The 72,089-nt window shown below is 39.4% G+C and overlaps 1 protein-coding gene and 1 long non-coding RNA gene across 3 annotated transcripts; one reads left to right on the plus strand and one right to left on the minus strand.

The window, feature by feature from the left end:
• Window positions 1-7,140: 7,140 nt before the first annotated feature.
• On the minus strand, window positions 7,141-57,246 carry CNMaR (G-protein coupled receptor). 2 transcript variants are annotated; one of them, XM_022851692.2, is made up of 7 exons: window positions 56,575-57,246; window positions 36,601-36,903; window positions 25,907-26,004; window positions 17,519-17,698; window positions 15,256-15,437; window positions 12,309-12,643; window positions 7,141-9,590 (listed from the first exon to the last, which is right to left on the minus strand). In XM_022851692.2, the coding sequence occupies exons 1-7, from the start codon at window positions 56,587-56,589 to the stop codon at window positions 9,249-9,251; spliced, it is 1,455 nt and encodes a 484-aa protein (XP_022707427.1). In that variant the 5' UTR covers window positions 56,590-57,246; the 3' UTR covers window positions 7,141-9,248. The 2 variants fall into 2 exon arrangements, with proteins under 2 accessions (XP_022707427.1, XP_086828927.1); XM_086972801.1 differs by having other exon boundaries at window positions 9,459-11,189.
• On the plus strand, window positions 15,380-27,506 carry LOC111271115 (uncharacterized). The gene is made up of 5 exons (XR_002686686.2): window positions 15,380-15,479; window positions 16,897-17,042; window positions 18,708-18,823; window positions 25,348-25,726; window positions 26,678-27,506. It is a non-coding gene; the product is annotated as an uncharacterized LOC111271115 (long non-coding RNA).
• Window positions 57,247-72,089: the final 14,843 nt, after the last annotated feature.

Consider the following 72,089-nt stretch of genomic DNA (forward strand, 5'->3'; position numbering starts at 1 on the left):
GATCGATATTCTATTTTATTTATAAAACAAGAAGATAACAAACTTACTTAACAAATTACCTAAGCATAGAGTTCGCAAAATAAAGTTTGCAATTGCCCAAAAACTATCCATGTTTATTTATCGATTACCATACAAAAAATCGTTCTCGATTACGAAATGTAGTTGTCTGGTTTGTTTCAGAAGTTGCTCTCTTATGCTTTTTGAGATACAGGGCGTTGAGGCTCACCCATTCACGTGAACATTATAGATATTTTTGACCACTAAGAAGGTTTTAAACGAATGCATTGGTAACCACAAGTAAGTCGTTACCGATTCTGCATTGAAGGTTGGTCGAAGAATCTCCTTAAATATGTTGCAAAAAACCTTAGTTAGCACGTTTCACAAAAGTTTCAAACGATATCTAATAGCTTTCTGTAATATTATGGCCTGTCTTTCTGCCGATCGTACCTGTCAACCAAAATCAATAGCTTTTTAAATTAACGTAGCATTTCATATGAGTTATCCCATAAATAAAGCCTAAAGAAAACGTTGAAACGTAGATATCAATTCTATACAAGGCCGAACGGCAATGAAGAATGATAAGATGTAGGTAACAGCTGTTTGAACAATTGATTGAAGATAATAGGAATAAAAAGTACAGCACAGCCTATGTCGTATAGATACGAACGTGCCGCGAAAGGACGCCACGATAAAGAGCGACAGAGATAGCTAATTACGCGACAATAGCTGTGCAGTATCTAGACGGCTGAACTGTACAACACATGGTCGCCAAACCGAAACGTGCCAGTGGAAAAAGGCCCTACATTTTGTAAAGCTTCAGACGGAAAGCAGACAATGTTTCGCTATTAAACCTGGACGTCAAGGTTACAGGAAACGTATTGATGTGACAATGTAGATGAAGGCGAAGAATTTAAATAGAAAGAATGACCTATTTAAACATAGCGAGGTAAATTTTGGTGTAACTTTACGCGTCCACGGGTGTTAACATGCCAAACATCGAAGTTCAATTTATAACCAGCACGATTTTTACGACCTTTTTTCTAAGTAGCTTAATAACGGGTGACCTTGTCTCGAATAGCAGCTATGCGGCCAATGGGATCGTGAACCGGGATAGTAGAAGAACCTTGCCATGTAAACGGAGTCAGCAGAAATACCATAGCCAAATCATACAGTGGGTAAGTCACTACATATCATTTTACTAAAAGGAGGGGCAGTCTACTTTCGAAAGATTGTGATAAGTACGACCGGTGTTCTCCACATGCCTGCCTGGTCCGAAATTATCAATTAAGTAACATCGTTATTCGGAGCTATAGTTCATTACCCGACAGAACACTTCATTCTTCTTATGAAAATATTCGATAAGGATTTCATGTTTGCTTGAAAAAAGGCAAAAACTTTTCGGTTAATACACGAATATACGATACTGGCGTGCAAGAGTCCTTAATAAATGCCAATAACATGTAAGTAAGAAGCAAAAGAAAAAGCAACGAATAGAAGGAAATGTTAGTATGCAGTATTTGTTTGGCAAACACACCTTTGTGTTGTAAGCGAAAATTGCCCAAAGAACTCGCCGGTTCGATTTTTTTTGATGTCCTACAAAAAGAGAAGCCTTAAATGATATATGTATTATTGCAATAATATATCAGGTGACCCTTTCAAAGCTCTGCAATTCAACCCTATTGCGATTCTTATTTTAAGGCATTACCTCATTCAATTTATTCGTTACGTAGAATTTCTCAGGCAGCAGGTGAGCAACCCTCCAGCGAAGCTCATGGTGGTCAAACGGTAGACGTTCGTGGATAAATTTCCACATACACAAGTCCATGCATTGCAATCTCTATTCCGGAAAAATTACTTTTCTAACATCTTTGTCATTGACTGATTACTCCGGTTGAAAGAGGCTCGGTCAAAAATAACGTGTAGAACTTGAAAGGCGCTGATCGTGATGTCCATTAGGCTACTATCGATTTTCGCGTACGATGCTTGCCTAAGAAGCCTCTTGTTCTCTCTAGGCGTCCAAAGGACTCTATATTGTAGCATAATAGAGAGGCAACACGGTATTATGTCTCCCCTAAGAATCTACAATAGGCCCTTGCAATGCATTGAAGCCAGCGTTTCGAGTCCGCAGTTTTTTTTTCAATATTTTTTTTCCCTATATTTATCTTATGGGCTATATTTTTGAGATTGCCCTGGCAAGTGAAAGTCTTAAAGACAGCTTTTGCAGTTTCCTTAATACATTTCAGCTCGATTGTGAGAACAACGCTCATGTTTTGCTTTCACAAGACGCATTCCATCTCAGCACACATTAAAAACTCACTACACAAAAATCAAGTTGTTTGCGCTTGTTTAGTTGTGACAAATTTCTAGAAAAAAAATAGGTTTGCAGTTCTCATTGAACAGACGACCACTAACTTAGGATTTTCTAGGTATTCATCCATAACCATTGCATTCTATGGTGCGTCAGTGTTTTATACAGACAACTGCCTGATTTGAACTCTACGAATATTTTACTTTACGAACATTTGATACTTATAATATGTTGGGTGGCAAAGCTTTAAAGGCCATACCCTGTCAGTCGCCTCTGCCGCTATGCAATGTCCGCTGGACAGCACGATCGGCAAACACGCTGGTTTCTATAACGGCTTTCCATATTTCGTATCGATAAAAGGTCTCTGATCCCAAAGTTTTTTTTCGCAGCTAGCTGTATAATGGCATGCTTTTTGACCGTTAGATAATCCACATAGATGAACCAATTTTCTTAAAAAAAATAAACAAGCTTCGACAAGCTTCAAAACACTAGAAAATAGACGGAAATATTCAAATAAATTTTTGGGTTATTTTAGTGACCCCTAGAGTGCTACTATAATTACGTCTACGCGTTTAGATGTTTTTTCTCGTTTGTGAAACGAAGGAAGCAATATGTAGTTTGCTAAATCGCCGGACAAGTCTTTCACTTGGATATAGTAAACCACCCAACTACTCCGTAACAACGGCGGGGGTATTGCGTTTGGAAATGCAGACAAAAGAAAAAAGGATGATAGCATTTGTTTTTGCTTTAATTAAAATTCGGTCTTGCGAAGCTCCCTGGCAATAGGTTGTTCATACGTATTCCTACTATAATTAGCCTACTTAATGAGCGCATACATTTTTCTTTTACGTACCTCACATTTTCAAGCGCGCAAGCGTCAAAGAATATTCGCTTATGACGAATGTACTTAAGCTAAAAATATCATCAATAATAGTCTCCTTGAAGCATATTTGGTTGATAAAATCTTCCTCAGACTACTAATATTAACTCGTAGCCAGGATAAAGGACTATAATCTTCCTGGTGGCTGAAGCGTACGTTGTGGGACCGCTAGGAAAATGCCTCCTTTTACAGCCAAAGTCTTCATAAAAATAGCTATCCTCTCAGAATCGTTCCGGAAAGTAGATACTGTTTAGCGGAGATCGCTTATACAGAAACACATCAAATCTAAGATAAATTTACGATTTGTGACAAAGTTTCAATAGTGAAACCACTTGAAAGCCTAGTCCTGTTTCAGTAGACAGTTTACTTGTCCTACGTTTTTCATAGCAGATAATAACACAGGGTGACTGAAAATTTACGATTGAGGATACGAAGAGCCCAAGGTGCTAAACACGTGTAAAGCCGTTTTACGACGGTCCATTGTAAGGCACCTTTTCATATACGGCCACATTATCATTATTAGTCAGATAGACCTACAGGTTTTTCGGACGATTTTTTAAATAGAGACGGATATTTTTTTGTAGAATCAAACACGGAAAGAAGTGTTACCAAAATTGTGCTGTAGTTATTTGACAGCGCACGGACAGCAAAACGGTTTCTCTATCAGCTTCCTTTATTTTAATATCGATTTCGGTCAAAGCGAAAACGCTTATCAAAGTCCTTTAAAGTCTTATAAAGTCAGTCCTTTTTAATACTCCTTGTAATACTCATGCAGGTTTCTTCTTTTACGCAAAACTCTACCGTTAAGTTGAAAACTAGTACTTTTCCGCACCATTGTTTCAAATAGTGCGATAGCTAAATGGGTAGGTAATCGACCCGGTAAATCAGAAAGTGTTCTGGTTTGAATTATAAGTTATTCTTTGGAGTGTCTTAAGCTTTCTTGAATTTCCAATATAACAAGCTGCAACTTTAAGCTGCGCGTGTCTCACTGCTCGTCTATATTTCGAATTGAATTTAGTTATCCACGATGCGTTGCTGCCGACAGCAAAAGTAGCAACAGATTTTTATATATAGATATTGTTGTGGAAGGCTGTGCAAACGGAAAGGAGGAACTGTCGAATTATAGGTACTACCTTCAACTTCATCATAGATATGTTCGTCTAAATAAACAGCTGCTATTGAGAAAAGTCAGGTAAAAAAGTAAATGCAGATTGAGCTACAACAGAAACATCCAGGTTATTGATGCTTAATTTTCACGTTTGTTGAAGACATACGTTTATATATTTGCAGATGGCGTTCGTTACATCTTCATCTAGTGCATGTTTGTTTTGCAATCGCTTCGGTTGCTGTTTACGTTACTAATAATGTTTAAGAGGAGCAGTTGGATTAGCGGGGCACTGTGCATGCTACTAGTATCGACATACAAGTATGCACTAAGCGTGCCACATACATGTGCAGCGTGCAACAAAGCGCAGCGACGTTGGCGCCACTAATATCGATGTTCATATTAAAAGGGGCCACACTGTTTTGGTAACATTTTTGCTGGGACTGTGAAGGATTAGCTGCGTCTCCCTGGCACTAGATAGTGTTACCGACCGAAAGCAGCGTCCGAAACCAGAAGAAACGCTTTTCCCGACCACCTAAAACTCCGATCCCTTCTCATGTCTAGCCAGCATTTCTATTGTGAATTTGATACTGTCGTGTTGCAGCAATCGCCAGTAGAGTCAACTAGGCCTAATCTAGGCCATATGCCTAACATAAGCCAATTAAATGTAAACCGCTTTAAACACCTTTCTTCGAACAGTATTAGTTCGATACGGCTGTGTTTAGGGTACGCTATAGTTGCGTAAATCGGAGATTATTCATTTTGGCAACAAAAATTAACTGCACTAAAATTTTCCTTTTGTGATTGTGTCGACTGTAACGTATAGAGGCCTTTTCAAAGGTCGGAAAGACGATACCTTTCCCTCTAGATGTTTTGAGTAGCTACTAATGGAATTACTTTCGAAATCGATAGCGGGTGATCAAATAGACAAGGCGAAGAATGAGCTCAGAGCTTGTATAAAACCTAGGTATTTTATTACAGATCTCAAATGATCGTAATGTCAGAATTTTATTAAACTAATGACAAATCCAACTGGAAAAGGTATTGAATTGCCGAATAAAAAAAAAACAACTTATAATCAATACGATTATAGGACGTAGCAATGCAAGCATGCATTGTTGGCCATTTTCCGTGATACCCTGCAGACCTAAAGGATTTTCGATACATCTATATGAAAGTAATGTTTACTTGGTGTTGCACGGCACAGCTCATCAGCAAAAAACTTCGACCAGCGGCCATTAGTAGAAATTATTTCGATAGTTGTCCGTCGTCACTAGACGAACGCCAGTGAAATAGAATTCTTTAGGTACAGATGGCTCGTTACTACTAATTTTAGCATCTAAATCGACAGGCTGTAGAGACGGAACACGAATTTCCCCTCTGTAGGTGATATTACTAATAATTTAGATAGCCAACTTACAAATCCCAGACAGGAGTTTGAGGCAACTCAAACGATCTAGATCACAAATTTTATCGTTTATATATATATATATAGAACATGTGGCGAATACTGCGAGATGTAAATTAATCGAAATTTAATTACGAACAGGAAGGAATGATCTTGCTTATTTTTGATAACAAATTCCTATCATTCAGCCGAAACCGTCACTATTCCTTTCTTGTTCGTAGTCATTCGATTAGAGAACTTGCTGCACGCAGGTACGATAAGTACTTCACAAGTTAAAAACATATTTGACAAAATAATAACATAGCATTAAATTACTATCTGCTTATAAAGTACTCATAGACATACGATATCACCTAAAAGGTAAAGACAACGATAATTTTCCTAAATGCAGATCCGTCGATTTATTTTCAAACCTTGCTCCGTATAATATAAGTATGCGTACTTTCTCAAGCCCGTTCATACGCTACGCATGCAACGACACCCGTTCCTCTTCAAGGTAACTTATAGCTAGGCGAACCCCCGACGAAAGCTGCCTAACAGTAGCGAATGAAATTGATGCTTGAAGTTTTTCTACGAAAGCCTCTTGCCTCTGCATATGAGTTAGATAGTGCTTAGCTAGATAGTTTAAGCAGAAAATCTACACTGTATCCTTGAAATTAATATAACTCGACCGTAGCCAAATGATTATTTTTATTAGTATCGACCAGTAAGGTGTTAGCATAAACATCGAATAAGATTAGCGCAAGTAGAAATTGTTTTGGAAACGTATTTTTATTCTAGGTATAAATACTGGAAGGTTTTAAGAGAAAACAACAGGCCGAAGCCACCCGCAAATGAAGCTAAACTTATCAGTGTAAGAGATCACATTATTGCGTTGCTTAATACTGTTATACACTAAGCCTACCCAATTTCCACACCCCGATTACATTGTCATCTAATATTTGCCCCCCCCCCCCCCCAGAACTGAACTGGCAAATGGTGCCCAATTGATGATAGATATAGTTTGTGGCCTAAATTAATAAAAACAAAACTCTAAGGCGAAAGTGGACAATATCAAACAAAAGTACAGTATCGTAATCACGCAGGGAAATAGCGATTCATCGATATTAGAAATGTTCACCTGCGTTTTCGTCTCGCTTTGTTGTGGACTTAAAAGACATGTTCGTCTATTACAAGAACTATTTTACCCTACTATGATTTTTACGTTTTTGTAACCATTATTAACTTGGCAGCGTCAAATATTAACAACATTAGTAGATGTGAAACTTAGAAAAAAAAACTCTAGCGAAATTCAATTTTCGTTTTATGGCCTAAAGTTTTCAAAAAAAAATTTGACGCGCCAAATTCAAACAGTGCAAACTGGCAACACTATTCTCGATTTCGAACAAAAAGAATATCTTTACTATTAAAGCATTTATTAGCTTGAATGCACACCAGTGTTCGTTATGTACAGATGGTTTTATTATAGGAAGAACTGGTTTTTGTCTGCCAGCAGGAACAGCGGATGAATACAGACCCGTTATGATAAACAGCCCGCCAATGTTTTCACTGATTTGAAAGTATCACCGTGTTTATATATGTATACATATATACACGTGTCTTCATAAGCATCCTCATAATCACCTGACGATTTTTCAGCATTACTCAAACATGCATTTTTTTTTTTTATCTACATTCACGGCTAGCTATATTGAGCGCCAATCTGCCTTTCAAAGTCCTCAAGGTACTATGTCACTCTAAGCACAAGCAATATTCGTAGTATTTAAAGCTGTGTTATCAAGTAGCCTACAAGACTCGACACCATGAAAATATATATGTAGATAAACTCGTCCAAATCCACAAAAATATGAGGCCAAATAGTTTAGCTTCGGATCTGTAAAGCCAACAATGCGATTATCGTCAGTGGGTGTATCCTCGCCAATAGCAATATATAAGAGCTTGACGATATTCGGGCCGCTGGAACTCCTAGACCCACTTGGAGGCAAAAAAAAAGAGCTGCCATATATAGTTTTGTCTATGGCGAGTTGACCTACATAGTGCAAGAAAAGTTATTACACAAACAATAATTGGTTCTATTTATTCTTTTGTGCAGTACTTCAATCCAGTTGCAAAAGGCATTTGGCCAGCAAAATCCAAAGAGGCTAGAAAGTACCTTTGGGTCGCTGAATAGATTTAATAGTGTTTATACGGAAGCGTTTGATTAACATCGATAGAATAGAACCAAACTGTAAAACCATAGCCGAAAGTAATCTCTAATAGTTTTTTCCTGTACAAAAAGTATTCATGATTATACAATTGTACATTTTTGATTCAAAAAATATGGATCGCGTACGCAAGAGATGCTCCTTTCAACCCTGACAGCAGTAACAATATGCCTCAACTTGGCTACAGCTGATCAACAATATATGAACGCTAGGTTATTTTTAACACTTTCAAAATTAACGTTAAATGAACTGTTAGACAGTTATGCAAAAAAATTTTCTGACCTGTTTCGATGAGCCAACGGAGCACGTTTTTCGACGTTGAGAGCGTGACCTACGTCAATACCTATGAACGTTTTAGGTTGAACAAACCGCTCCCTCCACTATTTAAGGGATAGATTGCAGGTCCCGCTGTACGGCATAAAGGTTCGAAACAGTTACAGGTGCGGTCATAGTGCCTACCAAGATCGGCAAGACAAAATAAACTACATATACACTGTAAATACTGTTTTTTTTTTGATATATTAGAAAACGTTTTAACACTATCCAGGTTTATTTATCGTAAAAAATCGTATTTCATTTCATTGCGATATTCAAAAAGATAGTTAATTTTAAAAAATAAAAGTGACATTTCTTTTCCATGTCCTTCTTTTTACAGTGGCTCTTTAGCGATGAGTCTCATTGTCCTGTTCCTGTTACGAAGAAGCGCCAATAAAATTTTTAGCCGTTATGACACGTTTTGTAATAGCTCTTTGCTATTTTCTGACAAGTCGTCTATGGTCTCTATAAAAGTTATATAAAAGTTTTACAACTTAACTCTATATAGAGTCAAGTTGTAAAACTTTTATTTACATTCATGAGCGTCGAATCGAACCATTCTACCCGCTATGTGTATGCATTATATTATCTAACATACATGTTTTTACATGTACGATCACCTACACAGTTTCATTGCTACCTATTATTTACATTTGGTGTAGCTTACCGTTTAGCCTTAGTACGTTGCGAATACCATCGAGAAAACACGGTATCTTAAATGCGTATTTACATGTGCAGATTGCAGCAACATTTTCAATGGGATCAGGAGTTAAAAAGAATCGTAATATCGATTGCGCCAGCGAGCTTGAACTAAGCAGGTCCTTGGTATTTGTGCGCGGTAGGCACACAGCATCTCTAAATTTACCTATCTGTAGGATTCGCTCCCCTGGATGGTGCATTGATCACTAACGATTAATGTCCTCTTAATGGCAATGAACCATAACAACGCTTTTGGTAATCGGTTTTTCAGAAGCATCATCTGAGGGCCCCCCCAGGGACGTGGCAGTCTCCGGAGAGGCCGGCAACCTTCATATATTCATCTCCAGCTGTCTGCGACCACTGCAAGTTTCGCTGGCGTGTAGAAGCTGATGGTCCCTACGTAGCGCATGATGACCACCAGATGCGTGACGATGCAGGGTTACGACGTGATGGTTCAGGAACTGTCCTTCCTGTTCGAGTTGTACACTCGAACTTGAACAGAAACTCGAAGGCCGCCAAGCCACCAGCGATGCTTTGACCCACAGCCACCGCGAGTAAAGGTAGTCACACATCGCAATGCGAAACATCCGAGATGATACGTTGTACAAGACGAAGTTGATCGAGAAGTTGGTATAGTATAGAAGCATGAAATATCGCTGAAGCACATAGAGCTATAAGGACAAATATGAAAAGGATACGTGGCGAGAACGATACGAATGTAACAACTGATTAGCGGTTGCAATTTAACACGGGCATCTACGTACGGTTTTAATTCGAGAAATATATTGCTTACTTCAACGCCTGTGTAAAAATGCAGTCAAATTTTTCACGTCAGCAGCTTTAAGCGGTTCGCGACACCTTCGCAAACGGCGATCACACTGTTTATATATTAGTATCTTTTTAAAAAATTCTAGCTGTAGCACGACAATTCTAGTGAAGCAAAATATAGAAAACAAGTTTGCGTTATTATTTTCGCCTTTCTTGACAGATATTTTTTGGTTGACTTTCGATGGATCTGAGGGTTCTTTAACAAGTGTGTAGCTCAAGTATAGCGTAACTTGTAATACATATAATTAAAAAAATAAGCAAACAGTAATTATCTCAAAGAATTAGAGATTACGCGCCTCGACCTCAACGCCGACGAACAACTTAAAAATTGATGCTTTGTACAGTCATCCTTTCTTCGATTTTTCCCTTTTCCATTTCGCAGGCAAAGCTTCACAGAAAGTAAGGCAGTCTTGTTTTTTTTTTTTCGCGCAAATCCAACAACAACTTAGGCTGTATGAGAATAAATACAAAACCGTTGCTTGGAATCGACCAAATGCAGCGGGAAATCTGTCAAAGGTCTTTTTGACAATCACTTGTATAACTTAGTAGATGTAAACACAAAACGTGTTTTTTTTTTTTACAATAACTTGAATAATTCCGGTGTGCAGTATATTTATATGCAGTTATACAATTTGATCTCGGTAACAGTGGAGAGTTTCAAAGAAAACGGTTTCTAGCAGATTATAGTGATTTGGAGACTAGTACTATTGCTCCGTGGCAGTGGTGTCTCGCCAGACTAAACGCTGTATAATACTATTCTTAAATCGTTATTCTTTGAAACCGTTTGTATGTCCTTGTTGCTCGTACAATTGCGACCTTATGATGCATTATGCGTATCGAGTGAAAAAAATTGATATAGCGACCGCAGTAGAGGGTTTCGAATCTATACCTAATCTTTAGATGATGTACCACATCCGTTCCAATAAAACCGTGCGCGCTAGGCGCTGAGCTTCTATACTAGTCACGGTTCCATTTGATGAAGAACAAGGTTACATTATAGAATATGTATTAATGGAGTGGAGTAAATAGTAGCGCCAACGACCTAGAGGACAAGAAGGTCTTCGGTTGAACCTCGTTGACAACACGTAAATTGGTTCTTGCAAAATTGTATAGTAAAGTAGATTATTACTATTGTTATCTATCAGTCGTATATTAAAAAATTAGCTTGTATAATAATTTAAAAGTTTATTGGTTTCAACAAGGTTTGTTCATATGAAAACGTAATAAGGGCATTTGGCGGCCATTATACGGCCAGTAATACGACCACGGCCGGACCCCTCTGACAAGAAGCCACTTCATTGTGTCTACTTATGGTATTGTATCTACTTATGGCTTTTATGAGAGGTTGCCTCATAAAAGATGAAGTTACAATCACGTCGCACGAACATATGCACGTATTTGTGCCTGGGGAAATGTGTGTGTGAAACACGTCAGCTATCTTCCTGTAAGAGCAAGCCTTTATCAGATTATTGAATATCAGATTGTGTTCTCAGCCTGAAATCGTAAGTCTGTAGAGCGTACGAAACAGATCTAGTATTTCAATAAGTCTACATATTGGTAAAAAAACATGGTTTTCTGTTCCGAGCTGTATCTAGTTAATTTGTCCCGATTACTACAAACGAATTCATCCCGTTCCATATTGACGGAAATAGGTAAGTAAAGACTTACATCGCTCGGCTTTCTCTTCAAGCGCCTCTATTCCACGCGTTTATGCCTAAGGACCGTGTTGTTTTCCGTAATTAAGTGTCCCTATACAAGGTACACATCGATGTCGTTCCTAGCGTCTCATTTCCTTTGGTCTAATTTTGGTTACTACCCCATCCGGGTCTTTTCCCAAGTCGTCTTAATAGTATTTGTTTTTATGTGCATGTTTCGGACATTGTCATCGAGCCCAGTAGAACGGAGACGCAAACGCACAAGTTGTTATGTGGATCTTTCACCTGGCGCCGTTGCTTGCCGCTTACAATATTATAAGTCCCTGTGTAGTGTCTGTTCTTATTTCCGTCTTCCAACACATCATTCCCTCCATGTCTGTTCGAGTACACGTTTGGGCAAAAAATTATATACATATATATATATATATATATATAACATTAGAGCAAATCTGACGAAGAATAGCACAAGTGACTGTTGTATCTATGGTGCCTTCCTCTGTAAAGTACATGGTATAAATACTCAGAGTCTCATTAAATATGGGCCTAAATAGATGAGTGTTTCCTGAAAGCCATCGTTACTGGTGTACCATAGAGCTAAGAAAGCTCTATTCGAGCAAATCGTTTCAACGGATGTCAATATGTGTTGTTGTTATTATCTGTCGCGGTTAGTGCCTCATCTAGCGCTATATACGCTATATATGGCTAATCTAAAGCAGAATTTATAAAATTTCGAACAACTGACTAATAATTAGTAAGACAATAATCAGTATCGTACATAAGTTGATATTTCACGTGTCAGTCGATAACGAGACCTGAATCGTTAACTCTAGCTAGCTGCTTTAAAGATAAAGATTTAGCTGTCGCTTATCATCGATATAATATATATATATTTTGCGATATACTTACGTATGAGTTGTCGGGTATCGAATTTTGGTATGAGTGTAGATAGATTCTGGATAGGTAAAATGGCAGATTAAGAATGACGAAGACGGTAGACACTAGCAAGAGCATTCGAGTCACCGTGATTTGAATCGCAGACGGAACAGCCATACCGCTAATACCGAGAGAAGCCGACGACACTCCTAAAGTTCGGCCAGACGTTCGATTGTTTACCAGTGATGGAGCTGTGTTCCCATTATGTTGTGTTATTCCTATCTCCATTTTGCAAAAATGCTGCTGCTGCTGCTGCTGCTGCTGCTGTTGTTGGAGCATAACAGGGCCCCCATTTAGCGTGTTTAGTACTGCGAAAAAACAACCCACATTTAGCTATTCAGAATATATACTGTACACAAAATTGTTCCACTTTATTGATATCGGAGGTTGTCGTAAAGGTTTAACATGGTCACTCTCGGGACCCGCCAAGAAATCATTTGGAGGAAAATTATTTGCTCAGCAGAATTTTAAAGGTTTTTTTTGTGCTTAAATTATATAGCATGTTCCATTGTTACGTTCTAGATAGTAACGAGGCATTTGTTGGTATTGGCTATTAGCCACCTAGCAGCAGCGGAAGCTAAAGAAAGGATACATTTTTGTTATCCAGATCATACATTACACATACCAAAAAAATACTATATATAATGGATCCCAGTACAATAATTAAATGGAAGTCTAGCTTTCGATGTAATAGTTATCAAAAAGACTGATTTAGTGAAATTTATCAGATTTCCTAATGTATACGGGAAGCGGGAAAAAGTATGATCTATTTATTTGCAAAATAGAAGGACGCTGTTGCACTGATGTACAGATTGTGTTCCTTTTTTTTTTTTTTTTTATATACTTAGTAGTTCCTTTTAAACCGACCAAAAGCCTAGATCATACCGTAAACTTGAGCAACAATAACGGTCCAGAGTCATTTTGTGGTGCGTTATTTAAATCACTTTACCTGGGACTTAAAAAAGTACGTATTGCGACTTAATCAAGGTCAAGTGAATATGTTCTGTCAAAGAACAACAGGACGTTTAGCTATGGCATCGACAGAACACAAAACATCAGTCGGTTCAATTATGGGCCGTATAATCTCCTTTAATAGCATATATATTTTGTGCAGTTAAAAAGTTTTAAAGGCATGTACAGAGTCTGAAGTCGGCCATATAGGTTTGGTCCTTCTATTTATTGAGCAGGCTAGAAAGGTTAGGAAAACATGGTAAAAGGGGCGCGACTTTACACCAAGGATTATTTCAAAGTTCAAGCAGTCACTAAATGCATATAGTAATAGCCCCTACTTGAACTATACGACGCTACTGAATTGCAGGCGTGAATCAACGTTGAAAGCTGTAACATAGAGGCCTGTCGAAAAGGCTTCTATGTTACGGCTTTGAAAAATCTGCTTGGGAAAAATTAAGTGCATGGGCAGCAACGTTATCCTGGGTAACGACTAGAATGTCAGTGCAGAAAAATTGCACCAATTGCGTACCCGACCTTCTTGAAAGGCTTCTTTTTGCAAACGCAAATAAAACTCGATGAGCTTTTATGTGGAAAAATAATGTAAATAGTCATCTCGTTTTATTTCGTCACAGCAAGCACCCAACTCTTGACAGGATAAAGATCGCATTTGTTGGCTACGCTTTTTACATATGTTTTCGTCGCTATAATCTCACTATACTACTATAAGGCTTGTTAATAGAGAAATTCCTTACTCGTTCATAGTCGAGTATAGCGGAGTAGCGTTTCTTTCCATTCATAAACGTTTGCCTATAATCCAGCAATAGCGCGGAACTTAGGGGTGAGGAAAGAAGCATCATATTTAGCGTCCTGTTGTAGGTTAGTAGAAGTACGCGTCCGCCTCGTCGAGAGATATCAGGTTAGATCCTAATCAAAAATTTGGATGAGGCAGTACCCCCTATGGGAAGGGGATCAGCGTGTACGGTTTTTGTTGCACATTTTATCGCTGGGATCCCTTATAATATTAAATGGCTACATAGCAGTCGTTAAAATAAGTACTCTATTAAAAGGCTAAAGGGATTTTTAGCAGTCTGCAACTGTTATTGGTAAAACAACGGAGCCAAACGTTGGGAATCCGGGTCTTTTTCTCGACTGTGTGTTGTATGCGTTATACAACCTATGCGAACTCAAATGTCAATTCAAACTATTGCTAGCTTCCATGCTAGGCACCGTCCTGAGATAAACAATGAATCCATGCATTTCATTCAATCGTACTTTCACGATCAGTATTTTACGTGTATTTAAATAGACAGACCTTTCATTTTGGTTCCAAAGTGATCAAACAAAGAACTCGGCATATAACGTACACATACACCTCTAGACTTATATATTATCATATTAAGTTAGAGGTTTAGGTGCTTAAAACTATTGTTTTGCCAATAAATCAAGGTGTAGCCTGGGATACATACATCTTATGACACGTTGGGCTGACTTGTTTGAATATGTTGAAGGTACTATTGCTAAGACTCTGGCAGTACGCGTCCCCTAGCTATTCTCCATACATGTGTATTACTTGCAATATGTGCTCCTACAGTGTAAAATCCCAAATTTTTAATACAAAGTGTGCAGTACTGTTACTCAATAGTGCTTTTACAGAGTTTTTAATTAATCGTCATTCTATTTAAACTTTTTTCCTTGAACAAGGCATTCCAACAGCCACTACTGTCCAATTCTATTTCCCTCCATATCGTTCAAATAAATAATTCAAATTAGGAATATTCGATAGCGTCGAGCGGTCTGACGGCCCGAGATTATCCACTTGCTTTAGTAATGGTATGAAATCGTATCCTGCTCCCTTTGCAGTTTACTAGCTAGTCTATGATTTTATGAGTCGTCACCTGCACGCGAAATGCTAAGGCTAAGTGGCGATGGCAACAATCTGTGAGAGGAATACGAACTATTGGAAGTATACCTTTGAGCGGTTCTGGCGTTGGTCCATTTGAGGTACGTACGTACAACGTTGGTCTTTGTTGACGACAACGTGCATAGAAAAGAAAGGTGGATCTCGCAATCATCAGATTCATCATAGAGATCAATAGCACTGGAAGGACAAACGTGGTCAGTGTATCCACTATGTTTGCGTAGTACACAACTCTGTAAATAAAAAGAAATAGAAAACCTTGTGTCACAGCAAAGGTAACATTTGAACGGATATACCTTATGTTCTCAAAGTTTATCGATTCAGTAGGTGCAACAGTGCTTCAAGAACTGTATTTCCAAAGAAAAATTGGAACTTCCGTAAGCATTAAAGTTGATGTTGCAAGGCTATAATCAAGTTAAGCATCTAACCCTTGGTAGCGTCAATCAGATAATCTAATTTCGAACCTTCGGCCCAGTACTACTAGTAAATAGACTGGTGTTCTAATCAATCGACAGCTTTGCTTATTGCCTTCACCTAAATGAAATCTTTGTTTTTGTATACTGTCTAATTATATTAAAGCCGAAGTCGCGAGTTGGGAAGCTAGCTAAATATGCATGTGGTCATGCCACTATGTTAATGAAGTATTGGGAAAACGTTAGTTTTTTTCGACTGAAGGCCTGACTTGTGGCGCTATTTTTGCCTGCCTGCCTGCCTGCCTACTACTGGCGTGCCAAGTTCCAGGGTTTTTGAACACGTGCTTTGTATTTTGTAAGCATTTTCAAATGAACGACTTTTCGCCGTGTGTCGCTCTTCCGGAAAGCAGCAATGGAGAAACCAAGAAGGGTACAGGTGCTAACACTACAAAACGTTTTTGGGAAGAGCTTATGCGTCCCTTATGGTAGCGTCGACCCTTCGAATGCCTGAGGCACCGCACCTAACAACGGATTAAAGAAAGCCCTGAAAGCGTCCCGTCAGAATAATCAGGGGCGAAAAAGTGCTGTTTGTGTTAGAGATTCACTGAAATATCTGCAGAGGGGTCTTACAGGAGATTTAGACACCTCATATCGGTGCTATCATATCGCTTGAAAAGATTATTTAGAGGCGAAAAGCTCTTAGCAAAGATCAGCCCAATTGTCTCGAGAGATGAGGAGTTCCAGATCTAGCCCTGTGTGGCTTTTTAGTTTTCCCGAATCTAGAAAAACGCCTGAAAGCAAAAAGATTTGAGGCGACTGAGGAAATCCGGAAACAGCGTCATCCGGGTTTGCACCTCTCATGACCTATTTACATACTATTTCGAAGGCTGAAAACAACCGTGTCACACATGCATTGAGTCCGGCGTGAAGTGCTTGGAAAGGAATAATCGGGACTTAAGCGATTGAGGCACTATTCCAGCTAGCCTCGTGAGAATACTGCTTAATTCTATCAACTGAATTAATTTTAATGATCATGCTTATCAAGTCTCTATCGGCGCTCGGCTATAGAGTTCACTACTGAGTGTTATTATGACGTAGATACGTTGAAACATGTTTACTAGGGAAGTGTTGGCTTACACAGAAACTAAACATCTATTAGAATGAAATGAATAAATTAACTAATATACACGACAGAAGCATGCTCAGCTGGTATAAAAGCAGTTTGCCGATATTGTCTTGAGGCAGTAACAGTTGTGGTACGTACTCTGATTACACACAGGTAACGTCATATGTAACCATTGCAAGTAACTTGATGCAAAAGTTGCCATGGGCGAAATTTGCGGTAAAGCGGTACGCACTTATCTTGGCGATTGTGTTTTAGCACTAAACACCTAACCACGACGTTGATACAAAAGGCTTAGCTGCGTAAGTACTAAGATGGGACTGCGTCCATATCAGCGAGCCCGTACAATAGGTATCTGCACCCCACAGATAACACTGGAATCATTATCACGGTGATGGAACAAACGAACCGATCGTTTAAACAAACTTCCATTCTTGCCGATATTGATAAGTAAGATTTTTCCTAAATTATCCATACCAGTTGTGATAGTAAAGACCAGTAATACATTATGGCAATAGATATTCTGACTATTTTACGATATTGAAACACTTCGAACAGTTCCGGTGGACTTGTACGGGTGGGTGTCTGAAAAAAACAGTGAAAATAAAAACGATAATCATTGAAAAAAGAATAGATAAACTAATGCAGACTAAAATAATTTCGAATTTCCCCTACATTAGATTACTGTTCAAGATCGCCACTACGAATAAAGCATTCGATATAAGGCCGGCCGCACAGAATCGCAAAACATGGAGAAAGGGCAAAGTTAAAAACTAACTGTTCATAGCTGTCATCTGCACTGCACTCATAGGAATCTCCATCGGGTTTTAATGTGACGGTGAAGAGGGCATGAAGATTCGCTATAATGCTGAGTATCACGAGTACTGCTACAACGACCTTTGCTCGCCTTTTCGTACTCAGGTGGAGTCTCCAAAGCGGATAACAAACTGCCAGATACCTGAAAGGAAAATACAGTACACAAGCGACACCTAACTCATTCTACCTTGAAGAGTCTTTCATATTATTAAATTGGATTATTTTTTGTTCTCTGCATCCAGTTTAGTATTGTCGATATTTCTTCGACGGTTTTATGTCGTAGCTAGATAGTTTTCTATGTGGGTAAACTTAGCTATGGGGTAACGATGAGGTCTGCTTGAGCAATTGGACCAGTTATAAAGCTCGTTCGAATGCCTGATATATGTAGCAGAGGCATGCGATAGTGCAGTGCATTTTAAGTACAAAAAAAAAACAGAGAAAAAGATTTAAAAAAATACAATGGGTTTTTTCAGTCATAAAACCCATTGCCTTTTTACGATTTCAACAAAAATTGAACATTCCCTTGTACACATACGTGTGGACTCTTTCCATTTTTTTTTCCGTAAAACACACGTTGTCACAAAGAAAAGCATCTATAGATAAAGGATAAAGCAATTAAAAGGAAAGTTTCTTCTAAATGCCTTAAATGTCTTTAGGTTAGGTTTTCATAAAATGTTTAGCTTTCCAAATATCTATACATTAAAACGTATTTTTTAACAGACTGTTTTACAATATTTATCGTATTTATTTCAGTTGCTAACGTCTAATAATGTATTTCCATGCAACATTTCGAGTTCCGTGAAGGAATTGATTCAAACATAAACATTTCACTAGTTTTTACGAGATACAAACCGTGATGACGAAAATAGCAGTAAAGAACCAGGAACCAGAATGCTTATCGTACATGGACATCGAGGACCCGGTAGAACATCCCTCTAGCCTTCGATTTTGCTAAAAGCGAGTGCCTAAAGTCCTTGAAATTATAATATAAACTATCCGCAATTGCCAGTGCGACCTCGCGTGTAACTTCAGGGTACTTCGTTTAATAACAGCGAAATATCTATAGACGTCCCTTGAGTGCCGCGCGTGGAGTAATTTTCTAATACAATGATAAAAGCTAGAACTTAAATACTATCTTTTTATTGTTCAAGTTTGAATGTTTGAATAGGATGCGCGACGCTGATACCTGCCTGCCTGCCTGCCTGCCTGCCTTTTCAAACCGTTTACCAGGAAAACAAAAATCTTGCGATATAATGAGCACAATGTGGTAAGTGCCAAACAATGAATAGGTAGCAGGATTTCCTTTGCAAACGAATTTTATCTCGAATATGCGCAATGGGCAAACCAGAAAATTCTGCCTATAAGAACATTAACGTTGACCGCTTTTCTAGTCAGATGGCTCCATTTCTATCCACATAATTGAGATGATATGAGTGACATCGGGTCGGCGTTATTTACGTATCGTATGAGAGCTTGTTAATAATAATAATAGATGTACTAATTGTCTTCAGATGAATGAAATTTCTATAAAAAGTGTTCTATTTTATCATTTTATTTGCTGTCATGAAGTAGACCAAAGATGATTCTGTCACTTTCTCTCTGGAAGTTATCGCTAAACACCGACACGTCAACAGTTATGATATCTTCAAAAAACAAACATTCATCACTAAACAGTCGTAAAAAACTGATGCAGTACTAATTGAAACAGGAGAATCTATTTGATCATATTCCCCCGTCTGTGAAACGCGACGAGGTCTGGGCATTTGAAGCGGTCGATGATTACAAATGACGGAAAACGGTCACATACGGCAATACTGTGAAAAGGAAAAAAAAAAAATCATAATAATAAGCTGTAAGATCCGTGGCAAAGCCCATACTAAAGCCGAACGGAGTATCGTTATTAATTGGTAGTATTAAAAAAATAATTGTGCACCGAATATGAGCTGCCACATGGGGAAACAATTAATTCAGATCACTACTATCAATAGTCAACAAGACAACAATATGCCGTTGAAAAAAAAACGACCGGAATTAATGAATAGGAAAAGATTTGTCTTCCGCTATGAAAATACGAGACCCTGAGTTACTTGGGAAGAACTGGAACAACTTCGATGGAAATATTCGCCGTGTAACTTGGATTTTCACCGCTTACTTCGAGCTCTGCACAATTTTCCTAATGATGTTGATTTAATTTTAATTGAGAGATACAAAGATCATTTATCACAATTTTTTACCTAAAGACCATAAAGGTCCAACAGTGATAATGTTACGAAAAAAGATGGCAGAGTTATCAGTCAAAATGGCCTCAGTTAGTTCAGTAATGTTATTTTAAAATATAAAAATATTTATTTAACTTAAATACGGTCAGTGCTTTTTCGATGATGCAATATATTTTTCATAAGATCTAAATAAACTCAATTCGAAGCCAAAACGATTAGCCCTTTTACTAGATAAGCTTTGTCACCTTCTGATTTGGATGGTATATATGCCAGCTATATGTATAAATATATATGCCAACTATATATATATATACATATATAGCTCTTTTCCTTTAAAGTATCCCATTGGTTATTTATTACATGCAGTTGTTGAAATGTAAGTCAGATATTAAAAAAAATTGCAATGAGCGTCGTTTCTCGATTATTTGTTGATACTGTCTTGGATGGTACTTTCACAACTTCATTGGTACGCTATTAACGTGCTGAAGTTTCCAGCTCGTACGCTCACGTCAGAGATCAATCTGGCAATAGTACATTAAAGATCATACTCGTTTTGTAAATTCCACGGTAGCAGCAAGTTCTACAAGAAAAGTTCCCGCAGAGTGAAAGATGCGTGTTGCAGAACTACGGAGCGCCGTGAACTTTGTATTCTAAAGGTTATAGCTCATTGCTTTCCAGTTATGCTTTAAAAAGTAAAATGGAAGAACGATTTGTGTCGTTTAGTTTATACAGTTACTATATTATCAACAGTAAAAAATATATTATTGTGAATAGCGGTACCGAACCCTATGGACTCTTGCGGGTGAATCTAAACAACTTTTTATCTAGGAAAAAATATAAGGGATTTAATCTGCAATACGTCTGGCTTTGTGGTTAGTCAGTTCAAGTCAATATTGTTCCCTTCGGTATAGCCTATAGCAACCTATTTGCTAAAATATGCTTCTGTATGCGAAAGTGTTATTTTAATATGTACATGTACACTAGTCAAGTAACGTTTTCATTGCTATTCAGAGCACTTGACTTTCCTTATCCAGAAACAGCTGTGTACAAACGCCAGTTGATCTATAGGTTATTAGGCTCACCGAAGTGCTTGTTCGTATACAATCTCGGATGGAAGCTATGAGGTCCGGAAAAAATTACTATGCGATGGATTGTCTTCTCCGCTTCATTTCAACCATTGTCTCTCATACCTCTCGTACTGAAGAATTCACTCTCTATCTCGGCAAATTTTTGCGCCTATCTGCTACGACATTCAGAGAAGGCCTCGGTGGATGGGAGTTCAAAACGAAATTCTCAATAAGCAATGGGCCTCCAACAAGGGGTCCAGGAGTCAAGGAGCAACTAGTCGATTTCTCGTCGCACGACGAAAGAGTTGTCTTCACTTAATGAAGTAATTCAAGATTCCCTTATTATCAAATCTTCTCAGATCATGTTTATCCCGTAAGCAAACGGTGCCATTTTAGAGTCGAATATGTGAACCGCTGTCGTTAGAAGAAAGAGATTTGGGGCCCTGATCATACGAGATACCGTCAACGCTTTTTTTCATCTTCCTGTGCTGTGCGACGGCAAGCTTGCAACTATGAAGGGCTGAGTGGCTCGATATATGGAAACTTGTTAATGTACTGAAGGAAAAAACTGAAGGTAAGGGGCAGTTTATCCCCGGCAGCGATTTTGTCTCTTTTGCTAATTTATGCTGCTTCCGTCTTATCTAGGTTGACCAGTAATCTCATTTCCGTTACTGCCATATAAAACTTAGTCAGAGCCTGCTTCACTTGATGTTTGCTAGTGTCCTGGAGTGCCAAACGATCGGCGTAAAGGATAACTTCAACCACTTTCCTTCGGGTCTTTATTCTATCAGGAAGATTTCTAGATAGGACTGAAAACAGAAGGCTCGGATTATCATCTTGGGCCAGGCCAGTTGCACGACAAAAAGTAAAAAGCTCCACCATCAATGTCCCGTCTAAAGCTAAGGTAGTTTTTTTTTGTACGGTCGTAGGCAGCAGCACAAACATATTCTGTGGTATGTCTACGTACGCAGAACCAGATCTCTGGACGCAGCGTCAAATGCGGCCCTAAAGTTAGCAAACACCACGTATAGGGGTTTGCTGAACTGCTAAGTGCGCTTTTAATATCGACCATCAAAACACTACATGCCGTCCCCGTCAAACGCTCTTTCTGAAATCCAAGTTGTTTCCTCGGTATAGCTTTCCTACTTTCTAAGGAAGGAGACAGTCTTTTAATTAGCAGACCGGCGAGCAATTTGTAACACATACTCTTCTTTGCAATTCCGTTCCATGAAGACGGCAAAGTTATTTCGCGTTCATCCTCTTGAATTACCAATAGCGAAGCATGCTTTTACTGAACTGGCAAGAAGAAGAAGAAGAAGAACGAGGATGATTCTCAGATGCCTACTGCGGACCTCGCTCGGGTCCGTTGCCTTAAAAATTTTCAAGCGTCAGCAAAACTCTCAGGGCGGTAAACTTTCGCTCGAGTAGACTGCGCTCTATCACGAATTGCACATCATCACTAGTAAAGAACAATGGCATCACTCAAAAGGTCACTAGTCGAGAACATACCAGTGAAGCGACTGATCAGTGCCGTTGGGCCTATTAGATATACAGTTGATCCATATCGTGTTAGCCATTTGTATACCTGTTGCTTTGCTTCTGCAACGTGTCTATTCTTCATCAGTTCCAGGTATCTCTCCTATTGCGGGGCATATGGTATTAGGCAGATTGGCTTGAGCACCGCGGCCAGAGACTAAGCTGCCTGCTGCACTTCTGTCAGTCGTCTGAAAGTGTCTAGGGCAAAGCAACAGATGTTATCGGATTAGGGTCTCTGTTTTGTAAGGGCAGTGGGTCAGACGGATGCATAAATGATTTCGACGAGATGTCGTATGCAGCTCTTTATGCTGATAACATGAGATACCAAGACGACGTATATGGTTCCTCTCGGAGAATCTCCATATATAGGCTACTCGACAGGTTTCTGAAAGTCCGAGATGGTTCTACTGGCACCTACAGATTTATAACGATCGGGATGTCTGATGTCGATTGCCCTGAACGGGCTATTTCTTTTAAATAATTGAACTTCCTTTCAGGTAACGTTCGTCGCAGTGACATCGATAGCCGTTGCTCCAGTATGTGCTTTACATGCCGATGCCGGTCTTGGTTGATTATCCAGCAGCTATACTCTACAAATATGTCTCAAAGCATTGATGTGCGATTTAAATCAAGTTGGCACAGGGGAACGTTAAAGCTACCAGTTATGATTAGGGGAAAGATCAAAGGGAGCGACAGCGTTTTCAGACCGCCAATGAGCTTCTCTTTTAGCAGATATTTGAACGGGGCGGTGAAGACAGATGAAACGGGGCGGACATAAGCGGCTACGATAAAAATACGTCGGACATTATCTTCAACTACTTTTGGCAAAGAGACACCTTCCCTATGATTATAAGATACAGAGACGCCTGCACTGGAACCTTCTGGGCCGCTACTCTTTCGAATTGAGCAATTTACGGCGTAAAATCCGGAGAAATAAGCGAACGAGTCACTCGGGTTTTCATCAGCATAATGATATCGACAATTTTCTACACAGACTATCAGTTTAAGAGGCGCCACTACTACGCAATCCCATGCTCAGCGTCTTGTTGGAGCTTGGCCTCGTCGAATACTTCACAATCGATCCCTGGTGTACTTGCGATGCATTGGCGAAGATCGCCACGTTTGGAGGACTCTGCACAAGCAGAAACCGCTATGAGGATTTGATTTACAAAATCCTCGATTGTTGGCGCTCGTGGTAAAAGACAGTAGCGATTCGGGCCTGATGATGCGCTGATTGCTGCCATGCGTAGACGATGATTCCTTAATGCAGGTCAATGTTTGTAATGATTGGTTTCCATGTTCTGATTGGTTAAGCTACTTGGCTGCTGAGAGTCGTGTCTTCATGTTCCATTGGGCCCCCATTGATTTTGGTATGCAGAAATAGTTTGACCTTTCTTACAGTACTAAGGGCTATTTCTTGCTACTTCGTTTCGGCAGCTGTATCAGCTGCTCCTAACAACTGGCCCAATTCAGTAATGACGAGGGTTACATCCTCGTTAACCAGCTCCGTCGCGAGGATATCGTTCGAATACAGGAACGGATAATACATGGACTTCGGCTCCTGGCTGGTTTCTCCGCTGGTCCTTCTACTGTCCAAATGTACTTACCTCTTTTAAATTTTATACATTCGTGGTATTCCGCCTGCACGAATATTGCTACCAGGTTACTTACGGTATCCATCCGTGTATTGGTCAGTATCGGCCACCACATTTGCGATATCGATCATGCTTCTGCGCGCCCGGCCCTTTTGGGGCAGGAGCTGTTTTAAAGCCGGCTCAATGGGCTTAATGATGTGGTCGCAAATCAAAAGTACCTTCCTCATCGGTAAACGGAAAGCAGGTACGTTCGGCGAAGGTCCGGAGAAGCCGACCGTATCGCTATCTGCTGTTTTGAGCGGCTACATCTGCTTCCCTTTTAGCTGGGTCGCTGCTTTTTCCAGGTGAAACACGAACGATAGACAATTTATCGATTTCGGCTCTATTGTATGTAGACACTTCAAGAACCCGCTTTGACACGCGTTGTGCTTCGCTATAGTAAATGGTTATATCACGATACAGGCCACATAAAACGTTCTGTTTTGTTTTGAACACTACACAGATGGGCTACCTTGACAACTCTAATCAAATTTGGCACAGACGTTCGCACTGCTTCAACGGGATTCCTTCACGTGGTACGTAGCCATATAGCCAAATACATTACCGTTACTGAAACACCTGATCCGTTTAGCAGGTCCGCTCGTTACTGTCGTAATTGGCAAGAACTCCTTCTAATAGTGTTCACCGCTGTTTTAGCGTACGTTCGCTTGGGAAAGTCGTACATAGGTACTCCGACAGTGTGTATTCACACCTATTAGAAACCAGTTTACTTTCAATGCGGGTTTTTCGGCTGCCGGCGAATGAGTGAAATCAAATCGAGTAGACTGACCTTGTAGTATGCGGAATTTGGGTTATGGCTTGATTGGGATATGGCTCCCCACATGCCCATACGCATCGAACCTGAACCGACAACTTCTTATTGTGCAAAATGGAACAAGCTGTTATGTCCATGTAAGAAATTCCTCCTTGTAAGAAGTGACTTCTGGCTGAGTGCCAACAGTGAGCAAATGTATTTGGAAGGTGAATTCTGTTAACGTAACGAGGCATATTTGAAACATTGCTAATATGAGCCTATGTATACTCTTTATTTATTTACGAAACTCTCAGTTTCAGGCTCGTTTCTTTTACTTTTATATTACTAGACGGTCAAGGGGGGTTAAAATATATGGTGAGAGACGTACGATTCATGTGTGCCTTCAATCATAGGCTAAGATGTCATTTTGATTAATGTATAATTAGCTGTAACGAGAAAGATAGAATTTATTATAGCTCTAATTTTCACTACTATGCACATGTTTCGAGTCGAAGTATACTCTAAACCCTGTTTTAACGCTTCTTCAGTTACTACTTGTACCATGTTTTTAATTTTTTCAGTCCATCGATATTCAAGCTGGGCTTCGCTGTTGCATACGTGGCGAAAACCCTTTAGGAGAGGGTTCAAAAAGGCCCTTCTGTCTTCCGACTCTCAGAGATTTCCGGTCAAAGCTAAGAAAAGGGGTGGAGTTCTCATTTTTATACAACAACGAATAGTATGAATCCAAGGCGAAAACACAGTTTCGGGCAAGCTATAATCCGCTATCGACTCTGATGCCCAAACTCTACTAGTAGAAAATTAGCAACTTTGTGCGTACTAATAAGACGGGCCTGAAATATCGTTAACAGCCAGCCTGTTGCACTCAAAACATCGTGTCGCTACATTAGAGGATGCGTCGCCCTGAAAAGAAACCCCGTCACAGCAGCTGTAAGACGGATGGTAAGCCTCCACTAAACGAGCAGATCTAGCAAATATTCAAATCTGCGCTAGCTAATGGTGCTATTGATGATGATCTGTTTCTATTTAAGACTGCCTTAGAGAATCGAGAGAAACTTTCGGATGCATGTTTTTTACATACCCGGTATGACGTTGCTCAAACGAAGGTCTTTTTAAACTCACCGTTCAGCTGTGAAGCCAACTGTCAGCCAAACAGACAATGAGGCAAATACTCCTGAGAGAAAAAACGCAATTTCACAGGCGCCCGGGTTGAGATAAATCTGAAATGGGCATGGATTAATATAAACAAACAATACTTTGTAGATTTGAACAAATTATTTCAAAGAACGGTATGTACACCTAAATATAATATTGCCCATTAAAAATGTACTTTGGAAACGTGTTCAATACAGAAGCGAACAAATAGAGCCGCTTGTTAGAACTTCAGAAGCTTTCACCAATGTATTGGCACAATAATAATTAATGCTAAATAACTATTGAATTATTTTAGGATAGTTTACTATGATGTAAGAGCTGATCACGATATGACGCCTAAGGTAATTTTTAGACGTGAATATATTTCCAGCGCCATGATAAGCCCTATTTATTTTAAAATTAAACATCACAAATTTTAAACTGGTGGTTTTACACGATATCTACAATTAAATTATCTAACCAACAATGTTCAAGTTCAAGGGAAGTTGCGGTTTTTCTATACGAGGACTATTTGCCGCCGGGCTGGCGCTTATCATTGCGCTACCAACGCGAACGTAAAATTTGAGTGTTAACATCTAAATGCGTTTCCACAGCAAAATTTCGAACTTCTGTTATAAATATATATAAGTTCGTATGTCACTTATGTCTATATCGAATTCTAAGTTTTCCTAAAAAATGTAAATGATCAAGCAGTAGATTACACGACTTCACAATCCGTTCCGATATGTGTTTTCCCAGACTTTTTATAGCAGACGTTCATGTCTTCAGTGATTGAACCCACAAAGGCTGTAACTACTTTGATTGAAAGATCTTCGCAACCTTCAAGTCCTGTGCAGAGCAAGGGGTCTGAATGTAGACGTTCGACCTTCGCTGATATTTTCGCAAAGGACTAGCTTACGTTTAATCGAGAACCCTCAATAGTTACCCGCATTTAAGCGTCCCTAATGAGAACTGGGGCTCTGCGAATTTCGTTAAGTGAATCCTAGGATTAATGACAATCAACGGGCATGATTCACAAGAAGGCGACGTCTGTGTTCTTTCTGCACGTAAATCCGGCTGTGTCAAATAAATGACTCTCAGCAACACCTGCGGCATCTTTTGCGGCAGTGGCAGCAGTAGCACGCCTGATGACGCCGCTGAGGGCGCTGCGTCATCACTGTAATATTAAATCGATAAAGTCTGATTTTTGATACTATCAGCAGCTCGTGAGTGTCACAGATAGCTTTCTCAGCGGACGGTGCGAAAAAAGGTCCGCCATCGAGTAGTTTACGATGTAAGAACGAATCTCACCGGTAGACGCTTAAAAATGTTTATGTTAAACAACATAATAGCTTCACTTGGAGCTTCGGGAATCTAAGAGTGATAATTACATAGTAATAATCTCGGAGCGGATCATGTCATCGGAGCATCTTAATTGGCGATCTCAGGTAGTCGGCTTGTGTCTTCTAGATGAAGCTTGGAAGCAGCGTCAAGCTAACATTGTGTTCCGCGCGCAACCTAGAAAACCTTTGCACACAAATAAAATTAAATTCATAAATAAAAATTCACTGGACATTTATTAAATGCTAAGAAATTCGTAGAACAAATTCGTCGCAATTAATTTCCAAATGAGAGTTTTATCCTATGAACACATAAGTGTTTGTTTTTTGCAATTTTTCGCAGGCTCTCTAAAAGTTTTGCATCCCGATTTTTCCATCCAAATTTTGGCCTGTGTTGCACTCACTTAATTAAATTATCTTAATTTTCATCATTAGTGATGCACATACAGTTAAATATCCCGATCGATTCACATCCTCATTTGGGATTTACGTACGACAGTTGCGTTCCATTGAGCATCGCATGCGTTTAACGCGAAATTTTCTTTTATTTTAGTATTGAATAACGGCCTGTAGTCCTGTCTAGATCCATTATCGTGACCTTCATGGTTGGACCGTTCTTCAATGTGTCTGCTTCATCATTTTATTATCTGAAGCATTCGTTCGTGTTACTGTAGTAATTGTTGGATATTGACTTGGTCCTCGAACGGCATCACCTGATAGTCTCTATAATGTGTTATTCTCATTGATCCTGTGCGCCTATTTTTTTCATGCCGAACTGTACTCTATTTGATAATAGTTTTAAAACCATCGAAAAACGGCCGCCGAAGTTTTTCCGCTACATTATCGTTCCCTAATTATATACATACAATACGCATAGGTCATGTCGGGAAAGCACTACTTTTCTACGAATGCACAATATCAGGTACGGGACACAGGACAACTAGAACTTCTGAAGGCAAGCCCCTTTGATGACAAAGGCTGAAAACTAAATTTTCTAAACATTATCTATTCTGCAAACTCACTAAGCAGCAGCTCATTTTGTAGAGTTTTAACCGATTGAACTTCTGCGGATTGCGAAAGCGACCAACTGATTCAAGAGAACAGGAACAATCTTAATTGCGTCATAAATTTGTCGTTTGCCAGATAGATGGTTTCAGGGCTGAATGAATGTTATGAAAATTTGCGCCTAGCAGTGATCATAGGAGGCGATCGTATGCCCTTCATGACGCACGACGCGTGCTTTCAACGCCTGATAATCATTGAACCAAATAAACCTTCGCAAAAAACGCGAATCATCTTGAGTATTACGGCATGATAAACAAACTGATTTTATATCCTAGGTTGTGACCGTTCTAAGTAAGCATTATTCTAAACAACCGCTTTAAGCGATAGCATTATGCGCTATAAAATCTTACCAACGTTTGAGCCTACAAACTTACAAAAGCCTGCCGAAATAACTGCGAGTCCCTGAGTTTTAATTTCTTTTTCTTCAATATCGTCTCTTTTCCTCTATGTGTGATACCTGCCTCATACATAATTCTACATATAGTGCATAAACCAGGGTTAGTCTTAAATAGACCTTAGAAAAATGTGTACGGCTTATCTTAGGGTGCCTGGAACTCAATTTTCGCTCTCTGGTAGCGTCGTCAAATCCTGAAAGAGCTTATGATGCTATCCACCGTAGAATCCGTCTCTACATAAGTTGAAACGCTACAGGGCTGTGAGAATGTTCTTCGTTCTCATGTGCTTCTTCTACACTGAGCCCGTTACAATAGAAACTTGGCCTGCCCAACATGCAACCTTACATAGGCATGTATCCTGTGAACGCTACTGTTTATTTATCTATAAACAATTCCGTAACTAGATCTTTTCGTACTATGAACTTACCGATCTCATAAAGTAATGAGAGTTTTGCTTCATTACAATTGGCCTGTGGTAAATTGCATGTAGCAGGGTCAATTGTGGAGATCCTCCACTCAATCCCGGATCTTGTGCCTATCGAAAAAAATTCCTTAGGGGTTTTGTTTTAAAGATCAGGCTAACCTCCACATAAAAAAAGCTGCTGGACATCTGCTGTGCTTGTCAGTTGAGCTGGTAATTTTAGGTGGAAGTAGTGTTGAGAAGGCTGGCCGCGAAAAGTGCGCGATATTCCATATACCTTTATGATAAAAACATACAAAGTTCCGTTTCCGCCCCTTCTTAAACGTCGTGTTAACTTCTGAGCAGTTTTCGCCTAAGTACCTATTGACGTGACGCATGATGCCCGGAAATACGATTTTGTGGTTCGCCTGAGGTCTTAGTTGGCTCAGTGTCTTACATATTTATCGCAACTGTGGCTTACTCCCTTCCTCGACCAATTGCAATAGGCAGGTAGCGTTCTCTAAAAATCACGAGCAGCGCGAACGGCAAAAGTTCCTCAGAAACTCAAGTTTTACCCATGGGCTATGAGCGTACCTCTAATGCCCCCTCTTGCATTGTACTTAATGCTATAAGCAATTGTTTAAGATAGCCCTTAGTTTGCAACGCTATTTGTATGCATAGTTCGCTAAGGTTTCTAAGGTTGCTAACAGTAAATAAACTTGTGCTAAAAAAAGTTATTCGATTCATTTATCTCGAGATGTGAGGCGGAACTAGCTAAACCTAATCGTAGTACGCATGAGCAATAGATAAGCGCACATAGAGAAAAAATCTGATGGTTTCAGGGAAAGAAGACGCTTATTATTTTGTATGCTGTAATAACTTATACCGTAATTCAACCAGACAATTGAGCAGAGTGAAATTGCTTAAATTCTATTCCAACTTAATTCACCTCTATGCGAGTGAATATAATTTTGTGTGTTTTTGTACCACAGCATTATGCCTCCTTAAGGCTAATCTGAATCCTAGTTTTTTTAGTGAATTTAGTTGCAAAAAAATATCTAAGTGTGCCGATTTAGATATGTTAGACGAGTTAATATGCAGAAGCTTACATGGCAGTGCGCCCCAAGAAGGGAATACTTGGCTTTCCAATGTTCGTTGGGATTCACTGTGAATTATAAGTAAGAAAGCATGCTATAGTTTATGGGTTAAGGTATATGGAATGAAAGGTGTGAATTTAGATGTTTAAATAAATTGTCTATAGGTCACAATGCGCAGACGCAGTTTGCCCGACATTGGGTACTTACCGGTTAGTTCTAAGGTCTCCCATAGACCGTGACTTTGGTATAGCGTAAACTGCATCATACTGTAGGACTCGTAAAAGTCCAATTTCGCAATGAAGGCTTTGCATTCGAGGCAGATAACCGCCGGATGGATGGCGGTAGGCACGTGACCCTGGGGGCCAGCAAAAAATACGGGTGAGGGCTTTCACAGATTTAAGCTGTTTAAAGGCAGACATAACCACCCGTCGTACGCATGGTAATGTAAATTAATCATTGCCTAAGGGACGGAAGCCAGATCAGACACTGTATAGGTTCCCCGTATTTTCCACAGATTAAGTGTCTATATATATATGTATATATATATATATATATATATGACTGTGATAGATGTTGGCAGACGGCAATAACCAATGGCCTGGAAATGTCAAGAGCATCGCCAAAAATACAAATATTAATCACGTCAGGTAATTGTCGATTCGCGTCATGGTAGAAATTGTCCTCAGGTCTATCGAGAATCGTTGCAATTGATTTAATGAATGAGAGCCGACTGGTGCCCGCAAAATGAAGGCACCCGCCCTGATAAGGCTGGCCAAGTTGAAACGAGTAAAATTATAACAGGGTTGACAATAATATAAACATCAGTGATCCGAAAGCACAATGTGAGCGGCTCTAAAGCGCTACTTCCTGTCGGTGAGTATGCTTTAATATTTCTATACAGGGACGATCATCTGATTAGGATCAACTCCAAAATAAAAAGCAACTAAACGTATTTCCACTAATCTTTTTTTTCATCATAAACTTATTCATTAAAGATTCTACTTGAGTACATACATTTGTCCGTCATCCATGGATTGTCGTAGATCGAGGGCTATCTAGAAAAGGGATTTACGTTTCTGAAAAGAAACACAGTCCGATGTGGCATGTGGTACGAAGATATCCCTAGGCTTTTCTTTTCCGAGAAGACCATGAACTTTGTTCGCCACCAGGAGATGGATGCTTTCTTACATCTCAACCCGTTCCCCTTCACTCCTTCAAGTAAGTAATAGAGTAGTTGCATTATTAAAGAACTAACTCAATAAGCAGCCAAGCTTCAGGCGGGCTATGGCCTTTTAGATCATGTGGCACGACCCTGTTCAACTTTTTTTTTTATGAGGACACCTAAAAAGCAAAGCATAGTGGACAAACTGAAGGAAAATTTCCGTGCCGCCATTTAAGGGTAGGGTCAAATGCGTGGGACGATTAGCCGAAACTGTGAAGTGCATCACTGTTAAGGGATCTCATTGTATAGGTGGGCCTATTTCAAGCCGACGTGTCCTTTACCGAGGATAGGCATAGATTTAATGTGTCTCCTAAACACGCCGAGAAAGGCGTCTTTGTTCCTCGTGATGTATGTAAGCTATGAAAGCACCCTGCCTAGTAACATCGTCGAATAAAACGGACGCATAGTTACAACGAATAGATTTTCAGTTTCGGCCGGCGGTCGGTATACGTATATAGCCGGCCGCTTAATAGCCAGTCGTCAGCAGTCGAGTTTCGTCTGCTCGAACTTGCAGTAATGACAACATGCAATGCGTGCTGCATATTTACATTATAGAAATATATGCAGACGAATATATGTGTACTGTATTCAGTCATCATCCAGTTATCAATAGGTTACTCTCGTTATTTTTAACCTGCACACATCTTTGATTAAAAATATGCACGATCTAGCCATCAACACTAGTTAAGCCATTTTATGGCAAAGGACCTGTTGACGCTGTAGCTGGCAATTTTATATAATAAACTCAATAAAACCTATATCGGCAATACATTTGATAACTTTCAATAGGAAATGCGACTTATGGCCATGTCATAATAATTGTACGAGCGTAAACGTGTTAGTTAAGTCTAACGCAAGTTAACCACAAGTAGTATCCGCGGTCATGAAAACACCCGGTAAGTAGGAAACTTATTTTAGTTATCTGCTGGCTTTTAAAAGAAAGCCGACTTTCATTATTTGTACATGCCAGATACATCAGCAATGCAAGATGGAGGTCGGAGGACCTAAGCAACGTTTTATTCGAGCAGCAATGAGGCATTTAGAAAAACCATCAAGTAGAGCGCTAGGCTTAACTAATACGCACACCGTGTATATTTTTCTGTTGTCTCCCCGCAATATCAACCTAGAAATCGCTTTAGAATCGAAGAATGTATGTCCGAGTGAAAGTGCTACCTTTTCTGTCTGGTATACGACCTTTGTAATTTACCGTCTAGGTCCTGATTTTCCGCCACAAAATTATATGCTATATCCCTAGCTTTTGCATTTATATTTCTAGCGCTGGCTAGACTATTCGGACTATTGTTTCCTGCCTTTCCATGCGTCAGCGATTTCATGTTCTCGCATTTTTTTGAGTCGGCTTGGCAGAATTCAGCCCGAGGTAGCACGAACCCACTCTGCTCTTAGTCAATCCGCTTCTTTTAATGGGTCGCTAATATATTCTGTGATACGTATTGTCTTCGCCATGAGGTGGTCTTTGTTTGTGCCGCGCTCGAAATCCATTTGCTTGCTTGTCTGCTAGGTAGGCAGCATGTGTTATGCTCAACGCGTGCTGAACGCTAAGTTAGCAGACTCAGTACTTGCATTTAGAGTATCCCACACAAAGCGTGCCTCTGTACGTACTCGTGTATGAATAAGTAGATTAACATCTATCGAGAGACATATTACAGTAGATTGGCGAATATTGTCTACCTTAGTGCACCAGCGGTATAAGGTAGAAGAAATCCCGTCTAATTAGTACCATGCAGGAATGCCGAGCGGCCTTCAGGACACACCGTCAAACACAAAACTGCAGGCCAAATCGATTCTGACAAGTGGCATACTTTTCTCTGTTGCGTTGCGTAGTACCAGCCTAGAAACCGCAAGATAATGCACAACGTTATCAATGTATTTTCATCGCACTGATGATCCTTTAGGCGTAACAGCTAGAAATAGCCGGACATGCTTAAAAACTTCATAATGTGCACGGAGAAGAGGTTTATTCTGTGTGAAAGGGTTTGCACAAAACAATACCGGTGAAGTTTCAATGGAGGACCAGCATGCTTGGTGAATCATCGGTATATGTATCTTTCTATTATATTACAGTATAGAGAACTGATCGTACACCTAAAGGCCTGCTCGGAAATCGTTTACAACTTTATGCTGATAGATGGTTAAACATGAATATATTAGATCCATAAGTATGGAGATACCACCCATTTATTCGACTCACTTAAAACTGCTTGAAACAAGTCATTTTCATCTCTTACAACGGCCACTTCCACATCAAAAACAGTTGTTTCCTTCAAAAGGCTGGCCACTTTTCTAGCCCTGGTATCACGCTTTTCGATGACCTTGTCTAGAAAATGTTTTTTTGCTGAACTTGAGACCTTTTCATCAACTGTGACGTTGGAAATCAAACATATCTTTATCATTTTCAGTGTATCTCGTTGTGTATCGTCAGTGTATCTACTTTATTAACAAACAGAAACACACCGTTAATTAAGAGCAACAGCGGCATATAGTATCACCCAAAGGGTACAGTTATTGCAGACAAGAGATCTCTTTTATTTGCACTGTCCAGTTGGACTATATTGAAGTTCAAAAATATGTGGGCTGTCTTTCGTAAAAAGCCTACTCTATTTTTTGTTAGAATATCGGCTTCTGCATAAACATTTGAGTTAAGTAAACGCTTAAGTAGGTGGCTAACAGTTGCAGAAGTAAATGTCTATCGATGAATTATATACTTCTAGGCTGATCAATAAATAAATATTTTATGTCTGATACTGCCATTAAGCGATACCTCAGACAAAGCAACCGAGTTTAAAAGTACGCTTATTCTCTGAGTACATCGTACTTCGTATACGTGCCAACACCCTTGAGAAAAAAAGAACAATCATCTTTTATCGTTCATTATGCCACAGGCGCAATAAATTGTTTTAAAAACTTGAATAGATATCCGAGTGTCCTTTTCTAGCCATAAAAAAACTGTTGAATATGGTTTTACCTTATTCTTCTACTTGGTCCCTTCTGGTTGTTCAGAGTGATCTTTTTAGCTTAGTAGACCCTTCAAACGATATTACGTAGCCCTAGCGAAGGCCATCGTAAAAGGGAGCAGCCTGAGTCAGCCATGAAGGAGTTTCGGGTGTCTCAAATAAAAGATGTTTGTTTCTCCGCATATCGCCTAATATACCTCTCTCTGTAATGCATGTAGGTATATATGTAATATTATAGGAAGCTGATAAACGTGTGCTTCCGTTTATGAATCGTTATGTTAACATGCAATTGATTGCTTCTTTTTACCATACACAATGATTTGCCTCATGGTAAAGTTTCGTTGTTTCAAATAAATGGGGCATATCAGTGGCTTTTGGATGAATGGATTTCCAGAAAAAAGACAAAGCAAGGTAAAAGTTGGCCGGAGCAATACTTTAAATAGTTATCTGTAGTAAAATAAGTAATATCTAGATGATCATATTTGGCTTCAATATGAGCTCTGTGTATTTTGGAAATTGTTCTTTGCTTTGCTGTCATTCACATTTACGTACGATTGAAATAAACGCCATATTGCATTATATCTTGCTTTTGACCCTGTGACGTATTCGATAGATGTCCTTGTGCTTTAAGTAAAATAAAATTAATTTTTTTAAGATGTTTGTATTGAAAACTAGTTTTCTTAATTTCTCAGATAGTGTCAAGATTTCAGATTGTTCAGTTTGGCATAGAGAAATAACTTACTACGCCTAAGAATGATATAATGTATTCTCAGGACAAAATAAGTACAATATAATTAAAGGTATAATAAACATCATGAACTGCTAGTAATAAGCTTATTTCCTTATGTAACAATTTTCATATAACACACGATGCGGTGACTGGAGCTTTAGAGGTTCGCACAAGCTCTAAAGTATCGGCCTTCGACGGATAATTGTGCGTGTAGAGGGCATAAAAACAAGTAAAGTACATAGATGCTTGACTGATACAGTAGGAATGGATTATGAGGCTCAATAAGTTCGGTTTTTAATACCGCCGCTACCTGGTATTTTTGTCTAAATGAGTTTTCATTGAAACTTAATGCAATACACTAAATTCATAATGTTTTGAAGCATGGCAATAATCGTAAAAAAAGACGCTTACTTCAGAATTAGTAAAGACATAATTCGATACCGATAAACTTATATAAAATCTTTAAGGTGACGCTTAACGCCAGGCGGCTAATTTCTCATTCTTCACATCGACAGACATGTTAAATAGAATGGTGGCAGAGTTACATCTGCATCTGCTTTCAGAAATAAGTGAACCAACCGAAGAAGCGTCCGAGAGCTAGCAGGAGAAGTGACATCACCTAGGCCCAAATTACGTGCTAGGTTTAGTTGCGGGTGACAGAATGCTCGCGCTTTTATCTGACAGGCAACGTAATGACCGGATGTCAACATGTAGCCGTTGTCAAACACGGCACAAGCAAACGCCATGCCTCGATCGGATTAAACCTCGCCCGTACCCGGTCTATTTGACCAAGAGGACATGTTAATGCGAAAAGTCAAATCATAATCTCGCTGATGTGTGTAGGTACGTAAGGCTTACTGTTGAGTTTCAGTCTCGTAACAAATAGGGGTCTTACTAGAGCTTCGTTTGTATATAGAGAAGTAGAACCTAATGTAGTGTATTTGACACCAAACAGGCGGGTTTTAAAATCGGCGCGTATCTCTATGCTTAGAAAAGGGCAGCTTCCTAACCAAACTGAGCTTAATTTCCGGTTTGTCGCATGCTTTTTCGGCAAAGATCAACCCATTGAGACCTTAGGTACAGAAGCTTTCGCTAGTAAACGCGTATCGAAATTATGGGGTACAGAATTGCTTCAACACTGCCGTTTGATACGATGTTGAGAGTTCTAATCGAGGACATCTCGTAGGGATTTTTCTATCTCGTAACTGCCAGTGCTTCGCATACTACTGATGCTTCGTTTGGTGCTCTGGATACTACAAATAGTAACGCCATATTTACCACAACAAGGTCGACATGGGTTCGGTTTGCCCCTGGGGCTGAAAGCAGGTAAGACCCAACACGCAATTAACTCAATAAGATGTTTAGAATCTCTGACCATACATATCTACCAAATAAAGAACTTTTTACGGTAAGGAATACATAGAGAAAGGTAAATACGCATTGCACGTCCAACGAACTTACGTTAAACCCGTGTGCTGCAAGCCAGTTGAACGACAGCACAAAGAGGTAGCCGAAATCTGACGCGGCCAGCGCGCTCATATAATAACTAGAAGTTCGGGCGCGAAGGTGTGTCGATGTGAAGGTAAGAAACGATAGAAGATTGCCCAACAATCCGGCATAAATAGCTACAGCCATATAGTAGGTGTTAAAGATCTTGAGGGTATCAATAGTCCATGACTCGCGAATCAGGCTTGTGGCTCCACCTGCTACAGCTTCCCCGCTGGGACCGGCCAGCGTCCGGATGTCGCTTGCCGCCATATCATCCTGTAATGAACAACAATAAACGATTAGTCAATGCCGACGTTAGACCTTTACGTAGGAAAAGAAATCGCTTTAGTAAACGTTACAATAGCTCTTTCTCGTATATTAAGTAATGATGAAAATATATAGTTTTTATAAAGACACGGTTTATAAATATGGATTTGTCCTTCATACATCATTAAAAGATGTAGCAGCAAATATTTTCCCTAAAGCCAAGGCATAATTTATAAACGATGCGCTAGTAACTTGTCGAGGTTGGCACTTGTAGGTGTGGTCAGTATTGATGACAACAGCAATAACACGATTGATTGAAATTGAACTATGGTCTAACACGACAAGCAGCCGATAAAGTTTCAACTAAAATGGGGTTGAATCATGTTCTAGTTCGAATACATCGATTTGATTATCTTTGTCGTATAAAGATAAGAATCTTTTTTAGCGATTCTGCAACGTCTAAGTTAGCCACTTTTGAGGAACGCTTTCAATAGATCTTCTATTGGGCTTTAAGTTAATAGCATATTTCTAATATTCTTCGAATTAGTCATCCGAAGATGGAAACAGCACAGGAAGAAAATAATTTCGAATCTTCACTACTTCAGAATTGAATTTGACTAGAAAACGAGAGACAGATGAAGTAGACAGTCTTCTCGATGCCGTTTCAGTGTAGAAGAACCCTCGGAATGTGTCACTTCTAGGTCATGTTGGAATTTTATTTTATATGTTGTCTAGTGACACGCGATACACTGCCAGGATAGTACGTTTTTCATCATATTAAATACTGATATGGGGGCAACTATGTTATAAAGGCTTACCAATCAGCTACACCTTGTTGATATTTGCAGATTTATTTGAAGGAAAATGTAGAATATTCTCCATATAGGGAAAGCGTCCTTTCCTAACAAACGTCATGGGAAAAAAACTTGGAAAAATTGGCGTTCGCCTTTCAGCGTGAACGGGTCGCTGTAAGTATTGCATAACCGACGTCACCTCGTGTCTTTCTGCAATTTTTTTTATCTGATATGATTTTGTCACCATGGGGAGAGAACAGCGTTCAATGGGATTTTACCAGCTCCTACCCTGCCACTAAAAGATTTAATTTACAACATCAAAGAAGAAAGCACAAAAGCAAATAAGCACAATAGCGAAATAGGATAAGAGACTTATTGACTGCTGGTTGAAAAGGGTTGTGCCAAGCACAATAAACGGGATTGAATTGTTTTATTGAGTTGCTTTGTACTTCGACCATTTTATTAGGAGAAAAAAGCGTCCTGCTAACGGGGCATATCGTATTTACAAGGCGTATTTGCTGATCTAAGTAAAATCTCGACGTGTATTAAGAGCACTGGACTCTCACCGATCTGCGTTTGGATACAATGTAACTAAAGGACGGCGTCGCGTATAACAAGTCACGTAAAACGCTTAACTGGGCACCTAAATATCGTATGCTTGAAGGGAAAATAAGCCTGTTGTCCATAATGATTAAGAATCACAGAATTCGGCGCTTTGACATAGGCTCATGTATAGCTTTGTTACTGCAAGGTGTATCCATTTCATTAGTCGATGAGATCGTTGGTAACTGATAGCTTCAGATTGCAATGGATCAGACTATACACGTAGTATACATCTCATAGCATACATTTTAACTGACGAATAATACTAGTTTAATGATGTATATACCGGAATATATATATATATATATATGACGTATATATGGAACTTATGATCGGAAATAGCCAAAAATGTTCAAAGCAAATAAATAGCCTGAAAAACTAAGAACTTCAGTTGACTATTACGCCGTTTTACCGCAACTATAACTGTGCGCACAGTCAGCAGGACAGTCCATTTGGCCTTATGATAGATGGAATATCCCCTGTGAGCAGCCGCGAGGACCCTGACAGACAAAGCAATAAACGCAATAGAGTGCTATACCTCAGGGGTTCATCTAGGCAGACAGAGCAACATGGAATTGCTACCGTTATCCGTGGATTGACACGAAAATTAAAGATCGGAGGCGAGCAGGTGTAAAAATAGAATAAAGGGCTTATCATCGATGATTTATGTATGGTAAAAAGAGCTTCTGAAGAGCGTCGTTCGAAATGACCACGTAGCGTCCCCCCATCGTATACATATCATTCCCATTCGTGTCTAGTAGCACGTTTTTTCTGATCATTTTTTGCTCAAGATGACGTATCACTACAATACGTAGCACCATCGTTTAGAGTCGCGCAGAGTCCATATCAGAAGCGAGAGCGTATACAGAACACACAGAGAATGCTGTACATCGTCTGATAAGCTCAGACATTCGGCCAGACATGAATACGGTGTCCAGCTTCATTCTTGATTTAGCTAAGAATACTCGCCCGGATTAGATTTGACGTAGGCAATTTTATTTTTACCTCGTATGCTCCCGGGACCCCAAACAGTTCATTTGCTGGCGCTTGAGTGTCGATGCCTGCTGCTATTTTTCTCTGCCGTTTCTTGCAATTCAGTATGTGCTAATCGCGGGTGAATTGGCCATCGTCCTGGCATTGGCCTAACATGCATGTTGCCTAGAGAGTGTTGTAAGTTATTCTCCGACATTTACTACTACTTCTGTTAGTATAGCATATATTCTAGGCTAGTAGAGAACTAACTAGTCCAATGAAGACGTTTGGCGCGCAAGGAAAGCTCTCACTGACAGATGACATTTACGCAATTTTTACCGATTTAATTCGCCAGCTCCTTAAGTCAGCGTGTTTGATGACATTGATTTTATCTGCTGAGAGAAATAGCATTTGATAGATTAAATGTTAAGTTGTGATCACGATCAGTAGTAAAGGCTCTTTGAAAGCCAACGTCACTTTAAAGGATGTTGCATTTGAATATATAGATACAGCGGCTGATATCGTGTAGAGTCTCTGGATCTTTAGAAGGAAGTTTCGTTTCCTCTGCTGATCTTTCTTGGTTACAGTGATTTGGTTTGCAGCTTCAACATAGGTCTTCCTGCCAATGAGTGCAGTTGCAGGCGACAATGGCCTGATTTCGAAATGAAGAAACCATAGCTTAATTTTTTTATCGGGTGAAACGTTAGTTTAGTCCGTTAAGTAGTGTTGCACTAGTAGTTTGCTATAGATTGATTCGACAATAAATTGTGTCAACTGCAATTGAAAACACCATATTTCAATAAAAAGATGTTGAAAAGCGTGCAGACAGCCACAGAGGTGTTGTCTGAATTTAGTAACTTTTTCAGTTGATTAGTAAAGACTGCCGGAGATTTATAATGTAATGATGCGCCTTCTACTTAAAACATGTCCTTCACACTAAAGTGTTTGTTCTGTCTAAAAATGTAAATCGACGCGCATCAGTACATATTCCGTATAGTTTAATAGTTGGAAGCTGAATGAATAGACCTAACAATTACTTCTAAGATTTGTCAAAAAGACACAAAAATGCAAATCAGCAGGGCTAACAAACCATCAGCCACGGCACACTGCGTTACTAGTTAATGCTTTCAATGATTTATCTTCCAACACGAACCCTACAACTTACTAGCGAATTTGAAAACGTACTTTCGATAAAGTTGACCTTTTTCTAGATATAAATTTGCTAATCAATTTTCGCGCCGGCTGTTTTTTAGTACACAGCTACTCTTGTCGATTTCCACTGACAGACCATAACTCTCATTGAACGAATAAAGGGTCTGCTCGAAGCAGCGTGGCCATCTAAATACATAAGATAGATTAAGCTTCTACTAACTAAATGCATCGCCAAGCTTTAGGTAAATAGAAGCAGTTAAACAATGTTACCATACTCTTCACAGGCAGTAATCTTGTATGATCCTCGAAAGACATTAGCATGTGCTTAGTTTTCGTATAGTCTTAAGAGACTGTGCTTCGTTTTTTTTTTTTCATAAGAGGCTAACATGGGAAAACCTGAACACATGGGCTTCGATCCACAATTGCTCTGGAAGGGCTGAAAGTTTGATTTCTCTTGTCGGCTAAATCTGCGCTTTTAGTAACCCAATGGAACACCCTTGCCGCGTTTCAAAGTCGCTTCTTTGTTCGATGTTGTTCAGGGACGTTCGTGGAGGCTCTTAGTATACGTTCGGCTGAAGTATGCATCCCTCGGTCGATTGCTGGTTCCGTCAAACATGTTTGAATTAGAACTGGGGTTTTCATCTGAAGCGTTGCAGCTTTAGTAATTGAAACGTTTACTGTCAGTGCACTCGAAAAATTTCGCTAGCAATTTGAGAACACGTTTCCCGTTTGACATTTATATACCGATCTACTTGCGCTGTGCCATATTGTGCGTAGTAATTTGTAAAGACGTAAAAGCTTGCCAACTTTCTCGAAGCAGTTTATCGGCTCGACCCCTACTCCCCTCTCCCTCCCCTTCACAGGTTCCCACCTGTTCGTTCTTATCGATGAATAAAGCGAACGATAAAAATTGGGGAATCTCATTTAAATGTTAACAACAGAGTTTGGGGTACAAAATCTAACTAACTGTTCTACCATTAGCGATAGAAGAATCTTTTTACAAGTATAGCAAAAAAAAATGCCAGGTATGCCAATCACCAACAAGCCTTCAATTCCGAGATATCCACACAGGAAGACTGTATCCGTTTATCGTTTTGACAGAATCTCCTTATTCTAAATGTTTGAGCTATGATGATGAAGTAAAGTTCCGATTGACAAACTCCTATGTGTCGGAGCTGAAGATTTGCATAATAACGTACGTGTAGGTTTTGATACGGAAGACTGTAGAGCCGAGTTGGCGAACTAGAAACTTGTTGTCTTAGTAAGCTGCTATAAGCTGATTTTATTATCGATATTGCAATTGCCGATGTTGTAACGTACATCTAGTAAATAATGCACATTGTCAGTATAGGGTGCGAGGGTTCTGCTATGCTCGTTTGCGCGAGCGGAACAGAATGCCCTCAGTCCCTCCGTCCTAGGCGCAGATACACATGCACATGTCATAAATTCATGATCAGAGATCAGACGAATTTAATATTCCCTAGAGATGTAGTCGAGTCTATTATAACTGTAACTCACATATGACTGCGCATTGTGTCTGTTTTATAAGTAACTTATTATTGCTCCGGCTATATATTGGAAGATCAGCTTGATATTTGGCGTTTAAATAATATGGCGTTTAAACAACGTTTAAATAATTCAACTACGTTAGCTGGTTAGGGGCGACCTAACCTCAAGAACATTTGGCTTGCCCGCTATTTAATTGGCTCTGTTTTCCACCGTCTCTATTGGTTAGCCTCACATAGTGTAGGAGTGACGAAACACATGTTTAGCATTGGACAACCAGCCTAGGCGTGCGATGATTATACAAGTGAATGATATTATATCTTCTCAGTCCGTCTGACATGACAAGCACTGGATACCGTGTAAAAATTTTGTTTAGATAAAAACAACAGAAAAGGAAATAACCGGAGAAGTCAGAAGCTTCTTTTTTACGTTGCAGTTTTTAACAATCGATAATCATGGAACGATTAACGCTAGCTACATGGCCACTCTTAGGCGTAAAAATAGCAGAAGTACAAAACTATACATCGATTAACTGGAAGTATTAAAGGTTTTATGATGGAATGTTTGATAAGGGGTAGGTCAATATCAAAAAAACATTTGCGGGTTTGTTCAAAGCAGGTCGTATTTGAGAAATTGAAGATGAGGGAATTGCAGACAGGCCTAATCCTTCGATAACAGTGATATCAGCCTTGTCCATTACTTCATTAGCGGTAGTGGATTTCAAATTTGAAGTGAACTACAAGTCAACTATAATGATGACTGTCGATTACGTAACGAATACATTATGAAGAATATCGTCGATCGCTTAACAGCTGCAATGATCTAGTTATGATCATTTTTATAATTATGACAATAACAGACAGGGTGCCGGTTTTTATTAAATCATTCATAACTATGAATCTAGAACAGACGTAGCACAATAGTCGTTTTTGAAAGAAAAAATAACCTATCTATCTTTAAATGGCTTGCTGACAAATTTCTCTGCTTCAGAAATATTAAAGCGAACCGTTTTTATTATATTATATTATTCAAGGTAACTGCTGTTATTCGTTAAACGCTTTTGTCATGAACGCCGCGAGGTGTCGACTTTTGTCGCCGTCTACTTTTTGTATATAATTTTATTTTTCAGGCCGTTACCTTAATTTTTATCGTTTATGGTTTTTGAAACAGCTGAATTGATCTCTTCAAGTGTTCTAGTCGAGTTCGCAATGTATCTTTCCATCTGGCTAGAGGTCAGTGTATATAGCCTATAGTTTCAGTAGCAATGTACAAATTGCCTGCGAAGCATCTATCAACAATACAGCGTCCCTATTATATCGCTATTCCTGGAAGAAGCGTCCTAGCGATAACGGTAGAACTTTCCTAGTGAAAACGATCACTTTATGTTCTACGTTGTAGTCAACCAATGTACTGTATGGGTAAGTTGATGTCGGACATAAATTCTAAACATAATTAACTTTACAATCCAATTGTGTCGCATTTTATTCTTGTATGGAAACATTCTAGAGCTTTGCAATTCAAAAGATGCGCGAACCCAATTTCCCCGTTAGCTGACAATGAATTCCAGTTTGTTTACTAATCGCTGTCTATTGTGGACTTCGTGATGGCGTGGGCCCGTCATTGAAGGCTTTCATCATTAGAAGCAAGTCTGTTTGAATGTCGTACGGGTATGCAGCTCGCGTCTAATACAGCCACGCGAACTACTCAGAAGATGTCTCATCCTTGCACTTAGATCGAACTCAAACTAATAGCATTATATTGTATTGGAATTTATAGGACAGTTTAAATCCGCTCGTTAAATCCGAGTGGGGATCGAGAATCTGGTTCATTACCTCGCAGCGGATGCGGATATATGAAGCGACTTGTAGCAGATATCTACCTTCTAGTCAATTTCCGAGCTTGTTTATAATGTGACCTTTAATTCCAGAGTCAAGCTTTGAGTTAGCAGCACATCTGATCCAAATTAAGTTACTTTCGTGAAAGGTCAGAAAGGAAATACATGCCCTACTGTCTGTAACAGTTATATCATTCCGATAATAAAATACAATGAGTAAAGTACTCTATCGACAGCTAACTTCTTTGTCAACGATGACAATCAGCCGTTTCGTTGATGATTATAGAAAGCCAAAAATCATTGACATCATCCTACCTCCACATTATATAAGGCCAGCTACGATTACTGACGAATGTTTCAAAAAGTACATCTCGTTTTGTAATCTCAACCGAGGAAACTAATTTAAAATAGAAAACAATCTTTATTACTATAGAAGCTTCGCTCTTTTAAAGCAAAATCATAACTAGTCCCTTTGTAGATATGCAAGTATAAAGGAATCTTTCTTAAACCGGTTGCGAAATAAAATTTCATCTTGTAAGTGATTAAATTTTCCGCATTTTTTAAGTCTGACCGACGTTTCTATATAAGCACCGATACAAATTCAGTGCGTGTAACGATAAAAGCCGTTACCTTTTTTTCTCTAATGATCTATTAGGTGAAATATGGTAAGAATGCATTACCTCCTAAAGGGTGATTTCTTTCCATTCGGCGCCTATCGGACGTCACCCTCTTCCCGTTCTTATTTGTCTTCGTGCTAACATCATTGTCCGATTACAGCTGTTTCCCAGAGATTTTTTGTTCAACGTTTAACCATAGGACACGCTCATCATGTGAATACAACAAGGCCTACAAAAAGATGTTTGTTGACATTTGCCGAAACGTCTGCCAGCCGTCAAGAGAACTTGAAGGACAACAATAGTAAGTACAATTGCGTTCTTTTTCCTTCTTTTGCATTTTTTTTATTTGCTAATATAATCGGCATCAATCGCTTCAAAGAATAAACTGAGTCTATGATATAAGAAAATTTTTTCGCCATAAAGCTGTGGCAGGTACAGGAAACAATGTGTTCCGACGTCTGACCTTCACTATTTAACCTCTCTTGCTATGGCCCGACACCATATGATTGCGCGACTCTGTCTCTATTATGGCAACCGTTTACTACGAGAGTCGGCAAAACAATTCGCCAAGGGAATGTTGTTACAGTTCATCATTGACAATTATAAGACCATCATTATCTTATCGTCCGGAGTTGCACGCATGGCTTGCCGAAAAATCATCGAATTAAGCGCAGATCATGCGCTATAGGTAGACATAAAGCTTTTTGACTCCATGCATAAAAGCAGCAGTTTCTAAACTTCGTGCACGAATAATATATTCATACGACTGCACGATACATCCGTTTTCCCCTCCTTTTCAATGGGCTTTCCTAAGGATGACTACATTTTTAGCGGCATCTTCTCCTACGAAGAAAGCCTCCCAGTTAGAGTCCATATTAGTTAGGATATATTAGTAGGGTAGGTTTTTTTGATTTAATTCGATCCCCTAAACAATCTAATACTAAATAACTGTGACCAGATCTAATTAATAATTTGGAATCCGGGTGGGTGCTACAGTTTACTCTCGTTTACCTTATCGTTTAACAGTGCAACTTCGTGTATTAAAGACGTGAATTTTCGCGATTACATAACCGTTCACTACTCTGTTGATGGGACCCTAGGGAAACTGAGGTGCATGTCTTGCTTTACATAATAGTTCTAGGAGATGTCGCATTATTACGTAGGCTTAGTTACACACTTCGCAAGAACTGTAGCTCTATCAGCGCAAGGTCTTTTAGTTCACCTTCAAATTATCTTTCAATGGTTGTCTATAGAAGACGGGGGCAAACACTAAAGGCTTGTCCTTGTCGAGTTTTGTCGCATCAGCCAATCGAGTCGACGAATCTGAAAGATTCCTTACACACGTTGGAGGCGGATACTCAGGCAGGGTGCCGTTGTTGAGTCTGGCGGAACTTGTAGGGATTACGTGTAATTGAACAAGGTCGTTGCTACTCGAACGTTAATATAATCCTACGAACAACTAATTTGAAAAAGAAAGCTGACTTTCATTTGAATGCAGAACTACATCTAATATACGGCAAGCATTTTAAACTGAACATATTTATTGATTAAATAAGGGCTCGTTGAAAGGGCGTATTATTTAATCGCTCGGCGACCTTTTCTGAGGCGATCTTATTAGGTTAACATGAAGACAGTTTCACAAACCTTGTCTGAGGGAAGCGAATTTTACATTACTACCTAGTTAACACCAGACACATATCAACTAAATACCCAGTAAAACGCAATAATTGGGCGGAACTTAATTAATACGTGATGATTTCTTTTACTATTGTACCAAACTCGTTAACACTTTCAGAAAGCGGTCACCATCTGCAGAATCCTCATTGGTAATACCAAAAAAGCCCGAAGCCATGCCGATATTTCGTATACGTAGTATCTGCAAATTTCAAAGTCGCGTCCAGCGACACGCCTGTAGATGCAGTACAAAATATTTTTACTCTGGAGGAAGTTCCACCAAATGCGCTTAGTCTCTTAATGGAGATACTATCAAATAATAAAGTAACTATCAAAGAGAACCTATAAGAGTTACCTTTGTCCTTTCAAATGACAACGGTAGTACAGGACAATAATACGAAACCCTTTGCGTTTGTCTAGTCTTTTTAAAGATCCAGCTAAAAAGATTTGAGAACGCAGGAGCTTTCTGACTGAAATTTTCTATTTGGAAGAGCTGGCTGTTCAGGATTCAACTAGTTCCCCATAGACTGCATCCAGCTGTCACCGAGCTCGGCTTGAAGGTCAATCTAAGGCTGCTAAGATCGAAGTGATAAGGCTCAGACTGGAAATGGACCGCAGCTTACAATAGTTGTTCTATTCGTGTTCGTGTCTGTCCGACATAAACAAGGTCACGTACTCCAGAGTGTTAATTTCGCGAAATGCCACAACTTTTTATCGTACACAGAGAAAATTTCCTAGAAGACATTGAAAATAGAGCTTGTAATCAACAATTCGTCGCGCCACTGCGTCTAGAGGCCTACGTCTATTCGGCTTAGAGGGCGTGCCCTTGGCTGCATATAAAGTTTACTTTATCTCGAACGATCTAAGGCAGCAGCCCACAGACTCGTGCCGCTCCTTACTAGCATGCCGCTCTTCACACAGAATCATAAACTACATTCCTCCAAAAGCTGCAGTGCTCAACGATAATATCCGGGCCTGAGAACACGAATTGGTAGCTTGGTCTACAGCCGAAGGTCAATAAGGAGCAACCTAGAGAGAGATCTTTCGGATCGTTACTTCACTATGCGATTAGTCATCGGTGAATCGTGCCACGAGCAATGCATTACCCCAGGTTTTCGGCGGCCCAGCAAAACCTAAACACGCGAAGGATGTTGCACTCTTCATTAACCCCTTATTTTTGCGATTTCGATAAATGATCGAACTTTATATTATTTTTAGTTAAATTATTCAAATGGTTTAGTTGTCTTTTTATAGTTGCCACTGGCCATCTGATGGAGGTAAAAAATAATCTGAAAATAATATTGAAAGAGGAAACAAATTTTTGAAAAGCATACATTTACTATTCACCAATATAGGCCAGATGCATTTTTATTCCAAAGTAAATTTAACAGTTTCTATAGTTTTACAGATATCACTAACGTCGAACACGTAATATTGGACCGCATATTTAGTGGCACAAAACGTTCATGAGAAGAACTCCAACAACCTTGTTAAAAATGCAAACTATATATATATATATATATATATGCTATATCTATTGGCGAGGTCAACTACGATCGACTGTAATAAAGTGAACTTGCTTTTCGTAGGATTTCGTGATTTCAGTTTATTTGCGACCATGTAGGCTTTCCTTCTGCTGATTACAAGGGCAGCGACAACCGTTCATCAAGCTGTACAGAAACTTCATTCGATGTTACAGATTGCAAATATCTAAGTTACGCTTTTCATGTTTAATCGGCTCAATTAAACGTTTGCTTATTCCTGCAAATGTCGACAATTGTTATACTGGCACTATGTCTATGCTGTACGTAGATATACGTGGTAAAAGGATGCTGTGTAGCGTTGTCAGTTGTACTTTATGGTATATTTGCCGAATGATTGAAAAGGTTGTCTGTAAAAATAAATAGAATTTTGCTTTGTAGATGCCGCGCACGAGAGGGTTGACGGACCATGTATAACATCAATGATCGATCACGGGAAATTACAATTCACGTAATCAAAAAGACGTAAAATTACCAAAATAGAGTGAAGTTTAAGGGCTGCAGTTACTCTTCCCGTTTGCTTTGTCGAGGCCATAAATTCGTTTTTGCCGCCAATTGCGCTATAATCATTTTTTGACTGATAGCATAAAAAGGCCCCAACGTGGGTTTGTTTAGTTTAAGTCTTGTACGCCCGTGCTAACCGTTTCAGGAGCATAAACAAGTGAGTGTAGCCAACTGTGAGAATATCACGGGCCAGAAGGGCTCTTAGCCCGCCAAGACCAGCAGCTCTATGGAATCACTCTGCTACATTTATGATATACAACATTCCCACTTTGGGGCGCATTTTAAAAGTGAAAAAAAAAAAATCAGAGACCTTTTTTAATTTATTCAGGCATTTTTGAATCCGATTCGTATAGCTGATTCCGCTTCAAAAAAGGTGTCACACTTAAAATCAAAAACATACATTCGCACTCCCGTTACTCATCCATTTGCTTCGATTGATCGCTGATCAACTGATAAGGATAAATATACCTAAATGTTCATAAAAGAGGCACTAAAATGATATATGCATAGATGTCTCAAGGCTCTTCTATTGTTCATTGCACCTGTATCAGCTGCTGGGAAGAGCAGCGGATTGTATGAGCTGATTTATAGCCCCATCTAGCTTCTCATGGTCGACATGCATTGAACACAATCCTATTAATGAACTGAGCAAAAAGTTTGAACTTCCTCAATGCTATATTATTTAAAAGAAATATATACATAAAGGTATGCAGTGAGCTTTTGCCGATTGCCTTGAAGTAACGCGTGTCTGAGAATGACTCTTCTGTTCGAAATGGTATCTTCAGTACTCTCCTACATGCTTCCCGTCACGTCTATTGAGTTCAGTGAGATAAATATAGTACTTGAGTTGTTTTTTCTGTATACGCAAGCCGTGCAAACGTGCACTCCACGTAATCCTCAATCTCAATGGTGTTGACCCGTTTCTCTGATCTGAGAGTGACCGTAGTTCAAAAAGGTTGCTAGTTTGTACCGAATGTTTTGAGAGCCATAGTTTTAGGCACACACATTCGAAACTAATTTCACAGTCGGACAGCGTAAAAATACAGTATGTTAGTGCCTTACTTTGATGTTGAAAGGATATATGGAAGTCTGGGTAGATTTTAACGTCTGACTGTTAATTTTTTTCTCTCAAAAATTGATAGTACATTCGATAAAACGATGCGCATGCGTGGACCATTCATTGAGCCGGAAGAGATTACGATATGTTTAGATGCTCATATCCTATATTTATGTACAAATCGAATTTAGCCCTTTAACCTACTTTAACTCGATCAAAAATCAACTTGATTTCAAGTCAAGAATAGCCAAGGCAGGTATGGGGATGAGGGGGCGGGGACATTGGCTCGAATCTAAATTATTCGAAAAAAACCGACAGGATACTTACTACAAGATAATCATATTTAGGTAGCCCTTTGCAGTTTAACGATGTCTGCTCGACGTAGGAGTAGACGAAACTTGCGTAAATTAGTCGCCAATTGCCAAACTAGAAATAAGTGTACCACTGCGGCTGAACACCTTCACGCAACGAGTGAAGGTAGGCCTGATCCATCGGCTGTCCGATTCTCTACTAAGATGATACAGAACTTGACCCTTTCGAGTGTGGATTGAATCTAAAATAACTAGTAAAAATGTGTAAGTTGAACCATTACGTTGCTCCGATAAGGTACCACTTGCTTTGCACGATAAATGATTAACGAAATAGATGAATACGCTTTCATTGAGCGTGTCAACCTTCGCGACGTGTCTCGTTGATATTTTTCCTCATATATTTTTATTGACTTTGAAAAAAATTAATATAAATCCAAACACACGAATCTAAACCCAAACCTAACTCAGTGAATGGCACATTCTCTTAATGCTCGGCTACGAAAAAAACAGACAATATGAAAATTTGGTTAAGAAATTCTTGGACCTTCAATCGTTCAAACAAATCAATTGAGATAGGGTTCGCACGCGACCAACGCAAATAATTTCTCACTCAGTTTCTAGCTAATTTTTTACTTTATCCCATCCGTTAACTATGGCCGTTATGCCCAGGACGGATGTGGCTAAATAGGAGCCGCTTTTGTCCTCCGCTTGAATAAAACACGCATCTGTCACACTGCAATGTAAATTATAAGGAACTGTAATTAGATATTCATCTTCCTATAGCATTCTCCTGGACATGATCGAAGTGTGCCCTCGACCGAGGCACTTTTGGCGATCATTTCGGTAATGACCACCATCAAAAGGGGCGGATTGTGCTTTTTCCAGTCCTATTCATGTGTGAAGCATATCAAAATTGTCAGGAGAACAAATAGAGGTAAAAAAAAAAAAGTCTCATTCGTATTCTGTGCTAGATAAGGGCAGGCCGAATGTGTCAACGCCACCAGGCAAAGCTGCCTAGAGACAAACACCGTCAGCTGAACTCTACAAAATAGATCGACTCTACTGACTACGTAACGGACAAACGGACAACTGACATGATCAAATATACAAACAGCAAGAGAATTACTTGTGAACATTGCTCGTCTTGTTCATAGTATATTTTTCATTTTTTTTCCCATTTTTTTTTTTTCAATTCAGTGTATTTTGATTCAAATGCTGAGCTCTGTCCTATTCGTTTGACACCTCTGTCTGATAGCGCAACGAATCAAACTATTTTTATTTTGGTAGGTAGTAATATATACAGTGTAATAGATACATATCTGGGCTTTGTGCCATTCGAAAAAATTGGTTAATGGGAAAGATAGTATAAATAATCAATTGAGATATCGTGCATCACGTATGCATATTTACGCAGATCTCATCGCAGTGGTACCCGTATAACGTTTCAACGTGAAGCCTACTGATCCGACAATTGACTAGGAGCATAAATAGAAAAACGCGTTTCCTAGCTGTCCACCTTGGGAAAGCACGTTGGACAACCGTCTAAAGCTCTACAATGGAGACATTATCTAATCCGAACAGACTTAACTTTATTGCATTATTGTCTTTTTTTTTTTATGAGCATACAGGTAATAGGCCGGAAGGCCCGACTAACAGTGAAGCCAGTTAAATCCTAAACCACGACATATGTGCTCGATGAATAGCGAACCACTCACTATTTCGACAACTGAAAAGGCCATCTCTAGCAGATACGTTATATGGAGCTGATACAATATACAAATGAGCCGTAACATCTTGTACACGTGTAAAACACACTGCTATCTACTACCACTGTTGGAAACGTCAAGTTGAAATACCTGGCATAAACATGGCATCAACCTCTTCTAGAAGAAAGTCACTAGTGGTTATCGAACAGCACAGCTAAATAGCAAATGCTCTCGTTCGCTGATCCCGCACGATGTGTTGTGAGCTTTGCAGATCTTCTAAAGCGTAGCTGACTTACTGGCACTCGATCAATATGCTTGAGCTTTATAAGTCAAGAAAGTATTTCTGGCGGCGTAGCTGATTGCGTCAGAACGTTATGAAAGTTCAATATGATGTAAGCAACATGCAAGGTTTGAATAGGGGTCTAGCAGGACTACATACCAGCAACGCAAACACAACTGCTGGTGCAAGGTTACACATACACGAAGACAAAGTTTCAGAGGCCGGCGGGACGGGCATTAGCGTGAAATGGAATACTGACTCGGCAAACAGAAACTAGCTAACAAAATCCCTCAGCGGAGAAAGGCAAGAAAAACACTCGACTGGAATTAGAATGAAACTTTTAGTAGCATAGGAAACAAGCCTACCAGGCGGATATAATGTAAGCTTCGTGCTACGTTAGGATGTAGACCATATGCGTCCGTGTCACACCTGTCCAAGAAGTCTATGAGATGAAAATAATTGAAACAAATTCTGCAAATAATTAAGCTACAAACACACCATGTTCTACACTCGGAGACCCATTGATCTCTCAATCAGACGGTCGTCCTGCACAAAATCAAAGCGCAACATAGGATTGGAATAAATTACTTTCGAACATATCTGAAAACAGCAACTAAATTGAACTCTGAACTGTGAACTCAATGCACTTAGAGATCTATTTATAGACCTTACTAGGTGCCGGAATCTGGAAGTCATTGTTTCAAACCAGCGCCTTCGTGTTGAAGCTTTATAAGTTTACAAAACTCGTTCATATTTGCTAGAATTCGTAGCCGAATACGCTGTTGGGAGATACGCTGCGTCGATCCTTTCATGAAATTATTATGTGAGGAAAAGCTCGTACGAATTGTACGGATTGTCCATGATAGGACGTAGCATAAAAATTCTAACCATATATCGCATTAGCGGTATCGACTGCCCGCACAAGTTGCGCGCAGTCTTCTTTAGAGAACGGCTTTTGGTAAGACCACAGGAAGTGTTCCCATATCCTGTAAGACTGTGTTGGGTTGAGCTCAATAATTTCCTAAATTCCTTTACGAACGAACGAGCAGACCTGCTGCAGGACCACGTGGAACTCGCTTGGAAAACTCCTCCTGGATATAGTCATTAAGGGGATGGTGATGATACGATGAGCTTATAGCAATATGTGCTCGATTTGGCCTGTTTGGCCATATATTTAATTTCACATCGTCCTGCTAGTAGAGGAAGATGGGAACAAAATGGATACAAATTGTATTGAATGCTTGTCATCTCACAATGTAAGCTCTGGTTCCAGTTCGATTAGGAGCTTTCTAAAAGCATGAGACCCTCCGCAGTTATTCATTTCGAAAAGCAGCGAGTCGGCACTTATCGTGTAGATAATTGAACAGTCTGACATGTGCCGATAGCGTTATCGCTATGTAACAGTTCACTTCAAGCACCACCAATGACACCGTAGAATTCATCGATGATTCATCGATGATCGAAGGATGAAAACTCAGCCAACAAATGGCATAGACATAGAAAAATGGTACGCCTTCTAGAGGAGAAACGCAAATACGGGAGCGATTCTCGAATCGTTTGTTACTGCGACACGCCCGTACTGTCGAGTCGCGTTATTTACTGCACTTGTTTATTACTCATAATAACATAAAAATTTCACTGCCAACACGGCGTTCAGAATCTCTAAACGCTACCATCTATAACATGATGACAGCTTTGCCACGACTGAAAATGAGGTAAAACGGCTACTTAACGATTGTTTTCCACGTTATTCTAAACGCTGATGTTAAAACAAATCGACCTGCAACATGTTCATTTATCCTTATGTATTACATTTTATTGTAGACAAGTGGACAATCGACGGAAACTGTTTTGCGTGCATTGATTGCCTCGGTAGCGAAACAGTTGACGCGGCACCTCGGATCAGAACCAATTGTGTTACTTCGAACTATACGAGAAAATCTGTAAAGCTACGAGCGTGTGGTAGCTTGGTTTATAGATTCGAGCATAAGTGACACTTATGATACAAGAGAAGGATTATTATTTTATTATTAATTATTTCATTTCTTAAAAACAAATATAATTTATTATATTAGTTTTGGATAATCGCTATAATATCATTGTATGAAAAATCATCATCACACTGCCACTGAAGTTCCGTAAATTAAGTGCATGAACTTAATTGCGCCAATTAACTGACTCACAACATTTTTAGGAATGGTAGTCTGAGCAGTTAACACGCATCCCTTTGAATTTGTTCGTACATGCTGAATAAACAAACAGCCACGCTGATTCAAATTTTAGCGTTGCTAAAGTTATTATCAGCAAAAAGAAACACTAGACTAGCAGAAATGATCAGTGCTAGAGAAAGTAAATTGCATGCTGTTTATTCGACAAAAAAAAACACTTATTAAGTCCTGCTTATTTCTTTTAGTGAGGCAGGTTTTTGATGCTATACCGAAAAGACGTTCCACTCAAGTCTCGCAATTTCGACAACTGGAACAGGTAGACAAATAACACGCACGGTTTATGTGCTATTGTTATAAATTGTTGCGGCATAGTTCCTAGAGACATTGGCATACTATTATCGAGACGGAAGGCAGAGCAACCTTAACGAAGAAGAAAAGAACTATATACACAAGAAAATTATTATGTTATATATTATTAATATGATTTAGATATGTTTGTTGTATTTCTCCTGTGAAAGACTGGGTAGCTTATATGGTTCCTATACACGAGGTCCAGCTTGTCCAAACACCATTCTATCCTGCTATCCTGAGCTAACCGTACGCAGGCTACTATGCTTCCGTCACGAATGTGGTTATTTTTCGAAGGTAAGATTATCACCAGGGGGTGTTCCCAACAAGAAGAAGACCTTTCAGTTCTGCCATGCAGAACAGATGGAAAAATGTCCAAAAATAGCACCTTATGCTCCGTTGGACTAAAGGAAGAAATATTAAGAACGTGGTCTAGTTGCAATAATCGCCATAGTTAGATGAATACATGCAGATAACTTAATGATCGAAGACAGGGTTAACAAAGCCTATTTTTGGCTCAAGCAAGCTAGATATTTTTTGTCTTTTAACGGGAGACGCCTTCTCAATTCGAAAAGCCACGGCATGCCATTCGAATTTGAAGAAAGTTACGAATTGATACATTTTTAGCCTTTCTTGTTAGAAATTTTCAGATTTGATGTTGGAGACCCGCTTTGTCGACCTTTGCGATGCGCGTCTGACATTGCTGTAGAAATTGAAGGATAGTTTTATTTATTCGGTCTATTTAATCCATGCATTACTAAACATACAGAAATAAAAACATGTCTTCGGCGGGCTTTTCTTATGGAGATTTGGCCTTACTTTGAAACTATCAATTTTTTTAGCCGCTTCAGGTTGACGCAGAGGCGGCACTTGTTACCGATTATAACAATTTTGCGTAAAAAAATTCTTATTGTGGCTCGATGTTCGGCGAGAAGTTGGGGATCAATGAGAAGCTGCGTTTCAATGTTTGCTTTACACAGTTGACGACACATCTGGGCTTCTAATTTCTTTCAAACTTTTCTACATTGAAGATGTCTGGCGATAATCCGATATTTTCAGATAACTTTTTAACCAATTAACGAGTTTGAGCATTTACCATCCGAGACTCTCATCGCCCACGGACGGCTACCTAGGGTTAAAAGTACATTTTTCAGGTTTAAGATTTCAGTGTTCTGCTCAGCAAACCCATAGCAGTACCCCTCCTAGCTACAGGGTCTTCATGTGCAAATATTTTAGACTGCTTTGGCAAATATCACAGAAGAAAACTTAACAGATATTGAAAAACCGTTTAACTGTACAGTGAAGGTCCAATATGCTTATAGGAAAAATGGCGTGCACAAGCACACATACACAGAGAAGGTAAAAGGAAAAATATATATTATGTTTTTTTCGAAAATAACTATGAGTAATAGAAGTGGTACCATTATACTAAATCAAATTGTCAAAGGCGTAGAAATAAAATACATTTAAACATATTCGGATATATACTTCAATTTGCATGGGACGAAGACCACTGATTTAACTTAATCATGAAACTGCACCGTGTTTAGTCAGTATAGCCAATATTGCTTTGACAGTTCACAAGACACAGTGATCGCCGCTAGGATAAGAGTACTCATAGAACATTACGCTAGTTTCATCTATTTTTAGAGCAAGAACTCGAGATGAAATCCTTTCGGCCATATAGCAATAAAGTGTATATATAATAAATAGCAATAAAATATGAAAGAAAAAAAAAAAAAAAAAAAAGAAAGCGCTTTGGACCGATGTGCAAAGAAAGGCAATTAGCATAATGAAAAGGGCGAAGAAAAGCGGAAACATTTGAAAAACCGCCACTACTTTTCTATCGACGACGTTCGTGATTAAATCTCCCTTGAAATAATCGGGACAGATCAAAGAAGCGGGCACACATAATGATAGACTGAGTGCGAACTAAAACGTTCATCGAAAAATATCTATACATAGCTACTTGCCCAATTTCCAATACTCATAGAAACACAACTCTTGACAAATGGGCTCCATCGATAGTCTCTTCAAAAGACGCTAGATTGATTGTTCCTGCAGATATCGCAAACATGGACCTGTAAAAGTTGATCATCATCAAGTGAATTATCTTTAGCTACTCCCACGGTGTAAGATCTCTCTCTTAATTTGTACATGGGCTACACAGGACAAAATATCTTCAGACCTCTGTTATGCGTCTATATGAGAAAAATCAATCTGCACCACGTCTTAAATAAAATTAGCTAGAAGCTCCCTTTAGTCGATGCAGTTCTGTAAAAAATCAACATATTGCCCCAGCTACCGGATAAAATACTAGTTCATTTGACGATTAATGTAAAACTACATGTTTCCTTAGTACTAAACGGGTATCTAGCCTGCTGCGATGTTAGCGTCTATCTTGGCAGCCTTTATTGACCAACAGAGACAAGGCGACCCGCTACGGCAAAAGCAAGCACTTACTATCGAATCTTCTTATTATCAAGGCCTTTTTCGTTTACATTAGGTGACAACTATTTAGTTGCTACCATGATATAGAAAATCACTGAAGAATTTCTTAATTTAATAAAAAAAAAATAATACGTTTTCCTCTACGCGGCCATTGCAACTCACCGCTGTGTTGTTCATTGCGAATTTGATTCAAACCAGAATTAGGACGCGCTGTATTTTCTAGTTTATTCCAGGATGCGTTTCGGTATAAGTAGCGGTGCCCAAAGCAGACATCTAGGTTCAATATGCACCACAATTGCACATTAGATGAGAAGTTTCACAGACGATTCGATTGTGTGGACCAGCTTGCGTAGACTAGAAAGCCTTTTATGAGATCTCTAGTAGAGTCTAGAAGTACACGAGCCGCGTGCACAGTTTCATCAGCAATCCGTACATTGATGCACAAATCGTTGCTTAAACACTCGCATCTTTGCATTACCATCTTCGATAAATGAACACTATACCGTTTAAACTCAATTCACCGGTCATAAACTTTAATAAGTTGGATTTTGTCTCACTTTTTGCTTTTGCTCTCTGTATTATTTTTTGTTTATTAAACGCATTCACAATGTGTACGTTGAGGAAGAATCGCAGTACAATTGCATACGCTGTTTGGCGAGAACCGAAAGTTCTGAAGTTTTGTGCACGTTCTCTCGCCGGCCTAATAAGCCAGGTTCATCCTATCAAAATCATTTAGTAACATAAGATTCCTAAACCTGAAGTTGTTATCGATAAGATAGTATCGCAGTTTTGGAGAGGGCAAAGTTCCCGACGTCGTCCGAAGAGTATGTGATGAAGTATGAATCCCTCCCTCATGAAAGCATCGAAAGCAACGACGTTTCACCCGACACTAGGAGAGGGTGCCATTGAAGTCCCTTTCCTTCGGATAATATCGGACCCCTGTCGTCGGAAAGCTTTCGGCTTAGGAACAAGCCTTACCCGAGTCGGAAGGATGGTTCTTGTATAGCATTGCATCGGAAACGATTCAGCAGCCACTCGGTTATTTCGCTGCATCGTGACAACAGGATAAGTAAAGATTGCAGACAAACAAAAATACCGCTATGCGTAGTGGGCGTTTCCTTCATGCAATAGAGATGCCAAAATGGCACATATCTGGCATTGGGAAGCTGTCCGCTGATCCCTCACAAAAATCTCTATCAGAGTAACGCCAGAATAAAGTTGATTCCTTAGAAAAGACCTTGTTTACTGTCACGCGTCTAACAACGATAAAGATGCGAGGTAAGATTTTTATCGCAGGCAACGTTTGAATTTTCGCAGTTATTAATTACGATAAAAAAGGAAACACCGTAGATAACATATCAATAACATGTGTAGTCAATTGTCTTAGGTAGGACAACCTAAAAAATTAGAAAAAAAAAAAGCTAAAGTTATGATGAAACACGAAGGTGGCAAGTGTACAAAAACCTCAAAAAATACTGTCGCATACACTGGCAAAGACAAATGAAGAAAAGAAGAAAACTTTTTTTCTCCTAAGAAAACTATTAAAACGCTTTTAACACGTTAAAATCTTTCTTAGCTTGTGTCTCAAACGCTTTTGCCCTTAAAGCTACGAGTCGCTGAACATTTTTGTGACAATTCCCAGGACAACCTTTTAAAACTATATTTTACTTAACATCAATTGATCTTAGACATCCATAGTTGGAAAAATGTATACCCTTACAATATCCTACGTGATTTTCTTGAATAAGTATTATTTAGTAGAGGTTTTGTTGAGGTCAAAACGAAACGAAAACCAACAATTTAATTCGTTATCTCCTATGTATAAAAAGAACAAATAATCACAGAATGACTTAACAAAACATGGGCTTGCGAATACACAATATAGCAGTAGGATGTACATGCAAGCAGTTGATATATCCCGATACTTAATCCCCCTGGATTGCAGAATATAAAACATTAGGGAGAATAGAGGTTTAAGAAAAGCAAGCAGGATCCTTTTTACATAGACAAAACGGTAATTGACTCGGTAAGGCACCTGTTTTTGTTTGCCTCGACGTCGTATGACACGCTTATTATCTTTTAAACATTTTTTACAAAATGTTTAGGAACTATTCATGCAGAGTTACGATTTGGAATATGGCCTCTTGCGGACCACCTGAAGGCTATGTGTAGGAAGACTTATACGTTTTAACAACGGAATTATTTCGACGGGAAAAGAATAGATCTAGTAGGTCAAACCTAGTATCGACTATATAAAAGTGGACTTCCAAACATACCTTGATGTTGTGCCCAATCAGCTCACTGACCATTATCGGCCACTTTTCTGAAACGCTTTGATCGAACCATTCAGTGCCAAAAGGCTTTCCCCTAATGTCAGCAGCCTGGGAGCAGCTTATTACCGAAGGAGACATCATTAAGGTTTACTTCACAATGACGGGCATCGTAAACCACTCTTAAAGCTGCGCTCTAATGAAGTAGCGGCTCTAGATTAGATAAGGAATGAGTACCTGAAGAAAATAATCATCCTAGCTTTTTGTCGGACGACGCTGCCTAATGAGCGCCTTCAAAAATACGCCAGTTAGTCAGAGGCTATAATTTTCTGCCTTCTTATAAGGAAGAGAATTCGACCTTGTTGGCCTTACGGCACCGTATTCCACAGAAGAGTATGTGCTATAAATTGTTAGCTTCTTTGGTCGCGCCAAGGACCGACTGATTTCTGGCAATTGTTGGCGTCATTCCGGAAGATCAGCGCGGGTTTCGACGAGATCTATTAAGGATAGTGATGTGCTACTTAATATCAGAAAGGTCCTGGCCAAACAAATTTGACTTACCTTTATTGCGTTCATAGACCTCAAGGCGTCCTTTGGTTCGGCGCCAAAAAATATCATTTTTTGGCGCCTTGGCAGAGGAGGATTCTCCTAAAAATCTGAAGCTTCGAATGACTATCGTTTAGGAAAATTAGGTAGACGAGAGCGTGGCAGAATTGTTTTTTTCCTGAGACAAAGGGCCTCGCGCGGAAAGATAATTCTAGCAGTCTATTGTTTTTGGCCCTGCTAAAGGATGTATTGGTGAGAGTTCGAGGACAAACTTTGGAAAGCTAATCCCGCTCGTCGGCAACGTAGTCATTTATGGAACCAGCTGTTTCCGGATGACCGTGAATCTGAATGACGAGATTCAGGAGGAGAGAGTGGACTGCTTCCCATGACGCACTCTCTATCGAGACCTACCTACGTAGAAAATTATCCATAATTTATCTACCTTTTACGCTACACGGTAAACATTTTTTGCCGCGCATAACAGGGAAAACATAGTGGACGCGATGTCGGTCATCAGAAGCTCAATATTCTACCGCACTCTGCTTATCAGATATAAAAAAGATAGCCTCAGCAGCTGCCTACAGCAAGAAAACCATGCGCGAGGACGTTCCTCTCGGAGACTTAGAACGGCTAAATGGGCTCACAGCTGCGTGTCTTAAGCATTCTCAAACTCCGCCGCACGGTACCGAATTGGATAATTTGTCTCCTTGATGGGACGCCCTTGTCCATTGGAATTCTACAACGACCTCTGGATCTATTGCCTAGTTCCCTTCTTAACGAATGTTTCACAACAGGTTCGCGAAAATTGATGTAAGCTTGTACGAGTCTGAAACCACGCTGACCAGCGCTGAACCACTCAGATCGTCATGTTGTACATAGTTAGACGGTCCATGGTTCTCATTATAAGCTATGCGTCGTCCCGAATTTCTTATACAAAATGAAACTTATTATATGTAACGTATGGAACAGCGTAGCAGATGCGGCGTTTTTCGATAACGTCATGCAATCTGGCTAGACCTAGCATATTAACCAGCCCAACGACCATATGAATTTTGAACTTTCTAGGTTTGCTCACGATGTAATACACATGATGATATAACAATACAAAATGTTGTGTAATATTCTTTGTGATCTATTTTATAGAAGTAAATTACTCGTATTGAATTAAACTAAAAAATGTTCTATCAGTATTGAGAAATTGGTTTTTAACAGATTTCTAATCGGTTTTTTATGCTGCAATTGTTTCATACAACTTATTTTTAATCGATCCTAATTTTTTTCTATATTAAATATGTCAAGTTTTCTTATTCTACGTATTATTGTGATTGTTGCTTGAAAAACCAAAACTTGAACTCGTTTTGCTATCCAGGGAAGAAATAAGTCATATGTCTGCGTACGAACGCAAGACATATGTTGGCCCGAGGCAACTGCATTTTGTATTACAAAAAAAAAAAACATTTATTCATTCTTATCGTCCAGTCTTCGCTATCTACTGTCGTTGAAGAAGCAGATTTTTAAAAGGATCTGAACTCGTCCGTAGGATGACCCACGTCTCTGAAGGGAACTAAATGCTAATTTTAAGACGTACATCTTCAGTATCTTATTCGTCACTCCGTATACGGAACAAAAAATGCTAGCCTATTTTACCTAACCATGGTAACCTAGGGTTAGGTGTACGCCATTCGGCCGAATTTTACTGCGTTAGCTTTTTTACGTTACAGCTGCGTTACAAGTGATCTTATCCAATTTTTCCTGCTGTAATAGCAAGCCAAATTTTTCTGAATTTTATAAGATGCCGTTACTTATTAAAACTGCGTCAAAATGCCTGCATAAAGGTTGGTCCCCCATTTTCAAAATACCGTTGTGCCCTGCATAGTTGTCTCGTAAATTTAGCACAACGGAACTATGCATCCAGGCCACCCCGTAAACAATAGGTTCTTTTCCGAACAGGTTCCTCTTACTAGATAATTACTAAGAAAATTTGTTATTCTGCTTAAAGGAAAACAGATATAAATACAAAAAATACAGGTCGAATGTAAGCGGGGTAGCCAAACTCATGCCTCGTCTGCCTTGCGTTACTACCACTACCACTAAAGCTGAACAATTAGAAACGAGACACGTTCCCTGCGATTTGCATGTATTTATACGTACTACATACGTCTTCTTCGCAGACTATTAAGGTCTGCTGTTCTCAAAACAAGTAACATGTTTGTGGTAGGAATTTCTTATGAAAATTGCTTCACATTAGCAGCTAATAAGTTGGCTAACATACCCGGGAAGGATCTCAGACCGTCTTACTGCCGCTTACGTGCATATATGTAATATATTAGACGATGGAATCAGATGACGAGATATTTCGAAAATAACGAAGCCACTACGACAGTTGGCCTGGTATGCACTAATAAAGTACGACGTTACCAGATACGCAGCGATGATGTGGACTAAATAGTATTCAGGGCACGTGAACTCATCAGATCAGAGACAATTGCAGCAATCCAACAGCTGTCAGAAGTTCGCTTCGTTTCAAAATAGAAATCTCTTTTTTTACGGCAAAGAAGAGATATACACTTTGCAATAAAGACCCGTTTTTGATGCAGCTTCGTGCGCTGGTTAGCGCTCTGCGTGCAATCCCCCCCCCCCCCCTAGCGATGTTTTGCGCACGCCAACTCATATAATCCTGGTGCCATAGAACGCCGGAGTTTTCATTTCGTTTCGTTGATACATGCTCCGCGCTAGCAGAATACGTAATATCGTTAAACTGGTACGAAAACGTTATGACTTTTGCTTATTATAGGCCTCCTACTTTGATTTTTTATTTCGTGATATTGAAAATATCTCGCTGAATAGTCGACCAACGGCAAAGAACCACAAACATTGAAGCTTTAGGACCAAAGCAAAAATACCTTGCATGGTAAATACATCTAATGCTACGTGCGATCCACGGAAATGCTGCCACACACAAAGATTACAGACTGTAATATTTGGGGCTTTTTTTTTTTTGCTTCCCTTGCAATATTTTCTACGATCGCCGCTCAAGCGATTTATTTTACTAGTGTTAATAGATGGAACTCAAAAAACACAATGTTTGTGAATGAATTTGTCCGTCATTGAATCGTAGTGACTTTCTATGATTCGTTCACATGTAAGCAGTCTTTCTATGCCGTTAATAGTTTCAATGAATGTCCTCTTCATGAATCGACTGATTCAAAGCTAATAAGTTAGGTAATAAGATTGTCAGCAGATTATCGTTCTATATTTGGTGCACAGTCCGACTATAGGGTCGCTTCAAGAGTTCCGTACGAACCGAAAACCAAGAGAATGGTATTTTGATAATGCCGGCTTCTTGTAATGGTCACGTCTGAAATTTATAGCGAAGCTGTTGGTTGTTTTTTGACAAAATTTGAAAGGCTTCGCAGGGCCATTACGTTAGTAGATAAAACTTTGTCACTCTTATGAGAAACCATATATCGCTACGAACGGTCCTGTACCCGTTCCTCGTCAAGACACCCACACGCGACGTGTAGGCTCTGTTTGAAGGGGGTCCGTCGTCGACACTCCGGAGAAACAGACGGAAGGAACGGGCGATTCAGTTTTCTTTATGTATGACTTTAAAATAACTGAATCATCCGTTTCACGCCAATTACTCTCGTTTTAGATAGAAGAAGATAGGCTGTCCTGATTGCTTCATATCGTTGATATGTGTTGAATCCAAACACAAATATACGCAATGTAGATCGGCTGGCAGATAGCAAAACTAGTGTGTAGCTTAATTAATTCAGAAGTAGAGGAAATATCGTCCCTACAAAATAGAAATAACTATTTTCTAAATAATCGTAGCTTTCGCTAGCTACATCATTTTTTAAATATGCGCAAAGACACAATTTAACAACGCGTCTGGATTCAGGAATAATATAATCAAAGATTCCTTTCATTAAATCGTACATTAAATCATAGGATACATCAATTAAATCATACATCCTTTGAATCAGTTGAAATAATGCCCTACGAAATGTGAACCACGGTTTATGAGCTCGGTGTTTGGTATGCCCTGCATAACAAACCCAATACATTTATCAGTAAAACGACGCTCCATCTTTACAAAACCCTAGTTTTGTAAGGATTATGTCCGTCCAAAGCATTTAGTTAGTCCAACTCTAGTAGCCTGAAAAGCCATTAGGATTATTGTTTATTTAACGTAAATTCAACTTCCTTAAAACTTTATGACCTTTGATGCATTCATTTAGGACCGTCATTTTCAGGCTTCACATTCAAGGCTAAATTCTAGAGGTCTGGGACTCTATGCTTTTACCTTTCACTGATTTATTATTGGTATATGATTTGAATGACAAGGACATAGAAAGTTCGCCTATCTACCGATTCTGCGATTACCCAGAGAACCGCGTCGAGAAAGCAGGTCACGTCTCTTATAAAAATAAACACTGGTAAGCACGCTCAACATAACTAAATATCAACTTTTAACGTTGAAACGTTTAATCGATGGCCTAGTTTTATCACTTGGATGACTTGTTTTAGAGAAAAGAAATGTCTTGAGACAAGAAAATTTTTGCTTGCGAATCAGACATCATCTCCCAATATCTGCCAAAGTAGCATCGGACGTCAGCCGGCGTCTTCTAACTGCAGTACCTATTATATATACTACATAAAATGCCTAATTACTTAGTGAAAGTTTAAGGTATCTATTAAACTTATGTTCTTTCTATTCCTGTTATCGGGTTGGACGCTAGATCCGAATTGACCGTCCAACTTAAATTTTGTGGGAATTTGTACTAGGATTTAGTTACCGAGAAATACCCACTTTCATCACTCAACTCCTTGGTGCAATCTCTTGTGAAATCCACGTTGAATATGTTCTATACTTATCCAAATTTAATGGAAAAAACGTCTTATGGAATAAAACTATTCGAATACATTAGGACCAGGTAAAGTACCGTCTCCCAGTTACTCTTCTTGCTTCCGTCGCTGCTTTTTATACTTGTGACAATGCCTTTGGTGAAGAGAACAGAGACACTGCTGATACTAGTAAAAGGCTACAACTAACCCAGTCAGAGCACGCGAGCCAAATACAGGGCTCTATAGATCAGTTTTATTCTTAATGTGTGGTCTATAAAAGAGTTATATCCTCAAAGTTATTACTTTTATGTATAATCTCTTTTTGCAATACGGACAATAAATGAACATTTTTTAGTTTTACGTTTTGTACTCCCGCTAAATAATTGCGTTACGCCTGAAACCTTACGTGTTTTGTATGTTTAGTAGGCGAATACGTCACGATTGTACCATCACGGACAGTCGAATATCTTTAGCATTTGTGATAGAAACTCTATGAAAGTGCTGGCTACGCTATAAAGCTTAAATATTTCATTCTGAAACGAAAGGCACGTTGTTACCTAAGCTAAAAATAGTTTTGACCTATTGTAATAACCCTGGTGAATTGGACGATGCTATTGTAATGGAAGGGGTAACCACAACCTTGGCTTTTTGATAAAAGGGAAGTCTTTTATACATATTGCTACTATATATACTATTATGTATATAGTGCTGTAAACACAAAGGCCCACCTATCCTTTTTCCTAATCCCAGGCCGAATACTACGAGATAAGTAGTACAATATCATGATCAAAAATATCGTTGTATTTCAGGTCGTTCAGTGTAGTAGCACGAACTTTTCTTCGAAGGAGCAGGAACTTCGCTCGTATTTTTAATCATACGCATCATTATGATATGACGCCATTTGGATAGGAACCCATTTACCGCTGTTATAGAACTCTGAAGTACGGAAGTCCCTGAAATTTCAAAGGACAATTTCTACATAGTACTAAATAATTTTCTTATGAAGCCGTTGAGAATTTAAAAAAAAAATGCTAATCTATAGCAGCAAAGTTTAGCGAGTGTGGCAGACGACAAGGGTCTCCAACTCTAACTTTTGTGTATCTGCCATGGTGATTCTTGCAAAATGAAGTCGAGCCTTGTGTTGCGCAATACAGATGGTTTACCTTGGTTCAATAGTCTTGGCCAAGTTTTCTTCATCGTTCCCTCCAGGTATTGATAGGGCACATCGGCTTCAATCGACTGACCAATTGATAACCTACATCTACCTGCAGATGCCTTTAAAGAGTGTTCCGCCTGTCAAATTGTATTTTCTAACTGACATAATCGTTTGCGATGATGATGATGATATACGTTCAGTGCGAAAGCACGTCTTCATATCGCTGTTTTTGATCTTCGCTCAAACATACAAGAGTGATTAGTCTAATTTGTTTGTTTTATTAATACGATAGAGACGAGCAGGTGTGCTAGTTCTGCATATATCAAAGCTGACTGCTGATGGGTCGGGTATCACCAGAGGCTCACCTTCGAATTGATCATGTTCCGAATTTTTCGAAGCACCGGCTCACAGCGTCCGGAGTAATGGAGTTTTTGTCGAATACGAAGCCCTTGAGGCACAATTCAATTTACTTTTTATCATTAACTATTTCACAAGAGAATTCAAACCTTTGTAGACCAAGAGGTAGAAGAAAACACCAATATGACCAGATAAATATTCGATGTGAGGTCTGTGTACTAACATAGTTTTGCTAGTTCATCCTAGATTTGTGGAGCCAAGCAATTTTAAATCTGCTATACAGTAACAGTACAGATGACCGTAAGTGATGGGCGCAAAAATATCAGCTGGAAGTTCTATGACAAATACTCGACGAGCGACAGGACGCACTTGTCGAATAACTAGCAAATTGTGTAGTTTTGCATTGCGACACATGTTCCCGTAATGTTATCATCAACTTCATTGAGGTAGTTCCCGCTTCTTACACTTCCTAGCTTAATAGTTAGGCTTGACGAAACGGACACATCGTCATGTGTTCTTGTCGTTAGAGTCGAATTGCACAACGTTAGCATGGCACATGTGGTTGGGGTGTAACATGTGCAGTAACTAATGAGCGTTTAGAACGTGTCTATATCTGTACTACACTATAAAATTCTCATCATCATTTTCCTAAATACCGACTTTCTTTATATAATATTTAGTGTACGCGTTTAATTAGTAGGTGAAAGCAGGAGATATATCGGGACGAGCCTAGATTTTCGCCGAACTCCTCATGCTCAATATGGACATATTCAACCTTGTCCTAAGTGATATTAGCAAGGTTTCCGTTTGTTTCAGACATTAATATTTGATGTAACACTACCAGACAGCGTTCTTTTTTACACTTGTTATGGTCATATCTTTCTTTGTTCTGCATTCTACATGCGGTACCGCTGTTGAATATGCCATCATACGACTGGCTTTCAGCATGAAACGAGGCGAGTATGTGTCCTGTTCGACCGCAGGCCACAACGGGCAGGCAAATATATTACTCACCAAGGTTGTCTAGCAGCGTGTATCTGAAATGAAAACTCAGTAATAATGGAAATTTACTAATCACGGGCAATTTAGTTAAACGTTAGTGAAAACTATGAAACGAGTCAAAAAACACGACTGTCTGGTACTGAAGGATTTTATTTAAAATTGAAGGATTACTGGATCTAGTGACAAATACATCTTTAATAGCATAACTTGCACTAGCTGAAGGAGCATTTTTCTGTTCGTAGATGTTAATACTATGATACTGCCGTGAAAAAAGAGATTTCCAAAACATTGACAAACGTTTTCAGACTGGTTTCTCCCTATTGATTGCTGCTCGCTTTCTACGTAAAGGGTGATACGCCATGCAGAGGCTGTATGAAGACACGGAAAACTGCAAGGACGACAATCTGGTCGGGAATAGCTTCACAATAGCATTAACAAAGGGCAACTGAATTATTTATTACAAAACTTATACACTTAAGATTTTAACCAACTACTATTAATAAAGCAAGCTCCCTTCACTTCCTTTACGGAAATGAGTTTCCTCATGGTATTTTTGAAATAGCGACACTTTTCTACCAAATCGTACAGCGAGTTAACGGTACAAGAAAAAGCTAGCATAGCTTGATGTTATTATTATGCCAGCACTGGGCGGGTGGGTCTATCAGTTGTTGACAGAGGGAGATACCCGTAACTAATATAAACAGCATCTATACAACGAATATACACTGAAATGCAAATCGGCAGACCGAAAAATGGAAAACGCTCACCGAAAATGTTATAGATGCTCCTCGACCCCTTAATAAAACATTTTGATGTAATTTCACCACTCAAGGCCATCTAGTAGCTTAATTTAGCCAGAACAAAATTTACCAGCCGCTGTAATGTCGCCAGGACCACTGAAACTTTAAAAAAAAATCGTACGAAACGCTTCCTTTTCTTTATCTCTCAGAATGTTGAGAATCTGTTAGTAACTGCTCATCAAGTAGAAGGCCCAGGTTATAAAATGCCTGGGCTTAGGATCAACGTATAGTCGACCCGCGATAGGCGAAACACGTCTGTTTTGGCCACACTCCAATCAGCCATAAATCTACATAGGATCGGATCCAACTGTACCTTTGAAAGAGGCCGTCAAATGGAACCGTGGTGGCAGTTCAATCACGTCGTCATCCAGCGTCTGCCGTATCACTTTCCTAATGTTCGACGTGTGTATACAACGGAGAGCGGCCGCCAGTTAAAACCGGACACGCCATAGAATACGTTTTTGATAACTCCTTGAGCTTCTCAAACAGCTGCCCGAATTTGTATCTTACTGTATTGCGAATGTACCTGTAGCATCAACTGAAGAATCCTGCTTACCTAGGCAGTTACTCTTTATAAGCCGATTACGGCCAGAACCCATTTCAACGTCAGCTAACTGATCTTGGCAACAGCCTGCTAAAAATGATTGGACGTTTACCAATGCGTCCGTCTGTCTGTTGCTTATTTTTCAGGAATGGCCTACCGAAAAAAAATACGCTGTGGGCCAAACCCTTATAGACCATACACATCCCAAGCCGTTTCTTCAGCACTGCCAGTTACTTATGTGAATAAGTCCACGGAATTATCTATTTTTAGTATAGCTGCCCCTGTTGGGCACCGACAAGTCCAACGTGCCACCTCAGCGGGCCGAAATCGAGGCCGAGCATCGACATGCTTCAAGAATGGGGTCGAAAGATGCTTTGGTGTCCGGCACAACCCGACACCTTTGGACTCAATGTCGACCTAGGATTCTGGTAAAGGTCGATACCGATAAATCGACCATTTCTGGCGACTTTTTTTTGCCGAGCGTGACACCACAGGCGGGAAACTGATACAGGTGGTACACATCTTCGCCAAACTCAATTGTTTTATTTAGTTAATTTAAAATTGGTTCGTTTTGGTATCGTTAAATTCCGGCTTATAGCGATGAACCGCCTTGAGTCGGATTCGGAACTGCAATAAAACAGGTGCGATAAGTGCATAAAGTGAAGTAAAAGTATTGTAAAAAGACGTGAGTTCAGAGGTAAAAAACAGGCTTTCTTTTAGGAAAAAGTCGGCTTTCAATTGATATGGATGCTGACTCAATTGTGAACCTGCTTTTTCACAGCGATAAATTTCCTAATTGTATACTTCAGTCTTTTTCGGTGCAAGTTCTCTTTTGCCTCACCCGATATAATATATAGATAATTGAACAATAAAGCAAATTTATTTCCAGTTACAGTCAATAGCTACTATGGTTACCAGCAGTATCACTTACAGGATAATAGCCAAAGAATAAAATTATACTATAAAAAGCAACGATTAATTTGAAAATACACTAAATTCGAACTTTGACGAAAAGCTGCAGATAAAGGAGGGTCTTCCTACTGGGTTATCGCTTCACTGGCCTTTTTACATAACGTCACCTAAGTTCGGATACTGCAAACCTTTAATATTATTTTTTTTTTTGTATTTATAACAGAGGGCCTTCACCAGCTATTGAGTTCTCTATCGCTACTTGTTTATTTGCTTCACATTTCTGGTCGGAGACTGAAATTAAATTCGCAGAATTTGTCGTGCAGGAATAATCTGTAAATAGTCAGCTGTAATAGGTCTGTCTGTCAAGAGTCATGTGCCAGCAAAAGTTCCATAAATAAATGCTAACATATTCATATACTGTAAATAAGCACTCAGTGCTTTAACACTTACTATGGTTTCATCTATATGTTAACATAGTATAGATGGCTGTAAGAGGTGTGCTATCATAAATGTTACTAAAGAACCTATAGAACTACATAAAATAATTGGATTCCGATAGAAAGAAAGGCGAAGCTTGGAAGTATTATCAGCAAAAGCTCGGCTAAGGAATAGCCAAAAGAGAAACATAGGGAAATCAGCGCGAACTTGTAATAGCCGTTATAAATATGAAAACTTCGATTTTGAGAGAATCCAGTTTACCTATACAGAAATCTTACTGCAGATTCAACTGGCGTATTGCTTGCATTATGATAAGCCTTTATCAACTGCCACCATAGTCCCAGGCGGCACGTCATACCTGTAGCATTATAAACATGTATATAATAAAGCGATGTAAATTTGATTATATCTACCACAAAAAATCCTCACAGTGACCGTGCTCGTTTGACGATCATGTGCTCTACCCATTATGCTCCATTTTCGAATATTATGCATGCAATATATTGAGGAATATTGAGCCCCCGAAACATTCGTAACAGAATAATTTGACAGGTAGTGGGGCGCAAATATTGGGAATATATAGCTAATGTGGGCCATTGGAAGATTATCAGAACAGAAGCTATAGGTGTCTTGGTTTTTTGGTGAAACACCAACTTCCGACAATTTGCTCGTGGTTGTAGCACAAATCACTCCAGGGTGATTGACCGGAAAAAAGTTGTAGTCATTAAGGGGCCGATCAAAATCATTGATAATCGTTACTGACAGGGAACGACGTACCTTAAGTTCCAATCAAAAGCTCACAGTCGCGTGAATAACCGATATGGACAGCAGGAGCTCATTCTCGTTTAGGGTCAAAGTGCTGGACGTTCAAGCAAAGGAATCGACAATGTCTGTCCGAACCCATATTAGGAGAATCTGACGGACTTTCCATTAAGCTAACTGTAGAGCACTACGGAGAGAGTAACACTGACACCAGCACGTCGGTCTCTACTTCAGACACGAAGGGCTGGTAGAGAGCGGTTAAATCGGCTATGTCAATCGGCCTTTCGAGGCCCTCTAAGGAGATACTCTGATGCAAGATGTGCCTGCTAGCTTTGCTAATAGGACAGGCGTTTGAAGCGAAGCATGAAAGTTTTCAAGCTAAACAGAGCAAAAGATACTCGTATAACCAGTACGCCCGCAGCTTTCCGAGCTATTTATAGCTCGCCGAAGCTGCTTCACATAAAGATAGCAGTCCCACGCGTTCCTCAACAGACCTCAGCATTGGCGTAGATTGATATAATTCCTTTTGTTAAATCGTAGTCTAGTAAAAGTATATTCTCAGGAAATATTCTCGGCCAGGGGGTACATTGTGACTTAGCGTAATATCAGTTCAACACAGCCAGAACATAGAACCACTGTCACTTTCATATTCTAAACTGGATTGTATATTCCAGGTTGAGATGCGATCAACTCGTTAGAGATGGCATACATAGAATCTAGAATAATAGGACAACGGAGAAAGTGGTCTTTCTATCAAAAAAAAACTTGAGTAGCAATGTCGAAAGGTTTTTTTTTAAATTAGTTTGTTTTTACAATAGGACATCATTCTATTAGTGTTCGTGGGTATGAAAAAACTGTTACGTGAAGGTCCATCGGGACAATCTGTACGATATCATGGATTTACTTAAAATAGTTAAACAGACAGTACAGACTATGAAGGTTACACGCGGCACTAAAAAGTTATCAAATATGATGCCAAAATTATATTGATCATTGGGTATAATTTCGATTTGCGTGCCCTTTGCGGGAAATTACGTTGGGGCGTACGTTTCCTTGTTTCAAAACTGAATTTAATTTTACTGCATACGCATATGTTTAGCCTCGAAAAAAATACAAACAGAAAGGCAGTTATCTCCAACCCACAATTAATTTGATTTAACAGTGCAATTTCTATTTAAATAGCGATTGATTCTCTTCGCCTTCAAAGATATCCTACGCGAGGTTCAAATCAAACTTCACCATGGAAATGAAGTTACTAACGATGCGCTAGTTATTTCGATTCGCGTCTGGGCACAATGCTACGTTTTCCGGCAACGTACGATTAATAAGCTCCTCCATCAAAGTACATTTCAAACTTCTGTCACAGGTTCAGCCTCACGGAAGCCCGCCATTGTCTGCGTTTCTTTACCGAAAAATGGCATAATCATTGGGAGCCGGCCTAGCAAGCGGTCCTAGTATTAAGTAACGCTGTGAGCCGAACGTCTTCCCAATGCATGTGGAAATACATTCTACCCGCGATGTTTCTTATATTGGCAATGAAAACTCACGATATGAGACTTCCGAAGCAGAAAAGTGGCACAGTCCTCCTGCGTACCCTTCTATGCTTTTTTTTTTTCTCTAGTTGACTAGCAAGATGGTTAGCTATTAATGGCACTTCACTCTGTCGCTACGTGCTAAGGAACATGATTATAAACGAACTCGAATTACCCCCTTTGTCGTCTTTGTGCCACTTGTCGAAATAAAGCAGCGTTAAGTTGATGGCGTGCCTCTGTATTAAAATCTGTATTGAAACGATGAAGTACGGAAATACGTAATATTTTCTTGTCTTTTCACTATCATTGCTTCGTTTATATCCATATTTCTAAATGATTCCATTGACCAGAACGCGATGTTGGCGCTTGGCGTATTCCCCCTGGAACTTGTTGACTCTGGTAGAGGAGGTTTCCGCTGTATATACAGTGTATCTAGGTAAATCTTCGTATTTATATTTTACCCACGTTATTTTATACCACTAACTACGAGAAATTTAATAGTTGTTG

This window comes from Varroa jacobsoni, unplaced genomic scaffold (assembly GCF_002532875.2).
Source record: "Varroa jacobsoni isolate VJ856 unplaced genomic scaffold, vjacob_1.0 scaffold_168, whole genome shotgun sequence".
Lineage (NCBI taxonomy): Eukaryota > Metazoa > Arthropoda > Arachnida > Mesostigmata > Varroidae > Varroa > Varroa jacobsoni.

Bases quoted from the DNA above. Each gene is read 5' to 3' on its own strand.
- CNMaR (XM_022851692.2), bottom strand. The intron at 26,005-36,600 runs GTAAGTTCGTTG...TGCCCATTTCAG, and splicing joins TTGCAGCACACGGGTTTAAC to ATTTATCTCAACCCGGGCGC. The intron at 15,438-17,518 runs GTTAGTTTTTAA...TTTTATTTACAG, and splicing joins GCAGATGACAGCTATGAACA to AGTTGTGTACTACGCAAACA.